We start from the raw sequence: 72,089 nt of genomic DNA, 5'->3' as shown, positions 1-72,089 counted from the left end.
CAAACATAAGCTGAAAACACAATGAAAATAACTGGTTGGCTTATTACATGGAGCTTATATTCACAGGTGCTTATTTTCATAGGATAACTCGTAATAACTGTCCCTAAGAAACTTGGCCAATAGAACTGACATACAAACAACATGTCACGATGATTGCAATGGAGGAGTGACGTACCATAGCACACTGTATAGGCTCACCACTGCCTCTCCTTTTTTTGCGATGTTCCATGAAATTGCCGCATACATCTTGTACTTTCTCATTGTCTAACCCTATCTGCAAGTTGACACGGCTAATTTCAGACATCTCTACATGATAATACATTGCATACCCCTTGCGCATATTTAAACCACCAATTAATGATTGTGTGCGTAGGATAAACTAGCCATGATTTGGTGTGCTGGACTAGCAGGCACTCTAAGGGAGCCTAATGTAGTGCACTAGAATTCCAACATGCCACCTATGATTTTGTGTAATGTCCTGCCTCTGTTCCTAAATATATGTCTTTGTAGAGATTCCAGTATGGACCACATACAGATGTATATAGATGCATTTTCGAGTGTAGATTCACTCATTTTGCTCCGTATGTAGCCTATAGTGGAATCTCTAGAAAGACTTATATTTAGGAACGGAGGTACGAGGTAGTATCATGTATGACATCTACATATCTAATTTAGCAGCCAGTAGTAGAAATCATTGTCTGCACAAAGGGATTACTAGTCAAAAATCCTAGCAAAGCACGCTGGTAGGCATAGAACAATACAAGAGAGAGAGAGAGACGCACTTACAAGATCATAGCAATGCCTCAGTCCAGGATCTTGGTTGGACAAGCTGTTAGATCCAGAAGAAACATCGTCCTTGTAGTTTTTGCCAGCTGCATAACAGGTAACAACGACCTGTTAGTATATTTGAAGTACATAGGGCGGGTGATGCTGGACGGGTTTAAAGGTGACAAGTACCTAAGCCGTGGCGGGTGCTTGGCATCATGCCAGACGGTGGGAATCAGGTTAGAAACGTGAAGGGTGATGATGCTGCACTGGCTGTCGGGGTCCGGTAAGGAGATCTAGAACCGTCGAGTAGGGTGTTTGTGGAGCGGCTCCGGTAGGGTGGACTATGGTGTGGGCTAATAGGATCTGTGTCCGTGGACAAGGGCGTAGGTGAAGCTGCTCCGGTGGTTGGGATAAGGATGGTGTTGATGATGCGGATCTGTGGCCGTGGACGGGGCATCAGAAGCTGCTCCGTAGGTTGGATGAGGGTGCGAGGAAGCGGATCTGAGGCCGTGGACTTGTGAGTTGGCAAGCAGACCTGGTAGGGTTGAGAATGGTATAGGCGAAGCTACTCCGGTGGGGTTGACGATGGTGTCAGCGAAGCGGCTCCGGTAGGGTTGAGGAAGGTGTCGGCGAAGAGGATCAGAGGCCGTCGATGGGGGCATCGGTGGGGCAACTCCGAGGGGGTGTGGACGAAGCGTCTCCGATGGGGAGTACGAATGAGCCGCTGCAGATGCACTGCGGTTGAGGAGAGTACCGGTGAAGCAGATCCGGCACCATGGACAAGGCCGGCACTGAATGGGTTCTGGTACGGTGGTGGATGAGCAGTCTACTTGTTTCTAGGTGAGGTGGGAGGGGTAGATGCGACCTCAGAAGTAGATCCGGCGAGGTGGACGCTGCTGGCAGTGAATGGGCTCTGGTACACCGGTGGATGAGCAGTCTAGGGTTTTGAGAGGGGAGGGGAGAAAGGCCGATGAAGTACGGGCGGCGTGATGTAAGATGCTCTAGTGTTGTGGAGTTAGTCATTTTTGTGGGAGGGGGAGAGGAAATGGGGGTGCCCTGTAGTGGGGGGAACCGGAAGTTACCAAAGCAGCCCCGACCTATTATGTAGATGAGGGCGGTATTGTAACTGTTCGTCTCCGTGCACCAAGGACAAAAGGGGAATTTCGCATGCTAAAGACTAAGGTGGCAGAAATTTTAGAAGGAGGCGGGAGATTTTGCCGCCCGTGGGATCGTTCGTATCTAGTTTCAACTAATTTTGGACCGTGCTAGCGGGAAGGTCATGCGAGACTGTGTACACGGGGCACGCGTCAGCAGTTAATAACTGGTGTGAAGTCCACCCCAGAAAAAAAGACAATAACTCGGGATGATGCGCTGATAACTTGGACGTTCACACGGGCGCGGCCAATCGTATGGGTGTAGTGGCGTGTTCACAAAAAGGGATTAAACACTCAGCCTATGCATTTCTCGTGTAAATAGATAATTTGGTGCAATTGGTTATTTACTTTAAACATAATGCATTGACGTGTTAGTGTAGAGGCGCACAAAAAGAAATGGATATTGTAGTCCGCTACTTAAAAGTGTTACCTCATATATTACATAGCCTCCATTTCATAAATTGCGTACCCGTTGAATTCGTATATGAATATTACATATATTACTTCATAATAGAACCTTAAATCATCCAAGACTAATGATTTTGAATGCAAGAGTAACAATGGTGCATGTACATGATAGCTACATTGGTTGTTTGAAGAAACATCACTGTAACTTTGGCATGCACAGCTGAAAAGGTTTATTTAAATAGAAAAAAATGTGATACGTGAGTGTCCAATCTTTATAGCGTTGAATCGATATTGTACCTTTGGCCACGATATGAAGTAGATATTGATTTATGTTCAAGCGATGCATGTCCACGATCGCTAGATGGTGATTCGTGAATGAATTGTGCAATCTCTCTCACACGCATACATATCTTACTTCCCTGTGGGCATCGGAATCACACACGCGCACTTCGTGTATTTCTCTCCCTCCGTCAAGGTTAGAATTCATCTTTCTACCCTGTCCTACAAGTCTCTCACACAGAAACACACACGCTCTCTCTGTCGAACACGCCCACCCCTTTAATTCCGCCCACCCACTGCCACTAATGTCTCAAAGTATAATAATGTCTCTCACACATATGCCTAAGGTTAACTCGAGTTCCGAAACCATATGAATGCATACAATGGGATTCCAGCAGAGCACCTTTTGTTTTGAAATTTCACTCTCTCTCTCTCTCTCTCTCACACACACACACACACACACACACACACACGCTTGCATTTGCATGCACCCAATTTTGTTTATCTTCGTGATGCTTTAAGTATGCCTCGCACAAATGCTATCTACCTATCCCTTAATATAGCTAGATATGTGTCACACAAACTCCTTCTCCCTACTAGCAAGATGCACATGCGTTGCACGGAACATCAAGATGCATTTGTATGAGTAGTTTATCTTGTGGGAGAAAAGGATGAACGAGGGAATGCCTTATTTGCAAATGCGGAGAGGGTTGTGGGTATCTTTTTGCAAAATTGCCACAATTTCCTTCCTATCCATTGGATATAAATCGGATGGCCTATATTGCAGGATGGCAGGAACACCATCATCACCAACTTTGTTTTTCATAAGAGTAGAGATATGTATGTGTCACTGCCCCCCCCCCCCGACACACACACCCACACCCACACAACCACACACACACACATTTCCCAACACCGAAGGAGTAGGGTGACACCTCGATCTTGATACTAATCTATCGACTGGCTTCTCTCTCAAACACACACACACACACATGCACACACACACACACACACACTACCAGACGCCGAAGGAGTAGGGTGGCACCTCGATCTTAATAGTAATCTATCTACTCTTCTTTCAAACACACACACACACACTCACTAGTTGTGCCTCTGTGCCTACCACGCACACTCTCCGTACGTCTTTCTCTCCTCCCCCTCCCCACCCCAACAATGACAGCAGAAGGGTGACAACTTGATCTGATCGTAATCTGTCAATTGGTTTCTCTCTCGGACATTGTGTCTTTGTGCCTCGCTCAGTAGCCCCCTCGATATTTAGACGCTGAACCCAGTGTGCCTCATTTTTACCGGCCTCATGTGATAGTTTTCACCCTGTTTACTGTTAATTAACAAGGCAACCTTTTCTTTGTTACTACTAGTGAATCTTAAATCATTTGGGGTAGACATAAAATATATCACTTCAACCCAGTAACTATTTTAAAAGAAACTAGCTAGATGCCCGTGCGTTGCACGAAACATCAAGATGCATTTGTATGAGTAGTTTATCTTGTGAGAGAAAAGGATGAACGAGGGAAGGCCGTATTTGCGAACATGGAGAGGGGTGTGGGTATATTTTTGCAAAATTTCCATAGTTTCCTTCCTATCCGTTAGATATAAATCTGACGGCCTATATTGGAGGATGGCACTCACACCATCATCAGCAACTCTGTTTGCTACTCCCTCCCTTCCTAAATATTTGTCTTTTTAGAGATTTCAACAAGTGACTACATATGGAGCAAAATGAGTGAATCTACACTCTAAAATATGTCTACATACACATCCATATGTGGTAGTCCATTTTAAATCTGAAAAAGACAAATACTCCCTCCGTTCCTAAATATAGGACCTTTTAGAGATTCTACTATAAACTACATAGGGATGTATATAGACATACTTTAGAGTGTAGATTCACTCATTTTGCTCCGTATATACTCTATAGTGGAATCCCTAAAAGGTCTTATATTTGGGAACTGAGGGAGTATTTAGGAATGCATGGAGTATAAGAGTAGACATGGAGATATATCTCCAGCATGGTCTACAACAAAAATGTGCTGGACTGGTTAGCGTCGGATGCTCGCAACGCGATGACATGAGTTCGAATTCTGCCTTTAACTTTAGATTTTTATATTATATATTACTTATTTAATATATACTTCTTTCGCTACTGTACTGACAGTGGAACCCACAGAGTACTTAGAATACAAGATTACGGATGGACTTGTTTCTTTTTAACTTCCTGTACGAAGTTGTAGCCACCCTGCAAGTCACGTGTACACTGTACATGCAATTAACTTTTTATAGAGGGACAATCATACACGCAATTAACTCAAATGGATTGGATGTCACTCTATTATTTCCAGCATAAGAGCATCTCCAATGGCAGCCGGCAAATTTCCTCCTGCTTCCTTCCGCGGAGGACGACATCAAACGCCAGCGGCATACATTTTCACAACTCTAACCAACCAGATGAAATTCATGCAAACACGGACTGATTTCATGTAAGAATGAAGGATTTCGTATAAAAAAGCCGGATCTTCATATAAATATGATGGATTTCATTACATTTACATGAACTAAGCGGTGCTAATCCGGCTCTCTTGGTATAATGAATACTCCCTCCGTCCGTAAATACTTGTCCTAGAAATGGATGTATCTAGACTTATTTTAGTTAAAGATACATACAATTTATCCATTCTTAGAACAAATATTTCCCGCCAGCTGGAGAGGGAGTACATAATCTAAATGGCTGCCCGCGGGTCCCTTTGTCTTCCTCATGTCCGGCAGACACTTGCAGGGTCGAGGAAGGTCCTCGGAAGAGATGAAGTAGCAAAGAAACCACCTGAATGCGCAGTCGTCACCTCGACGGTGGCCTTCATGGGACCCAAGTGGCGGCGACCTCCCGTGTTCTACTTCTCCTCGATGATGGTGGCGGACACAGAGAAGTTGGCCACCGACTCATTGCTCTCCACGCACCCGGCTTCTGTCTCTGCCTGCATGGTGCTGCCGCAGGCACGGGAGGCGCGCCCATAGACACTGGTGGCGCGGTACAACGCGGCAGCAACAACGCCCGTACTGGTGTGCTCGCCGCCGGGCCGGCGTGGAGCAACTCGCCACTCCTCATCGAGCTGAATTGGAGCGGCAAGTTGCTGAACCACATGCCTGCTTGGGGCGGCAACTGGCTCCATCGGGCCAAGTGAGGTTGGTGAAGCACCAAGCGGCCTTGCCCGTATCCGGAGGGCTCGGCAGGCCACCCAGCCGGGTAATATGCCAGAGAACGGCTCCTCGGAAGCCATTGAAATAGTGGAGAAAATGGTGAAGGAGGATATGGGGGAGCAGCGGAGGGGTGCGATTCTTGCCCGATGTCTATCTAGCCTCGTGTAAATAGAGGGCGGACAGTAGGAGCTTGGCCGGCGTCTGGCCTCGCTTAAACTGAGGGCAAACAGGAGGAGCTCGGCCGGTGTTGCGTTTAATTCCGGCCCGCTCATGCACGGACGTGTGGCCGGAGTAGGTTTCTTGGTTTGCATGCGGGTTTAATGGAGGCGAGGAGGCGTGTCCAGCCGGGCGTGCAGCGAGCAGCGCAGTACTATTCGATTTGACAGCGGGCGGTGGAGTTCCCGATACGGCTTTAATGCAGACGAGGGAGGGAGTAGCGGTTCCCAAAATGTTGAACGACCAATGCATCCTCCATCAATTAATGCATGAGGGAAGTAATGGGGGAGGACCGGGAAAAGAGGTTGCACCATGTGAATGCAACGCAGTTTTCCCTCATATAAAGGCGCCCCTCCATTCCAATGCATCTACCACATCATACGCACCTAAGCATTTGCCTAAGCACCTAGACTACGCGCAAAAGTCCTCGCTCCAGACCCATGGTGGCGATGCGCGTGAGCGGACAGCGGCTATGCCAGATGGTCCACGACGCTGGCCTGCGGCATGGCGCTGAGGATCGTCTCTAGACGGTGTTGGCGAATGGCTGGTGGATGGCTGTCGTCGACGCCAACTACGACTCTTAGTTGGACCAGATGATCATTGCCACCACCAACAAGTTCACCGTCCTCGAGAAGCTCGCGGATGACATCGTCGTACTCCTCCATCTCGCGCGCCCGGGCTCCTCATTGCCTACCACCCTAATCGGCCTCCATGGCCGGAACCTCTTTCAAGCATTGGTGGCCCTGCGACTGGCCGCCGACGCCATGAAGAATGTCCGCCTGCAGGTCACGCTCGCCATGAGGCGCCTCGCCCTGCAAGAATTCATCGACCTACACATCCATGTGTACGAGCAAATCGTGTACATAGGTATCTACAAGGCCAGTGAGGATGCTACGACGTTGGCCTTCCTCAACCGGCTAGAAGCCTTGGATGCCTTTGCTCAGAAGCACCACGACCTCGCCACAAAAGCCACCGCTCCTTAGCCGCCGGTCGGTGGCCCGGCGCACTAACTTGAGGAGGAGGAGGTCATACGTTGATGGATGCATCTTTCTTCTTGCCTTATGTAACCACCACTGCGATCGCATCATCATCGTGGCCTTAATTCTTATTGTGTTGTTGCATTCTCGTTCCAATCAATACCGACATGTGTGATCCCTTTGCATAATTATATGCATCACTATAACTAGTACTCCATCCGTCAATTTATAAGTTATTCTTACCTTTTCCATCAACTTCGTGCAACGTGCAGGCATCTTGCTAGAAACACTAGAACATGTCGGACCGTGTGTTACCAAACCGACGATGCACCAACCTACCTACTACGTACCCTGCTTATCTGGCGGAAATAGCCCCGCCCTAGCGTTTCTAATCGTTATTTCTATCTATCAATCATGCCAAGGAGCAGAACTAAAATGTTACAATTTATACATGTTTCATTACTCCTACTCCTATAAAAGACTCAGTTGGTGATGGTAGTGTGTCTGCCATCTGTCGTTTCTGACCATTAGATCCGTCACAACGCATGGGCACATTGCTAGTAAAAGGAAAAGGCATGCCGCGTTCATGTCGCACTCCCCCCACACACGCCCGGGAATCGGGAGTACTCCACGGCCCATCCGGCACGACATATAGCTTAGGGAAGGCATGTCGCCTAGCGTTTTCACTTTCATGTGGGACCTCCGTTGAGCAAACCGACTATTGGCAAACCGCACCCCGCCCGCTGCTGGGTTGGAAAACAGAAATGTGGGGAAGATCTAGCTGTAGCAAGGAAGCCAAGAAATTTGGTGTCAGATGGGGCTCGTTGATAGAGTAGGAGTATTCCGTACTACTCTACTCCTACTAGTACCAAGTTTGTACTATACAACTAGTACTACCACTATACAACTAGTAGGTACATGCACAGCACAACATCATAGGAACAAAAAACGGGAAGATCTTGTTTTGGGTGATTTATCTTTTTTCAGTCAACGTAGTATGAATAATATGATGTGGGGGGCACCCATGAAGCTTATGTGGCTTGGTTGCATGGCTACGGAAGGTTAGAGAAAATAAATAGATAATGTGTTTAGAGTGCACTCCACTAAATAGATATACTTTGGATCCATTGCAACGGGCCGACACATCTATATCTAGACTCCCTATATAGTGTGTCAATAACTTTGAAAGTTGGTCGTTGGATGAAGCCAATCCGACGGTACAAAGATGGCAAATCCGAGCACTACTGGCCGTTGGATATCATCTACATTCCACCAGATTGTGCCACATGTAGAATCTAGAAGACTCCATGGTTGAATTTCATTCATGACTAACTTTGCCACAAGTAAGCTTAGGCAAAGTGTGTCTGCCACAAAAAATGTGGCTAACAAAATGGCCACCACAAGTGTGGCAAGATTTGGGAAGAAGTTGAGTCTATGACATGTGGACCAGGTAGCTAGAAAAGTGTGGCAAGCCACAAGTGTAGCAATGAACCAAACACATGCCTGGTGTGTTTGGTAGGGTGTATGAAGGGTGCATGATCCCAAGAGTTCCCTTCTCGACCCACTTTTGGGTGTTTGGTAGAGTGTATGGAGGGTGCATGAGTCCACACTAGCTTAGCACAAATACACTAGAAGCATGCATGAAGAGAGCATACATGAAGAGGGGTGTTGAGTTGAGAATGCATGAAGAGGGAACAACTATGCTGAGACGAGAACGCGACCAGACACACTTGTGGCACACCTAAGCTTAGGCGTGGCAACCTTAGGCTGCAAACCAAACATCTATACCCCTATATAGTGTGTGAATAACTTTGAAAGTTGGTCGTTGGATGAAGCCAATACAATGGTACAAATATGGAAAATCCGAGCAACTACTGGCCGTTGGATATCATCTACATTCCACCAGATTTTGCCACATATAGAATCTAGAAGACTCCACATGTAGAAGCATAATACACAAACCACCAGAATTTCATGCATGCAATGCACGTGTACGTTACTAGTAGTTGGGAGTAGTAGTAAAAAACAAATTCCGGGTTTGGCATGAGCTCATACTGCGGGAGCACCACAAGGCCTACCACAGGAGTTACATTTCCCTCTTGGGGCCCACGGGGTCGAACTTCAGTGGCTTAGTGCCCGACCTACGAGTCAATGACATGCGGACTTTAAATGTGGCTGGCCCACATGTCATTCTCATGGTGGTGGTGTCGGGTGGTAGGTGCGACATATGCCAACGGGTGGCTTATCATTGTGGGAGCCAATAAGACGTCGCCGGTGCCTGGAAGCGGGATGAGGCGAAGACATGCACACCGGCGAATCTTACCCAGCCTCGGGGCTCTCCATGGAGATAACACCCCTACTGCTGCTCTGCGGGGTCTCCGCATGATCACTAGATGAACAAGTAGCTACACGATGCTCCTTGAGCTGTTTGGCGAGAGGAGGAAGAAGGGCACTGCTTGCTCTCTTCTCCTCCCTATGAGGTGTCTAAAACTAGCAGGGATCAACCCTTTGCATGGGTGTCCCGGGGGGTTTATATAGGCCTACCCTCCGGGGGTACAATGGTAATCCGGCTGGGCGTGGGGCCCAGCCGTCTGTGTCTACACTCGTCGGCTTCTGCGTAGGCTGCTGGGGCCCGCTGGCTGCCGGCTCCTGGTCGACAGGCAGGCCGCACTGTCCAGGGCCTTGTCGGCGGCTGGTTACTGTTGCTCAATCCCGGTGACAAGGGCTTCGCCAAGGTGGGCGTGGCTACAGTGCCGCCGTCCGGCGGCTGATCGCTGTAGCCTCACCGCGTCTTGTCTCCTTAATGGGGCGTCTCCTTCGAGGGAGGTGGCAAGCCGGCTGTGGGGAGCTGGCTCTGTCTTGGGCCGACTGGGGAGGCCTGGCCGCCTTCGGGTGTCTCTCTGCCTGAAGGGGCCCACCGCCCGTGGGCCGCGCTGGCAGCCCGTCGTGGATGACATCAGGGTCAACGTGGCAACAGTGCCGCGCCGGACGGGTCATGGCCACCCGTACGGCGCACTGTGCCAGGCGTGCTCCGGGATTCGGGGGTGGCAGGCTTTACTGTAGCCACGCCCCGTCACATCGCCGTTATGTGGATGCAGAATTCGAGGGTATGATCTTGACCGCTTTGTGGGAGCCGGCTTCTTGGAGTCGGCCTTCTCGCGGCCGGCTTCTCGGAGCCGGCCCTCCCGCGGCTTTCTTCATGAGGGCTAAAGTCGGGTTGCCTTCCGATAGCCGGCCTGGGAGACAGCCGGCAAGGGGAAGGCGGCCCCATGTCTTGGATTCTTGAGGGCCGGATCAGCTCGTAATTTTTTCAGAAGGGCCAGGGGGAGCCGGCTAGGCTACCCATGGTTATTTACTCTGACAGTAGTCCCCGAAGCTGATCGAGCTTCGAGGCTGACAAAAGGACGAAAAGCTCGGTCAGCTTCCTATCCTGAGGGGCCGGCTATGCTTGTGCACGTCATCTTCGGGAAACCCCATTTCTCATTGGCGGGAACGCGGGTCGGCCTGCGAGCTGACCGCACGCCATCCCGCGGGCCACGTGGCAAGGATGTCCTGCCAGTGCACGCGCGCGACGGGACGCCGCCGCAGGCCCGGGTCCGCCACTCCTAGGCCTCGGCCCGAGCATGGATGTTCTGCGGCCCACGCGGACCGCTCGCCTTCCCGCGGCGGTTTTATTACACCATCAGGGCGCAATAATTGCGGGGCATGGGGGAGTGGGCGCAGTTGATCCCCACGTTCCCCCATGCCACGCCTCCTCGGCTCCGCCGCGCGGGTCTATAAGTAGGGGGAGGAGGGGAGCGGCAGAGGCTCGCACGCTCTCCCTCGCTCCGCCCCTTCTCGCCTTCCTTCTTCTTCCCTTCGCCGCCGCGGCAACCCATTGCCACGCCGTTCCGCCGTCGGGCCTCTCAGTTCCTTTGGTCCCGTCGTAGCGGGGTCGTGCGCGCCTCCACCGTCGCATCGTCTCGCTCCTCGCCGCGTCGCTCCCATGGCGCTGTCGAGCTCGTGGGATGGCTCAAACGTCCACGAGGCCCACGTCGAGTTCCTCCGCCGGACGCGGCGCCTGCCGGGCGAGAACTTCGTGCGGGTTCGTCAAGCGCCGGCGAGGGAGATTTCGCCGGCACCGGAGGAGGGCGAGCGGGTGATCTTCCGCTCGCACTGCCTGCGTGGCTTCGGCCTCCCGGCGAGCGGATTCCTTCGAGCCTTCCTTGAATTCTACGACCTCCAGCCACATCACCTCACGCCCAACGCGGTGATGCTGCTGTCGGCTTTCGTCACCCTGTGCGAGGGCTTTCTTGGGGTTCTCCCCACGCTCGAGCTCTGGGGGGAATTCTTCCAGAGCAAGCTCGGCACCGTCGTCGCGGGCGTGCCCGCCCCCTGCGGAGCCTTCATTGCCATGAGGCGGGCGTGCGAGAACAATCCGTTCCCGCCCATCCCGCTGATCCAGTTGGTGAAGCTCTGGCAGAAGTCCTACTTTTACGTGAGGAACGTCGCCCCGCAAGGCGACTACGTCAACCTGCCGGCTTACGTAGCCGGCCCGGCGGCTGGGAGGCAACCTTCGTGGAGCTACCGGGCCAGGTCGTTGTCCCAGGCCGGGAACGCAGCCGTCTCCCGGCTTCGGGTGATGATCCAGTCAGAGGGCCTGACCGGAGCCGACTTGGTGGCCGCCTTTGTGGAGCGCCGGGTACTTCCGCTCCAAGGCCGGCATCACATGATTTGCCAGATGAGCGGCCGCTTCGACCCGTGCCGGCTGAGCACCAAGGAGAGGCCTCATGCAGAGGTGTCTTACATGGTGAACTACATCTCCAACTGCAAGCTCGCCGAGGATTGGCGATACGGCAAGGAGCCGTATTCCCGCGCCAACCCTCCGCCTGCCGTAAGTTTTTTCTTGTTTTCTTCCTTTTTGTAGCCGGCCTCATGATAGCCGACCTCTTATCAGTTGGTTTGCCTTTAGCAGAACCCTCTTCTTCCGCCGACGGCCGGGGCCATAGGGGTAGAGCACCGACTCCTCCCCGACCGCATGGTGGACGATGCCGACAATCCGGACCTGGGAGCGGCCTCCATGGAAGACGCCATCGTGGGGGAAGGCGACGAGGCCGGAGGCGCGGGGCTCAGTGCCGGCTTCTAAGACTGCCCGGACAACGACGAGGTCGAAGCCGCCCCGCACCGCCAGCCGGCGCTTGATCATCAAGGCACGGGCCCGTCTGCCGCGTCGGCTGCCCGTGGCGGCGCGCAGAAGCGCCGGGCCGCGTCGACCTTCTTCGGCAGCCAGCCGAAGAAATCCAAGGCTTCTACGGCGGCGACCAAGCGGGATGAGGCGGCCGTGTAGGCGGCCCGCTTTCAAAGGCGGTGAAACAGCCGCAGGCGATCTCGGCGTAAGTCGTCGAATGTCTTGCATATATTTTTTTTGTTGTCTTTTTCGACCGAAGCTCTTCTAAACCTTTCTTTATTCGCCGGACAGGGCACCGCTTTCCTTTGAGCGGGGTCCTGGCAGCTCCGTAGTCAGGCCGACTAGAGGGTCTTCAGGCTCCTGTCGCTTGGATCCCCGCGCCGACCTTAGGGAGGCCACGGAGCGGAACGCACGGGAGGCGCGGGAGGAGCGGGAGGGGGCGGAACGAAGGACCGCCCAGGCGACGAAGGAGCAGGCCGACGCGGCGGCCAAGGCCCGGGCGGCGGAGGCGGCCGTGGAGACGGAGGCGGAGGCCTCGCACAACCAGCCTCCGCTGCTTGTCGTTCCCCTCCGCGCCATGGCCCCCGACATTCCCTTGCCCCCGTCGGAGGAGGTCGACCAAGGCCCGCCGGTGATGGAGAGGGAGGACCACGTGATCTTCATGGAGGGGGCGCCGCAGACGGCGCCGACTGGAGCGGGCCAAAGCGGCCAATCAACTGCGGCGCTAGAGCAGCCGTCCGGGGGCGAGCCGGAGGCAGGGGCCGGCCTCGAGGTGCAGCCGGCATTGCGCCGGCGCGCAGGGGATGGCGCCTCTGTGCCGGAACCGCACCGAGCTGCGGGCGCTAGCCAGGCGGCGGAGGCCCTGGAGGCGGCCAGCGCCAGCACATTCGAGTGGACTCCCAGCGGGGGGACGGGCGAGCTGAACGCGGCGGCCCAGGAGGTCCGGAACCGGCTTCAAGCTCAGGCCGCCTCGCTGCAGCGATACACCCAAGAGTTCCTCGCGACGCGGGCCGTCATCCGGGTGAGTCTTCTAGCCTTGGTTATTTTGCTCTTTTGATTTCTTTCGTGGGGGCGCGTCAGCGCACCCACTGAGTGTAGTCCCCGAGTTCCGAGTCGGCTGCTGCGCAGGTGGCTTGGAACTTACTAGGTCCTGACAACTTAACTTATCCTCGCCTCCTGTATAATCTTCCAGGAGTATCATCACCTTCGCGCAGCCGCCTTCAACTCCCAGGCTCAGGAGCTGGGCCGGAGAACCGAGGACCTGACCAGCAGCCGGAGTGCGTGCTTTGTCTCGTTCATCTCCTGTGGGGCCGCGTCAGCGCACCCACTGGGTGTAGTCCCCGAGATTCGGGCCGACTGCTGAGCAGCCGGGTCGGATCTTCCTTGACGACTTCTTCCTTATTATTTTTTCCTTTGTCTTCATGCTTGCAGGAGCCAATGCCGACTTGACGGGGCAGCTCAGCGGGGCCCAGGCCGCCCTTCGCGCCAAGGAAACCGAGTACAACGCCTTGGTCCTGGAGCATGACCACCTGGCCAAGAAGTTGGCCGACCAGGAGGAGAGCCACAAGGCGGCCATGAAGAAGGCGCAGGACAGCAAGGACTCCCTGAGGGCCGAGTTCGAGACCAAAGCGGCGGGCTAGGCTGAAGCGAAGCAGGCACTGAGCGAGGGCTTCAGTGTTATCGAGGATCTGATTGATGGTAAGCCGCCTTCTTCACTCCTTGCCTGTCCCTTGATCCCTGATTTGTGTTCTGACTTGTGCTGCTTCTTGTTCTCTGTGCAGACTACTTTCCCGGCTACTCCGTCTTCGCCACCCAAACCATCGAGGCCCATCGCGAGGCGCGCCGGCAGGCGGGGGCTGAAATCGCACCGAACGCGAGCCGGACGCTTGAGGAGCAGCTCTTGGCGGTCCAAGCAAGGCTGCAGCCGACTCACCGTATGCTCCGCCGCCTCCAGCGCGCCGGGGCGCAGGTGTTGGCTGCCCTCTGGCCAAGCGAGATGATTCCCCGCACCCCGAGTCGGACTGCCGACTGGCTGGAGGTTGCGGTTGGCCGCTTCGAGGCCTGGAAGGCATCGGCAGCCCGGCTTGGAGCTGGGCGGGCGCAGGAGTTCGTCCGAGCCTGGTATCCGGGGCTGAACCTGGACCAGCTGCACACCTGGCGGCTGGAGGCCGACGAAGAGATGGAGGAGGTGCGGCCGGCTATCGCTCAGCACGCTTCGACGATCGCCGAGTGAACTGACATCAGCGTCTTCGCTCCTGAAATTAATGACGACGGCGTTGCCCAACCGGAGGAGTGGTTCGGGCTGGACCCGGCAGCGGGTGAAGACTCGGCAGAGGAGATCGCCTCCAGCGATGAAGGCGAAGACGACGAAGGAGAGGAAGGCGAAGACGTTGAGCCGACCGGTGAAGCGACCAGCCAGCCTCAGCCTGATCGTGCCTCCAGCAACGAGGTGCGTGCAAGCGCGCCCTCTGCGGGAGGCGGTGATCATGCCGAGGTTCGCCAGCCGGCCACTCCTCTAGCCGGCACTGCCGTCTCTACCGACCTGCCCGACTCGCCAGTCGCTCCCTTGGCTTAATCTACCATCCTTGTTTTTTCCTGCTTGTTGCCTTTTGAACAATATTATTAAACTTGCGCAGTTCCACCCACTGGGGGTGTATTCGAACTATGTTGAATGCTGGCCTTCTGAAGGTCTTTTATGTAAATATTATTGTGTGCGTGTTTGGTTTCCAGTCGTGTATGCTTTTTATCCTTAGGCTGTTTCCTTTGCCGCCTTCCCCTTTTGGGAAGGCAAGTACTCGAGCTTTCTTAGATTGAAGCGAGGTGAATGGATGCCAGCCGGTCGGCTACTCTGGTAGTCGGTCGGTGGTGGGAGAAAAACCGGCTTTTGTTATATTAGTCTGTTAGTCCCTAGCCGTTTTTCATGTGGGCGTCCTTTCCTGCCTTAACTCTTGCCAGCCGGACAGCCGGTTCTTCGATCTGCGACTTTTGGCAAGAGAAGGCTTGGGAGCCGGCACGCTACTTGTCTAACTGCGGGTAGGACTTCTAATATAACTCCAGGCGGCCAGTCCCCGGGCCGACTAGTCGAACCCGGTGTCGGACGGAAAAAGTGAATGTAATGACAAGGTCATAAGCATGATACTCTTCATCCATAGATAAAAGATGGCAGTCCCCGAGCTCTCCTCGGGGGGCCTATTGTCTCGTACTTAGTACAAAAGTTAGCGTGATACATACTGCATTTCAACTGTAAAATCTTCGGAGGAGGTTGGCGTTCCATGGTCATTCCGACTCCTTGCCGGAGTCATCTCTCTTTCGTGCCTTCGGCTTCTGCGCGTCGATCAGGTAGTAGGAGTCGTTGCCTAAAGCTCTGCTGATGACGAAGGGGCCCTCCCAAGGGGCCGAGAGCTTGTGCTGGCTGGCTGTTCGCTGGATCAGCCGGAGCACAAGATCGCCCTCTTGGAAGGATCTTGGCTTGACCTTCTGGCTGTGGTAGCGGCGCAGGCCCTGCTGATAGATGGCGGACCGGCTGAGGGCTAACAGCCGGCCTTCTTCCAGCAGGTCGACGCCGTCTTCCCGTGCTTCCTTGGCCTCCGCTTCCGTGTACATGGTTACCCGAGGCGAGTCGAACTCGATGTCAGTTGGGATGACCGCCTCGGCACCATACACGAGGAAGAAAGGAGTGAAGCCGGTTGACTTGTTTGGGGTAGTGCGCAGACTCCAGAGGGTGGCCGGCAGCTCATCGAGCCAACAGCCGGCTGAACGCTCCAGTGGTACGACCAGTCGGGGCTTGATGCCGGAAAGGATGAGGCCGTTGGCTCGCTTGACCTGGCCATTTGACTGCGGGTGGGCAACAGACGCTAAGTCCAAGTAGATGCCTTGCATCGCACAGAAACGTGCCAAGCCTCCCTTGGCGAAATTCATGCCATTGTCGGTGATGATGCTATGTGGCACGCCGTACCGAGTTGTTATATCTGCGATAAATGTCACGGCAGTCGGCCCATTCAGCTTCTTGACCGGCTTTGCCTCAATCCATTTGGTGAATTTGTCCACGGCGACAAGCAGATGTGTCATGCCGCCGCGCGCCGTCTTGAATGGGCCCACCATGTCCAGTCCCCAAATGGCGAAGGGCCAAGTGAGGGGAATGGTCTTGAGTGCTGAAGCCGGCATGTGTTGCTTGGAGTTGAAGAGTTGGCATCCTTTGCAATGTTTAACTAACTCCTTGGCGTCATCCAAAGCAGTCGGCCAAAAGAAACCATGGCGGAAGGCTATGGCGACGAGTGATCTTGAGGCCGCATGGTGGCCACATTCTCCTTGGTGGATGTCTCTGAGGATTGCAATGCCCTTCTCTTGCTCGACGCATCGCTGGAGGACTCCAGTGACACTGCGCTTGACGTGCTCTCTGTTGACGATTGTGTATGCTCCGGCTCGGCGTTGGACTTGTCTTGCCTCTGTTTCGTCAGCCGGCAGACCTTGGTTTATTAGGAAGTTGAGGATGGACTGAGCCCATGATGGAGCTGCGACTTCTTCTATTGCTAATGCGGCTACTGCGACCAGGGGGTGGGCTGGGTGGTGAAATGCTGGAGTTGGCCGCCGCCTGTTGTGTTGGTGCAGTCTCTGGGCCGACTACCGCAGTCCCCGAGCCGGGTGTGGCAGTCCCCGGGTCGGGCGTAACTACGGAAGTCCCCGAGCCGCCTGCTGATGTCCCCTGGCCGACTATCGAAGTCCCCGGGTCACCCTCTTGGTTCTTCAAGCCGGGCCCGGCTGTATCGGGGTCAGGCGGTACGAAGATGGAATCGGACTCTGGAGACGGCTTGATAGACGGATTGAGGAGGCGTTGTAGAGAGACACCGGTTGGTATTGCTTGCCGAGTGGAGCCTATTCGAGCCAGGGCATCAGCTGGCTCGTTGTTGGCTCGTGGTACGTGGAGGAACTCGCATCCTTCAAAATACCCACTGATCTGCTGAACGAGGAAGCGGTAGCTTGCCATATTTGCGTCCTTGGCATCCCAGTCACCGGATGATTGCTGGACCACCAAGTCCGAGTCGCCATAGCATAGGATCTGGCGAATGCCGAGCTCTTTGGCAAGCCGGAGCCCGTGTATGAGCGCCTCGTACTCAGCCACGTTGTTGGAGGCGACAAAGTGAATTTGCAGCATGTATCTGAGCTTGTCGCCTTTGGGAGAGGTGAGGATAACGCCGGCTCCCAAGCCGGTGCGCATCTTGGACCCATCGAAGTGCATGCACCAATGAGTGGAGTCGGGAGCTGGCGGCAGGTACTGGGTCTCGGCCCAGTCGACGAGGAAGTCGGCCAATGCTTGGGACTTGATGGCGGTGCGAGGCTGGTAGAAGATCGTGTAAGGGGCCAGCTCAATGGCCCATTTCGCCGCCTGGCCGGATGCGTCCCGGCTGCCTATGATCTCGGCCAGCGGGGCGGTGCATCCGACCGTGATGGGATGCTCTTGGAAGTAGGGCTTCAGCTTCTTGGCGGTGAAGTACACGCCATAGCACATCTTCTGGTAGTGCGGGTAGTTCTGCTTCGAGGTAGACAGCACCTCGCTCAAATAGTACACCGGCCTCTGGACCGGCTGGGCTCGGTCCTCTTCTGGGCGTTGCACTATGATGATGGTGCTGACCACCCGGCTAGTTGCGGCAATGTAGAGGAGCATGGGCTCTTTCTTAGTCGGCGCCGCCAGGACAGGCGGCATGGCCAGCATCTTCTTCAGCTCGTGAAAAGCTTGGTCGGCTTGGTCATTCCACTCGAAGTGAGTGGTCTTCTTCATGAGGCGGTAGAGGGGGAGAGCTTTCTCTCCGAGCCGGCTGATGAAGCGGTTCAGGGAGGCCAAGCATCCGGTGAACTTCTGAACGTCTCGAAGTTTGGTGGGAATCACCATTCTCTCAATGGCCTTGATCTTTCCTGGGTTGCATTCGATGCCGCGTTCGGAGACCAGGAAGCCTAGGAGCTAGCCGGCTGGCACTCCAAACACACATTTCTCGGGGTTGAGCTTGATTTGGAACCGGCGTAGGTTCTCAAATGTTTCCTTGAGGTCTTCCAGCAAGGTGCCGAGCTTCTCCGTCTTCACCACAATGTCGTCTACGTAGACGTGGGCGTTTCTGCCGAGCTGCTTGAGGAGGCACTTCTGCATGCAACGCTGAAAAGTGGCACCGGCATTTCTCAAGCCGAATGTCATAGTCAGGTAGCAAAAGGCTCCGAATGGCGTGATGAAGGCGGTCTTCAGGCGGTCTGCCGGATCTATCTTTATCTGGTGGTACCCTGAGTAAGCATCCAAGAAACTCAACAGCTCGCATCTGGCCGTGGAGTCTATCACTTGATCAATCCTTGGCAGGGCAAAGGGATCTTTGGGGCAGGCCTTGTTGAGGCTCGTGTAGTCTATGCACATGCGCCACTTGTTATTCTTCTTTAACACGAGGACCGGGTTAGCGAGCCATTCTGGAAAGAAAACTTCCATAATGAAGCCGGCCGCCAGAAGCCGGGCTATCTCTTCTCCTACAATCCTTCTCTTCTCCTCCGACAGTCGCCGGAGGGGTTGTTTGACTGGTTTTGCATCTTCTCGGACGTGTAGTTTGTGCTCGGCGAATTCCTTCGGAACACCCGGCATGTCCTTGGGGGACCATGCAAAGATGTCCCGATTCTCACGGAGGAAATCGGCGAGCTCGCCTTCCTATTTGCTGTTTAGGTTCGCCCCGATGACGGCAAACCTCTCTGGGTGCTCGGGGTCAGGAGGTATCTTCTTCGTCTCCTTGGCCGGCTGGAAAGATCCTTGAGCATCATACTCCTTGGGATCGGGGGACAAGGCCGACTGTTTGCCGGCCATGGCCACGACTCGGTCCAACATCTTCTTTTCTTTGGCAATCACAAGGGACTCGGCCAGCCGGCTGCTGGTTGCTGTGCACTCGGAAGATTTCTTGTAATCGTCGGCTATGGTGATGATGCCCTTGGTGCTCGGCAACTTCATCTTGAGGTAAGCATAATGGGGAACTGCCATGAACCTGGCCAAGGCAGGTCGGCCAAGCAATGCATGGTAGGGGCTCTCCAGGTCCACCACTTCAAACCAGATCGCTTCTCGGCGGAAATGCTCCTTGTCCCCAAAGAGTACATCAATCTTGATCTTGCCAATGGGGGCGCATGACAGGCCGGGTACAATGCCATGGAACACAGTCCGAGTAGGCATGAGTTGCTTTGCCTTGACGTTCAGCTTCTCCAGGGTGTCACGGTACAGGGAGAAACGGGTGGCGTGTTTATCCATTGCAAGGGTGGCGTCCAGAACCAACGCATAAGATCTGGGAGATGGCATCATCTCTGGGTGGTCGGCCCAGCTCCAGCTGATAGGTTTTTCTGACCAGTGCATGTGCTCGGCGGGGCTGGCAGCGACCATGCTGACTTCCTGGTGCTCTCGGCGTTTGCCGCGCCGGTCTTCGGGCTGGCTTGTAAAAATGACATAGGCGGCATGCTCGTCGGGGAACTCATCGTGCATGGCTCCGACTGCGGGCCGAACGGTTGGCGGCTGCGGAGCCGGAGGTGGCGGACCGGCAGGCGGAGGCGGCGCAAGCCCTTCGCCTTTGGAGATTCGGGTGAGCCAGTGGCACTTCCGGGTCGTGTGGTTGGACGGCTTCGCGCCGCTGTGGAACTTGCACGGGGCATCGAGAGTTTGCTCGTAGGAGAAGGCCGGCTGCCAAGCCGGCCTGCCGCCCTTAGGTTTCTTGGGCGCGGGCCGCCCTTCGGGCCGCTCGTCTTCGACTGTGGCCACCTGCCGACTGGCGGAAGGCGGCACGGGGCCCTTGCGCTTGTGGTCGTTCTGGTGTGGTCGTCGGCCGGAGTCCCCAGCCGGCGTCTTGGGCGCCGGGTTGAGTACCTTCCCGGACGCGTCTACCCGAAGTTCGGTCTTCATTGAGGAGTCGGCGGTGGCGTACTTGTCCGCTATGACCAAAAGCTCGTCGAGGGTAGTCGGCTCGTCACAGAGGAGCTTGTGCTTGAGGAGGGTGCCTTCTCGGCACCCGGCAGTGAAGTATTATATGGCTTGCACCTCGTGCACCCCTTCGCAAGAGTTGCGGAGCTCGGCCCAACACGTGAGGTAGTCGCGAGTAGACTCGGCGGGGCCTTGTACGCACAAGGAGAGCTGTCTGGGCGAAGTTGCGGATGAAGTCTTCTCTGAAGTCTAGCCAGCTATTGATGCTGTATGGCTTGAGGCTGTTGAGCCAGGTCCGCGCCGTTCCCTGCAGCATGAGGGGCACGTACTTCATGACAACGTGCATGTTGCCGTTTCCTATGCTAAGCGCCATGTTGTAGTCGATTAACCAATCTTCCGGCTTCACAGAGCCGTTGTACTTTGGCGTGTCTATTGGGAGCAAGAACCCTTTGGGGAAAGGCTCGTCGCGGATGCGAGGGCCAAAGCAAGGCGGGCCGACATCGTCTTCTTCTTCTAGCGCCAGGGACCGCGCCAGGCGGTCGATCTGATGGCGGGCGTCATTCTCGCCGACTCCTTCGCGGCGACCTAGCCGGCCGCTGAGAGTCGGATGCGCAACAGGCGGTGGGGTGGGATGTCTCTCCCCACGGGGCCGAGGCGGAGGCGGGTTGCCTCGCCACTCCACGGCCCGGGGGTGGCCTTCTGCGTCTCGCTCGATGGAGATTCGGGTTCGGCTTCGGCTGGCAGCCGGCTCTTTCTCGCGCCGCGCACGGGTTTTGCCCGCGGTCGGCGTCCGGGACGTCGCGCCGTGGTCTCGTGCCGCTGCGCGGCTACATCGATTAGCTGCTGGATGTGTCGGGTCATGTGGGGGAGTTCTTTGGCCCCTAGTCCATCTAGCTCGTCTACGGCCGCCTGGGCGGCGCGCAGGTTCTCGAGTGGAGTGGCGTAGACTGGGCGGTCGACTCCTAACGTGTCGGCGACGACAGCGCCGCGCTGTCTGACAGCGCTGGCCCGGCTGGGCCCGCCTGGGGGCGGCGTGCCAAAGACGGTGCGGTCGGCTTCGCGTCGGTGGGCCTCAGCGAGGCGTCTCATGGAAACCAACTTCCGGCCCTCCGCGAGGAGGGCGAGGCGGCGAGCCTCCAGTGCTTCAGCGTCGGCATCGGCCGGGAGGGGGATGGACAAGTCGTGGATCGCCGTGTGCGGGGCATCGTGGGTGCTCTCGTCAGAAGCGCCGCCGTGGCCGATGACCATCACCTCGGTGATGACAGCGTCGCCGCCATCGGCCCGGGGAAGCAGGTCATTGTAGATCATGACGTCGGTGGGGAAAGTGTCGAGTGAGGCCGTGTCAGAGTCGACAGGCATCCGATCGGTGGAGCCAACCAACTCCAAGTCCACAGCAGGCTCGCCGGAGACGTGGAGCTGGCCGAGGAGGTTGACGAGGTGGTCGGTGCCCACGTCGGAGGCGAGCTCGTCGGAGATGAGGGTCTTGTCAACGAGATCGGCGAGGCCGCTCGCTGCGCAAACGTTGGTGACCCCTTGCAGCGCATCGTGGCAAGCGCCGTCGGGCGTGCCGGGCTGGCTACGCTCGCGGGGGAGGAAGAGGGTTCCCGTCCAGAACAGGTCTCCGGACGACGGTGCACCTGGCCCCACGGTGGGCGCCAAATGTCGGGTGGTAGGTGCGACATATGCCAACGGGTGGCTTATCATTGTGGGAGCCAATAAGACGTCGCCGGTGCCTGGAAGCGGGATGAGGCGAAGACATGCACGCCGGCGAATGTTACCCAGCTTCGGGGCTCTCCGTGGAGATAACACCCCTACTGCTGCTCTGCGGGGTCTCCGCATGATCACTAGATGAACAAGTAGCTACACGATGCTCCTTGAGCTGTTTGGCGAGAGGAGGAAGAAGGGCACTCTTTGCTCTCTTCTCCTCCCTATGAGGTGTCTAAAACTAGCAGGGATCAACCCTTTGCATGGGTGTCCCGGGGGGGTTATATAGGCCTACCCCCGGGGGTACAATGGTAATCCGGCTGGGCGTGGGGCCCAGCCGTCTGTGTCTACACTCGCCGGCTTCTGCGCCGGCTGCTGGGGCCCGCCGGCTGGTGGGTCCCGCCGGCTGCCGGCTCCTGGTCGACAGGCGGGCCCCACTGTCAAGGGCCTTATCGGTGGCTGGTTACTGTTGCTCAATCCTGGTGACAAGGGCTTCGTCGAGGTGGGCGTGGCTATAGTGCCACCGTCCGACGGGTGATCGCTGTAGCCTCACCACGTCTTGTCTCCTTAATGGGGCGTCTCCTTCGAGGGAGGTGGCAAGCCGGCTGTGGGGAGCCGGCTCTATCTTGGGCTGACTGGGGGAGGCCTGGCCGCCTTCGGGTGTCTCTCTTCCCGAAGGGGCCCACCGCCCATGGGTCGTGCTGGCAGCCCGTCGTGGATGACATCAAGGTAAACGTGGCAACAATGCCGCGCCGGACGGGTCATGGCCACCCGTACGGCGCACTATATCAGGCGTGCTCTGGGATTCGGGGGTGGCAGGCTTTATTGTAGCCATGCCCCGTCACATCACCGTTATGTGGATGCAGACTTCAAGAGTATGATCTTGACCGCTTTGTGGGAGCTGGCTTCTTGGAGTCGGCCTTCTCGCAGCCGGCTTCTCGGAGCCGGCCCTCCCGCGGCTTTCTTCATGAGGGCTAAAGTCGGGTTGCCTTCCGATAGCCGGCCTGGGAGACAGCCGGCAAGGGGAAGGCGGCCCCATGTCTTGGATTCTTGAGGGCCGGATCGGCTCGTAATTTTTTCAGAAGGGCCAGGGGGAGCCGGCTAGGCTACCCATGGTTATTTACTCCGACAGGTGGTGTGGTTCACGACTCACTCGTTCAAGATGAACTAGCCGGTGGTGGCGTGGCCGTGGTGAGGATGCCACAGCTGGGCGTCGGGGCGTTACGAGGCGTAGATGGCCACACCGGCGGGTACTACCTATAGTATAGAAGTACTCCAGCTGAGGATTGATGCCTGGGACGAAATGTGTCACAGCCGCTGGATGAAAATTCGATGGTGCGGGAGTACGGATTGGAGCATAGCAGCGGAGCAGGCAAACCGTGTCCAATCGGGTGCGGCTGTGGTAGAAAGTTGATGGTCACCGCAGTTCAGCTGGCCCGCATGTCATGCACACAAAGGCATAGGAGCGGTGGGGCCGAGAGGGATGAGGCGCACATATGGGGGATGAGGATCCCCTGACATGAACAATCCTACCATTCTTTCACTGACATGTGTGACCTCCAAGTGTGGGTCCCACCTATCAGCAAAGGAAAGGCAGGGAAAGGCAGTGATAGCCATGTCAGAGGATCCATGTCCATGTCGGGGGACGTCATGCTTACAGGTAGGGTTGGAGCGGCGTCATGGGAATCACATGTGGGTGTGGCAGTGGTACAAACAAGAAACGTGATGGTCGCCGTGGTTCAACTTCCAAGGAGAAGCTGTCATGTCTCCTGACACATGTATATCAAAACTAGAGTGTTTATATTTCAAGCACGTGAACAAGTATTATTCTACTACTTTGGATCGATTGCAACGCACGGGCTAGCACATTGGTAGTAGTAGTGTCTATCTCTATCTATAGAGGCCTTCCCTCGTTCATCCTTTTCTCTCACAAGATAAACTACTTACAAATGCATCTTGATGTTCCGTGGAACGCACGAGGATGTTTACTTGGGGGTCTCTCCAGCACGGCGTGGCCGTAGTTGCAAGTTGACGCCCCTTGAGATGCCGACGTTGAGGGGTGTCGTGGTTCTAGGACTGACAGTAGAATGCGGGGTAGGTATGAGGAGGCAAGATCCCAGCTATGGTGAAGTTGTACACACAAGATTTACGAGTTCAGGCCCTTCTCGGTGGAAGTAAAAGCCCTACATCTCGGTGCTCGGAGGCGGTCGACTGGACTATATGAGTGTGGTATTACAGGGATGCGAACCCTTGTCCCTAAGGAGGGGGTGGCTTATATAGAGTTTGCCAGACCCCTCCAGCCCTCAGTTACACAGGATTTAAGGTACATAAAGACGGGGCATTTCTGGTAACGCCAGCAATAAAGTGACATAAATGACCATTAAGTCTACAGAATAAACATTCGACCATTACTATACAGAGTGTCTTTAGGTCTTCTGATCATCGAGTGATCATTGTCATGGTCGAGTGACACTGAGTCTTCCAAGTGGAATGTTTCTGGTCGAGTAGATGATAATATCCCTTGAATACTTCTGGATTTAGGGTGATGTCCTAGTGGAGGGTGTCTAGGTCAGGCCTATGACCCTACCCTAGGTACATAGCTTCATCATTAGCCCCTGAATGGTTTCGGGTTTGAGTGGAGAAGGAGTTGAAAATACCTCCGACTCAATTCTTGTGCTTCGGAAGCGTCTTACTGAGATCAAATGACCAATTACGATGACTTCAACTTCTTTTTCAGTCGCCTTGATCCATTCTTAGTTTGTCGAGGGAAATTTTATTAAAAAGCTTCGAGTGTTGATATGGAAAAAATCTTTCGTCTGACAGGTTGCTGTGCTTCTTGCGGATCCTGCGGGATTCGAATTTCGGGAAGCGCACGGGGAGGAGGAGACCGCAGTAATAGGAGAAGATTAAGCAAGGCTGCCTCAATTCCCGCGCCACCTTTTTCGCCACGTACTGCGCGCGCGACTTTTGCGGGATTTGACGGGATTACTTGGACCCACAAGTCAGCCACTCGGGAGAAGACCTCATATAAAGCGACGTGGCTGGGGATTTCTGCACAGTGCGCCCCATTCTCTCCCTTCCTCCTCTATTTCTCCACCGCATCCACCTCTGCTCTTGGCGCTGCCGGCCCGCTCGAGCTCCGTTCGCTGCAATGGGGAAGGAGAAGACGGTGGCCTTGGAGCGTGCGAAGAAGGCGACGGCGAAGGCGAAGGGGAAGAAGACCAGCCGGGGCAGATCCTCGTCGAGATCCGCGCTGCCGCGCGGCTGGATCCAGGGAGATTGGATTCGGTCGATGATCTGGCAAGACGACATCGATGATCTGGTCGAGGGGGACTGATTCCCCACAAGTCAGCGCGGCTCCCAGAGGACGAGACCGAGCCGCGGCCGTAGGAGGGTGAGTGTGTGCTCCTCGCCACCCACGTCGACCGTGGTTTTTCTTTGCCTCCCCACCCTTTCTTCCGAGGTTTCTTGAACTTATTTGGGGCACAACTTCATCATTTCTCCCCCAATACTATCGTGTACCTCGCTGCATTCGTGTCCATGTGTGAGAATTTCCTGGGCTGTCGACCACATTGGGGCCTCTTCAAACACATTTTCACCTGTCGCTCTCAGTCGGTCAAAAAGGCCAATCCGAGTGATGAGAGGACACATGTGATCCAGATGTGTGGGGGTCTTGGGATCCAAATGAGAGGTAAAAGTACTTTCCCAGCCATGATTCTTCCCGAGTCAGTCAGAGGGTGGCAGTCGACCTGGTTCTACTGCAAAGACCAGCCGACTCCAGGCCAGTTGACTGGACTTCCCCCCTTTTCCATGGCTAGAGTCGAGAAGTCCTCTGCCTTGAAAGTTACTCCGGAGGAGAAAGAGGAGGTGGCGGTGCTGGTCGAGCGAGTGGTCCAGCTCGTTCGTGATGGCATGACTGGCATGGATCTGCTAGAGGTCATCCTCAGACGACGCATTCAGCCACTTCAAGCTCGCGACCATCCGATGTGGATGTATTTGGGCCTCAAAGATACCACTCGGATCCACCCAGAAGAAGTCGACGAGGATATGGTGGAGCAGTGGTTGTGGGGCATCACTAGCAACAAAGATAACCCCAGGGGTCCAGGAGAATCCCTCCAGTCAACAACTCATATGAACCACACAAAGTCCAATTCTATCTTCCGAGTGTTTTTTGATCTATCATGTAATTTCTTTTTGACAATCGACTGGCATTTATTCCACTTGTTGTCTTTCAGGCTCTCATTGAGATGTACTCGATGCCCAACGGAGAGCACGAGCAGGACCTGGAAGGGGGGCGAGCGGAGGTGAAAGCATGGATTGGCAATCTGATGGAGGGGAGGAGGAGGAGGAAAGCAAGGACTCGAGCAGCGGCGAGGAAGTCAAGTCACCGCCTCGCACTGAAAAGCGTTCCAAACATAAGCACAGCCTGGCGAGTGTCCATGGAGAAGTAGCTAGGTCGACCAGACAAACTTCCAAGCGCATTCGGACCTCTTCCCCTGTGTTGACTGAGAAGGCCCCGAAGCAGCAAAAGATTACAGAACCAAAGCCTCGGAAGGTCCTGCCCAAGATCAAGATCGACGTCCCCGTCACTTCTGCGTAAGCATCTTGTCTCCACTTTTCAATCGAGGGTTTATGATGTCGACTCTCTTTCTCACTTGTCTGAGTGAATCTTGAAACTTGCAGAGCTGCCACTTCTGGGACTTCTGCTTACAGGGATGGTGATGAAGATGTAGAATACACGGTTACTTCTATCCCGGGTATGATTTTTGCAAACTTGCCTTTGCTTTCTCAGCCATTTTGTTGACCGACTGAATTCTAACAACTAATTCTTTTTGCAGCTCCTCCCCATGTCATTGATCTTTCAGATGACGATGAGGACGTGCCACTAAGGCCTAGGAGGAGTAAGAAGGCATCAACTTGCAAGATGTCCCAATCGGTGTCGGTGGCAGAGCCAGTGACTGAACAGCCTGAAGATGTTACTCGGGCTTCCGTTACTTTCGCTGCTCCAGTATCAAGCGAGCGCCCCACATCGTCGACTGCACCAGTGTTTGCTTCAACTATCCAGCCTCATGCCTCGGAACTTCAATCTACCGCGACTGCACCGTCAACCCCATTCTTCACCACTCATCATGTTCCAGAAAGCCAGGCAGACGCCGCTGCAGAAGCCATTCGCCAAGCTAGCATAATGATGGAGCGAGTGAAGGTGGTGCATGAAAACAGTCAGGCTACTTATGATGCCAGTGCGGCCCTTCGAGCCAATGTCCAGGTAAGTTGGCTTCCGACTGAACTCTTATCTTGTTGCTTGTTCTATTAGGATATGCTACCTGAAAACTTTTCTTCGTGCATCCTCCTGTTATTCTGCACTTCGCATCTGCACACCCACTGGGTGTTTGAATTTATATCGAGTAGCTTTCTCAGTTGGGTTAGGAATCAATATTGTTTCACTCTTCCACTCGGTCCTGGCGGATTATGTCGAGTGGAATCCGAACCAGTGGGGGCACGCTAAGTGCACCCACTGGGTGTAGTCCCCGAGACCGTAGTCGACTGCTAGCAGTCGGTTGGGGTCTGAGTATGTCTTTCTTTTTTTCTTTTTCTCTCTCTCCACTCAGTCTGGGCAGGCCATGTCGAGTGGAAACCAGTGGGGGCACGATAAGTGCACCCACTGGGTGTAGTCCCCAAGACTACTGTAGAATGTTTGATTCTGCGGTAGTCTTAGAGTTCTATTCACTTGGAAGCGAATGATCTTTGATCTTGTCCATTGATGTACCTTTGCTGACTGTAGAAATCATGTGAGCTTATCTTCAAGTTCACTGAATTCGAAGAAAAGCAGAGGCAACTCAACCTTGATTTGGAGCTGGCCAATCAAAACTTGAAAAAGGCTCAAGGCGAAGTAGCTGGTACGGAAGGTAATGACCTGTCGATTGTTTTATCTTGACTATCCGTCAAGTAATCTGTTCGTTCCTCTCCTTGACTCGAATGTGCATTCTTCAGAGAAAATGAGGCAAGCTTTGGCGCAAAAGGATCTTGACCTTGCAGCTGCGCAGAAGGAGTCTAAGGAGAAGACTGCACTTGCCGACAAGAAGCTGGCTTCAGCCGGAGCACTGGAGGAAGACAACGCCAAAGTGAAGGCATCCCTCACTGAGGCCAACAAAGAAGCGACCCGTCTGAAGAAGGACAAAGAAGGCATTTCTCATAAGAGAAATGACCTGGAGGCTTATCTGGGGGAACTTGCCAAAAAGTTGTTTCTTGTGCTCGAAGGTATTTCCCTTTGCTCAACTGTTTAACTGTCATCGATTCATCAGGCATTCGTCGACTCATTATTTCTATGAGTTTGTAGAATTATGTCAAAACTTTGAAGAAGAGACTGGGCGGGTCGAGACAGGTCTGGACCCCATCCTTTCTCCCGCCGGTGATGATGCTGCTATGAACGTGCTTCGACTGGAATCCCGTGTTGCCAGTGTTACGAGCTACCTTGCTCGCCTGAAGGTGGAAGTGTCACGCATCAATACAGCACTCTGGCCAAGGGTGACGCTTCAAAATGACCTCGAGTCTCTGATGACTCGACTCAATGAGGTCCCTGGTCGAGTGCAAGAATGGAAGAAGTCTTCTGCTCGATGCGGTGCTGACGTGGCTCTGTCGCTGGTTCGTGTCCACTTCAAGGAAGCCTGAGAAGAGAAGCTGGCAGCAATCAAGGTTGCCAATACCAAAAGGCATGACTTCCGATCATTCATGGAAACCTTCATTGCTGCTGCCACTTGGATTGTTGACGGGATTGATCTGGACGAGTTCGTCGAGCCTGCAAGCCCTCCTCCTGCGGAGTGAACAAAGTTTATGCCTCGCCTTAAATTTGCCTCAGAATGCCGAGTGATTTTGTAATCATTAAACTCCTTCGGGCCTGATGCCCGAGTACTTTAATCTGTGTTCTGGAACCTTAGGATTTTATCTGAACTTTGGTTGCTTTTGAATCTTTTGACTCTTTGCTCATGACTTGTTTCTCGCAGTTTGAGTCGCTATTGACTTTGTGATGCAGCTCAGTCGAGTTAATCATGAGCAGATTGTGGTCGACCTGCACCCCGCCATCCTTACGAATAAGGATGGAGCAGACGTTGTATTTGTGGCAAAGCTCCGAGGGCAGATCATGGACCACTTGCACCTCGTCGTCCTTACGGGTAAGGATGGAGCGGACGTTATATTTGTGGCGAAGCTCCGAGGGCAGATCGTAGTTGACCTGCACCTCGCCGTCCTTACGCGTAAGGATGGAGCGAGCCTTAAGACTCAGGCGAGTACTGGACTGCAGCTAAACCCTCGAGTGGGAGGGTTGTGCACCACTCGGTAGAATTGTTTTAAACTTAGGTGAGTATAGAACTGCAGCTAAGCCCCCGAGTGGGAGGGTTGCTCACCACTCGCACTACTAGGAAAAGGCCTACTAATGGCGCACCTAATTTGGCCATTAATGGCGCATTAGTGGTGCGCCATTAGTGCCACGCCATTAGTATCTGGTATACTAATGGCGCACCTCAGATGCGCCATTAGTATATACAACAGTGCGCCATTAGTATGCCTCCCAGGGGGCCATGTATACCCAGGTGCTTTGGCATACTAATGGCGCACAACAACAAGATGCGCCATTAGTAACTTCGGCATACTAATGGCGCACTGTTTAATGATGCGCCATTAGTATCCTTTGGCATACTAATGGTGCACTGTGATGTGATGCGCCATTAGTATGAATATTAGGTTTTTTTATTTTTTTATTTTCTGTTTTTTGCACAGGTTACAAAATGTATAATTGCACAAAATATAGACAACACACATCAACAACAGATTCATTGAATACAATAGAAGATTAGTCTCTGAATACAATTCATCATATTAGTCTCCGAATACAATTCATCATATTAGTCTCCGAATTGAAAAGACCGAACAAAGATAGAACATTATATTACAAGTCTCGAGACCGCGAGTAGCGAGTTTGTCTTCACATTACAAGTCGATATCGATCATCTAAACTACCATCACATAGAAGAGAGCTGCGGTCATCACGATGAGCATCATCACGATGAAACTTGTCTTCATTCGGTTCCTCCAGCGCTCCCTCCCCTCTCCCGCTAGATAGCCGGCGTATCTAGATTCGGCCTCGGCCCTAGTGGTGTACCCTTTGTAACTGTTACCGCTGAATCGGTGAACCTGTCTCCGACACTCCTCCCAGTCGTCATTGACTCCGGGAACCTTACCCTTGTACACGACATACGACGGCATCGCTATGCAGTAGCCAAACAAAACGTTAGTACCAATTCACAGACAATACATAAGCAATATATAAGTATGCAACAGAACAATCGGAAGAGAAAAGCAAGACATTAATAGTATCGATTACATCTAAGTTGAACGACTCTCGAAACCAAAGAGACATACTACAAGTTCATTAAAGTTTAATTACAACATGAGCCAATCGATGTTTCAGAACTAGACACAGCATCACTGCTTTCGACTCGACTCAAGGGACCGGAGCGTGGATGAAGCCACCGTCTATCGTGGGAGTCATGAAATAATGGTCGTTGTCAGCCTGCATTTGTAGCATTGTGTCGATGTCATTGTTGGGCGGTTGATTTCTGAGGTAGAACTGCCCCGAGGTACGAAGGACATCTTGATGGATGATTTCCGCAAACTCCGACTGGATGCGAAAGAATTCTTGTCTGATGTCCCCGTCCTGGATTGCCGACACGCTCGCGGCCCAATCTTTGAGTTTACTCGGTAGCAGAAGTTGATGATGGTCCCGTACGATCGCCCGCATGTGATGGATGGTGTAGTAGGCACCCTTCTGACCGCCAGGCGGCTGCTTGACGCAGCATAACGTTGTATTGTGGGAGAACACGTGCTTGCCGTACTTACGAATAGGCCTGGTGAAGGTGTCTCCAGATTTGACGTAGCCGGGGAGAACATCATCAAGAACCTTCTTGACATTTGTGTAGTCTAATCGACTGACGGTCCGGGTCGAAATATGTGGCCATGGAATATTTGGGGCTTAGGAGGATGAGCGTGCAATGTGTGTCACTGCAGAAAACACGGAATGTTAAAAGAAAAATGATCGAAATCTAAGAATTCATATGTTACGGGGCGGTTGAGGGGAGGACTTACTCGGGAAAGTAAGGCACGAGGAAGTTATCCTTATCTTGGTTTGCCAGAATGACGCCTTCGAGGTAAGAAGTCGTGACTTGCCGGTCCCCAGCGCTGCCTAAGATCTTGGCACACATGTAGAAGGGGTCGACTATCACGATGTCTGGGGTCTTGTCACGAATGATCCGCATCTCCATACTCAGCGAAAATAGCCGAATGAAGGTGTAGTGCAGCGGATGAAGGTTCAACATAGCGTGGATGTCATCAAACCGCAGGACGATCATACCCCCGATGGAGTTATCCACAAAGCCCTTGCCCTCTGGCACCTTGGCCGCGAAAACCGGGTATGCCACATCCTTCTCTACGAGACGCCACTTCTCCAAAGAAAGAACACTGTCATGCAGACTTCGCATAGCACTGGTTGCAGCATCGAGCATATTTCTCGGTAGCATCGGCCCACCCGCCACATGCACCCTCCTCGAGATATCCTCAGGTGAAGGTGGCCCGTCCTGAGCACGGATCGTACTCGGTGCCGGCTGGCCCGCACCCTTGTTAGTCTTTCTTTTGCGTGCCTTCTTCTTCTCCTGTAATGGGACCGAGTTCTACTCACAGACCGCCTTCTTGAGTGTGTTGGGGCTGATAATATTTCGCACCTCGCCTATCTGAGGCTCAGTGAAGTCGGCAGCTGGAGGCGTCTCCTGAGAGCTGAACGACAGACGACGCCTGTTGCAACTTGGCTTCTCCGCGGTACCAGCTAGATCGCACACGTCTTTTGTTGGGTTGGGTTCTTGAGAAGGAGGCCCCATGAAGTCGCCACCGTACCCATGATCGGCAAAGTACTGATCGACGTTGGCAAATGTATCATCGTCGTCATCGTTCTGATCCTGTGCCATATGCATGTTTGGATCCAGTGGCATAGGGATGTCCGGCACCGTTGCGGCGGTCTTGCCATGGGGCCGACTTGGCGCCGGCACGACTGGCGGTGTTGTCTTTGGGGTGGTGTCCCCCGCCCCCAAACGAATCTGGCTCTTCGGCCAAAGCAGGGGCCAGCTCAGGCAGGCGCTGAGGGTCATCACGTCATCATCGTCGGCCCCGACGGGTCGAATCAGAGGTAACAACTCGTCGCAGCCTGGCAGCACCCGAACCAGTTGAACCCTAAACAAGTTGGGTGGCATCTGGGTACCGTGGAACAAGGGGTTGCCCGGTTGAACGATTTTGCCCTTGGCGACATCGACCAACTCGTTGTTCACGAAGTGCAGGAGAGTGCATGGAACGTCGGCGGCGCCCTGCGAAAACATGTAGGGCATTAGGGATGCCTAGTCAAAGGCAAGGAGATGAAGTCCTTGACCGAGAGAGGCTTAATTAGTTATCATGATGATGGCGTCGAGCTCGGCTAATGTCGAGGCACCACCAACGGCGTGCATGCAGTTGACGGAGGGGCCGCTTGCTGCAGAGGGGCCGCTTGCTGCAGAAATACCGGTCTTCTTTTAGGACGCTCTTGGCCCATCTGACACGGAACATCGGGACCTTCTCTCCAGCGTAGCTCAGCTCCCATATCTCCTAGATCCTTCCGTAGTATCTGTCCTTGTTGTTACCGGTGTAGGATTCCATCGTTACCCTGGAGTTCTGATAACCATCGCTCTTCATGTCCTTGGCCTCGGTGTAGAATGTGTAGCCGTTGATATCGTACGCCTCATAGGTCATCAGGTTGTGCTCGGCGCCCTGTGACAAGGCGAATATGAGTTGTTCTTCCGCGAAAGAATCCTCATGTAAAGGGTACGACAGAAGCTTCTGCTTGAACCAACGCGTGAAACATGAGTTGTGCTCTTTGAGTATATCTCCGTCCGTCCTTTGTTGGCCTCGGTCATTGTACGTCTTCTTAATAAAGGTTTTGTGCTCTACCACCCAAGGATCGACCACATCTATGTGTTGTAGCGCGACTAGGTTTGCTCTTTCAAAGTCGGCAAGTCGACCCTCGAAGTCGACATGCATTTCGCGGCGACCCTCATGGTGACCCCATCCAGCGAGCCTGCTGAGGTGCCTGTTGACGGGCAGACCAACGGGGTTCTTGATGCCTAAATAATTCGTGCAGTAGGAGATGCACTCTTCGGTCAGAAAGCCCCTGGCTATGCTTCCCTCTGGACGTGACATGTTGCGAACATATCCTTTGATGACACCATTCATCCTTTCGAATGGCATCATGTTGTGCAGGAACGTCGGCCCGAGTTGGATGATATCGTCCACGATATGAACCAGCAGATGCACCATAACATCAAAGAATGCGGGCGGGAAGTACATCTCAAGCTCGACTTGAATCACCACGATCTCTTCCTGTAGCCTTCTGAGTTGCCTCACGCCAACAGACTTCCGAGAGATGACGTCGAAAAAGTTGCATAGGCCAAATAGGGTTTCACGGACGTGCGCGTCCATGATCCCACGGATTGCAACTGGAAGTATCTATGTCATCAGCACGTGACAGTCGTGAGACTTCATCCCGCTGAACTTCAGCTTCGCTGGGTCTAGGTATCTGCTTATCTTCCCCGCGTAACCGTAAGGAAGTTTTACTCCTACGAGGCAGGTGAAAAACTGCTCGATCTCCTCCTGACTTAGAGTGAAGCACGCGGGAGGGTAGTCATTTCCGGTCTTCTTGGCCTTTTTGCCTTTGCGGCGACTTTCCGTGTCCTGCTTCGCCTCATCATCATCATCATCATCATCATCATATATAGCGTGAAGCTCTTGCCTGATGCCCATTGATTTCAAGTCTGCCCTTGCTTTAGGCCCATCTTTGGTCCTCTCTGGCATGTTGAGCAGGGTACCAAGCAAACTCTCGCACACGTTCTTCGTGATATGCATGACATCAAGGCTGTGAGGCACACGGTGGATCTTCCAGTACGGCAAGTCCCAGAAAAAAGACCTTGTTTTCCATACCTTCAGCAGCGGCTCTGGCGCCTTTCGCTTCTTTCCTAGCTCTGGCGCCTTTTGCTTCTTTCTTGGCAGTGGGCAGTCTTTCCAATTTTTCAACAGCTCGTTTATTTCCTCGCCGCTCCTCGTACGCGGGCGTCCTCAGGGTTCGGTTTCACCATCAAACAGATCCTTGCGTTTTCTCCACGGGTCATTGTCGCGAAGCCACCTTCGATGTCCCATGAACATGGTTTTCGAAGACCCGGGATCTCTATCTAGCTGGCGATATGTTTTGTCATCCATGCACCTGATGCATCCAGAAAATCCGTGGACCACCTGCCCCGCGACATATCCGTAACCGAGATAGTCGTGCACCGTCGTGAGCAGCGCGGCTCTCATAGGGAAATATTCTTTCTCTGCGGCGTCCCATGTATTGGCTGGCGTTTTCCACAGCGTGTCAAGCTCCTTTGTCAGTAGCCCCAGATACAGATTGATGTCATTCCCTGGTTGTTTCGGTCCTTCAATTAGCATACTCATGTGAATGTACTTCCTCTTCATGCACAACCAGGGGGGAAGGTTGTACATCCACCCAAACACAGGCCAGGTGCTATGTGTGCTCCTCTGGCTGCCAAACGGATTGACTCCATCGGTGCTCGCGCCCAGCACGATGTTCCTTGGACCGTTCCCAAATTCTGGGTCTTCGAAGTTCAACGCTTGCCACTGGCTCGCATCCTTAGGGTGACTCAGCATCTTGTCTTTTTTATCTATCTCCGGATCATTTGCGTCATCTTCTTGCTTCTTCTCCTCCCTATCCGCGTGCCAACGCAGGAGCTTTGCTACCTTAGGGTCCGCGAAATACCGCTGCAGACGAGGAGTGATCGGAAAGTACCACACCACTTTTCGAGGAGCTTTCTTCCTCTTCTTGTATCGAGTGACGCCGCACACCGGACATATGGTAGACTCCGCGTGCTCATCCCGATAAATGATGCAATTGTTCATGCACACATGGTATTTCACGTGCGGTAAATCCAGAGGACACACGATTTTCTTCGCCTCCTCCAAACTGGTCGGGAACTTGTTCCCCTTGGGAAGACGTTCGTGCCAGAATGACATGTTCTCGTCGAAGCATGCGTCGGTCATTTTGTGTTTTACCTTCATCTCCAGAGCCATGAGCGTTACTTTCAGGCGGGTATCCTCGGGCCTGCATCCTTCATACAATGGAGTAACCGCGTCTAACTCAAGTTGATCCATCTTGGCTTTCTCTCGGGCGGCAGCTCTTGTGTTATCCGTCTGCTTGAGAAGCAGCTCTTGAATATGAGGGTCCTGCACCCAGCCCATCAATGGTCCAGCATCGTCTGCTCCGCCGGCATCATCATCTTCATGATCATGCCCGTCGTCTGCTCCGGTATCTTCCTCATCATCATGTCCTGCATCTTCTACATGATGACTGTGTATAGCATCACCGTCGTGATCATCTCCTGGTGATTCTTCGTCTTCTCGCCCGCCCGAGCCGCGGTGGTTGTCTTGCTGCCCTTCCTCATTTCCTGCCCGGCCCCCATGGACGACTTCGTAGTCATCTTCATCACCTTGCCACCGATAGCCATCCATGAAACCACGCAAGAGCAGGTGGTCCCGCACCTGCCCGGATTCCGGGTCCGCAATAAGGCTCTTCAGCTTGCATCTTCGACACGGACATCTTATCTCTGTCTCGTTCTTTTGAAGCATCTCGGCCTTCACGGACCTCAAAAACCTATTCACGATGCCTTCGGTCATCGTGCGTACCATGGTCGCCTGTGGGGTAGAGCAAAACGATATTTTAGAACCAAGAAAAAATTTGGCATGACTTTCCCTAAAAATAGGACCAAAAAGAATGCTTAATGCCAAAATTCTCGCCGAAACGGAAATGAATCAACATTCCGGCAAAATATTGGCAACTATCGCATTTCAAATACCGGTACACCTCCAAACACAAACACATATGCAACACCACAAACATATGCAACACCACGAACATACATAGATCTAGCTAGGCCATAAAAAGTGCATGTGCACATTGTTGTAGGGAGAACAACATAAATATAGCTTCCCCCTTACTTACCTATCAAAACAAGGTAATTTAACCACTTAAATTGAATGAATCTATGGTGGAAATGAGGTGAAAAAGAAGAGGCACCCGAGACAAGGAGGAGGTCGAGAGAATGAAGTGGGGAGAAAGTGAGTGTGGGTAGGAGAGGCTGTCCAAAATATCTTGTTGCTACCCACTTACTAATGGCGCACCAACTCTAAATGCGCCATTAGTAATCCAGGTTACTAATGGCGCACCTTCTGGTAGTGCGCCATTAGTAGTTTTGCAAAAAAAACATACTAATGGCGCACTGTTTCACAGTGCGCCATTACTAGTTTAAACTAGTAATGGCGCACGGTCCAACAGTGGGCCATTAGTAGTTTTGCAAAAAAAGGAATAAAAAATATAATAAAAAAACAATATTAGTGGTGCACTTTCCGACAGGTGCGCCATTACTAGTTACAACTAGTAATGGCGCACTGTGTCTGGATGCGCCATTAGTATGTTTGGACAGGCGCACTAGTTCAAAAAAAATTGATACTAATGGCGCACCCTGGGCCAGGTGCGCCATTAGTAGTTTCAGCTCTAATGGCGTATGAGAAGGTGGTGCGCCATTAGTATATACTAATGGCGCACCGCTTGTCTGGTGCGCCATTAGTGTCAATCCCATCTATAGCCCTTTTTCTAGTAGTGTCGGTAGGATTTTTTGAACTTAGGCGAGTACTGGACTGCAACTAAGCCTCCGAGTGGGAGGGTTGCTCACCACTCGGTAGGATTTTTTAAACTTAGGCGAGTATTGAACTACAGCTAAGCCTCCGAGTGGGAGGGTTTCTCACCACTCGGCAGGATTTTTTTTAAACTTAGGCGAGTACTGGACTGCAGCTAAGCCTCCGAGTGGGAGGGTTGCTCACCACTCGGTAGGACTTTTTAAACTTAGGTGAGTATTGAACTACAGCTAAGCCCCCGAGTGGGAGGCTTGCTCACCACTCTGTATGATTTTTTAAACTTAGGCGAGTATTGAACTGCAGCTAAGCCCCCGAGTGGGAGGGTTGCTCACCACTCGGTAGGATTTTTGAACTTAGGCGAGTATTGAACTGCAGCTAAGCCCCCGAGTGGGAGGGTTGCTCACCACTCGGTACGATTTTTTAAACTTAGGCGAGTATTGAACTGCAGCTAAGCCTCCGAGTGAAAGACTTGCTCATCACTCGGTAGGAATTTTTTAAACTCAGGCGAATAGTGAAGTACAGCTAAGCCCCCGAGTGAGAGACTTTCTCATCACTCGGTAGGATTTTTTAAACTTGGGCGAAACGGATCCGCAGCTAAGCCCCCAAGTGAGAGACTTGCTCATCACTCAGTAGGATTTTTTAACTTAGGCGAAGCAGGTTCGCAGCTAAGGCACCCACTGGGGGATTTAGAACTCTTAAAAAGGAACAACAATCATCTGAGAAACTGTGTCTTTGATAATCTAACTAGCATGTATTTTTTATTACATCACAATGATCTGAATGCTTAAGTATAAAAGTGGCGGAGCAGCTCCGCATTCCAAGCGTGTGGCTCGTCTTTATTGTGCTCCACATTGTAGAGGCGATAAGCCCCATTGTGAAGTACTTTGGTGATGATGAAGGGGCCTTCCCAAGCAGGAGCGAGCTTGTGTGGTTTTTGTTGATCCACTCGAAGAACCATGTCTCCCTCTTGAAATGCTCGACCTCTCATGTTTCTGGCGTGGAATCAACGCGGGTCTTGCTGATAGATGGTCGACTGGATCAGCGCCATCTATCTTTCTTCTTCTAGAAGGTCAACAGCATCCTGACGGGCTTGTTCTGCTTCGCCTTCTAAGAAGAGTTCCACTCGCGGGGCGTTATGAAGTCACTTGGAAGCACAGCTTCAGCCTCATAGACTAAGAAGAATGGAGTTCGGCCAGTCGACCGATTAGGAGTTGTCCTCAATCCCCAAAGTACTGATGGAAGTTCATCGACCCAAGCGCCCGCGGCATGCTTGAGGTCAGGCATCAATCGGGGTTTCAGTCCTTTGAGAATCAGTTTGTTCGCTCTTTCAGCTTGTCCATTCAACTGGGGGTGGGCGACTGAAGCATACTCGACCCGAGTGCCTTGGGAAGCACAAAAGGCTCTGAATCATCAGAATCGAAATTCGACCCATTATCCGTGATAATGTTGTGCGAGACACCATATCTGAATGTTAACTCTCTGATGAAGCTGGCAGCAGTACTTGCTTCGAGGTTTTTAATAGGCTTGGCTTCAATCCATTTGGCGAACTTGTCGACTGCTACCAGCACATGGGTGAAGCCACTTCCGCCAGTCCTTAGAGGTCCAACCATATCTAATCCCTAGACATGTTGCAGACGAGTGGAATGGTCTTCAGGGCTGATGCAGGCTTGTGAGACATGTTGGAGTAAAACTGGCAACCTTCACATCTGTCGACTATGTCTTTCGCCATTTCATTCACTCGTGGCCAATAAAATCCCACTCGGTATTCTTTGGCTACAATGGTCCGAGAGGACACATGGTGACCACAGGACCCCGAGTGGATGTCGTTGAGGATCACTCGAGCTTCTTCTGGTGTTATGCACTTCTGAGCAACTCCGGTAGCGCTTTCTCTGTAAAGCTATCCACCCACTACTGTGAAAGCTTTGGATCGACGGATAATCTGATGAGCCTCTTCTTCATCCTCTGGAAGCTATTTCCTGAGAATATACGCGATGTGCGGCACTGTCCAATCGGGTATGATAACCAAAACTTCCATGACCAAGTCGACCACGGTTGGGACTTCAACTTCAGTCGGGTCGGTAGGGCTCTTAGGTTGTGGGGGCTCTTCCGTGAAGGGATCCTCTTGGACAGATGGCGTGTGGAGATGTTCCAAGAAAACATTACTGGAAATGGGCTCACACTTCGAGCCTATCTTTGCCAAATCATCAGCTGCTTGATTTTTTAGTTGGGGTATATGATGGAGCTCTAACCCCTCAAACATCTTCTCCAACTTTCTCACTGCATTACAATAACCAGTCATAGCTGGGCTTCTGACGTCCCACTCCTTCATTACTTGATTAACCACCAAATCTGAGTCGCCGTAGACCATTCGGCGACGGACGCCGAGTGAAATGGCCATACGCAACCCGTACAGAAGTGCTTCATATTCGGCTTCGTTGTTGGAGGAATCAAAATGGATCTGAAGAACATAGCTGAGTCTGTCTCCTTGAGGGGATACCAATACCACCCCAGCACCAGAACCGTTCAACATCTTGGATCCATCGAAGAACATGGTCCGATGCTCCGAGTGAATTTGAGTCAGTTGTTGCTACTCGACCCACTCGGCGAGGAAATCTGCTATTTCCTGTGACTTGATAGCTTTCTTTGCCTCAAACTTGATATCCAAGGGAAGGAGTTCAATCACCCACTTTGCCACTCGAACAGTTGCATCTCTGTTGTTCAGAATTTCTGACAAAGGTGCGTTGCTGACGACTATAATAGAGTGATCAGAGAAATAATGTGTAACCTTCTTCATGGTCATGTAGATCCCATAGACAAGCTTCTGATAGTGAGGATATCTTTGCTTGGATGGAGTCAAGACTTCAGAAATATAATACACTGGGCGCTAAACTTTATAGGTTTTTCCTTCTTCTTCCCGCTCGACCGTAAGTACTGTACTGATGACTTGTCCAGTGGCTGCAATATAAAGCAGTAAAGGCTCATTGCTGATTGGGGTAGCGAGGACCGGCTGGGTGGAAAGCAGGGTTTTGAGTTCTGCAAACGCTGCATCAGCTTCAGGAGTCCACTCGAACTTATCATATTTCTTCATCAGTCGGTAAAGAGGCAGTGCCTTTTCACCGAGGCGACAGATGAGTCGACTCAAGGGGGCCAAAAACCCAGTAAGCTTCTGAATGTCATGCACAGGCACAGGGCGTTTCATCCGGAGTATGGCTCCAACTTTCTCTGGGTTGGCATCGATATGTCGTTCGTAAACGAGGAAACCGAGTAACTTTCCTCCTGGAACTCCGAATGTGCATTTCGACGGATTAAGCTTGATATCTTACCTTCTTAGGTTGGCAAAGGTTTCAGCGAGGTCAGTTAGTAGGTCGGAACCTTTGCGCGACTTGACCACAATGTCATCCATATATGCTTCCACATTCTGACTGATTTGAGTGAGCAGGCACTTCTGAATCACCCTCATAAATGTGACGCTAGCGATCTTGAGACCAAATGGCATGGTGACATAATAAAAGCACATGAATGGAGTGATGAAAGCTGTTTTTATCTCATCGGGTCCATATAGTCGGATCTGGTGATACCCGGAATAGGCGTCTAGAAAAGACAAACACTCACACCCCGCAGTCGAGTCGAGGATTTGATCAATACAGGGGAGAGGAAAATGATCTTTCGGGCAGGCCCGACTGATATGCTTGAAGTCAATGCACATACGAAGTGAATCGTCCTTCTTGGTGACCATGACAACATTGGCAAGCCACTCAGAGTGATAAATCTCTCGGATGAACTCAGCTGCTAGGAGCCGAGCCACTTCCTTGCCAATTGCTTTTCTCTTCTGTATGGCAGACTGTCTAAGATGTTCCTTGACTGGCTTCACTTTCGGGTCGACTCACAAATGATGCTCAGGCAGTCCCCTGTGTACACCCGACATGTCAGAAGGTTTCCATGCAAAGATGTCCCAGTTCTCACGGAGGAACTGGATGAGCGCTTCTTCCTATTTGTTGTCAAGTGAAGTTGAGATATGAGTAGGAGCAGCATTAGGATCGGTCACGTGAATATGAATCGGTTTCATTTCTCCGGACGACTGAAATGCAGAATCTGTGGCAGGCTTCTTTGCTCGCAGCAAATCACTTGGATCTGCATTTTTCTGATACTCTTGCATTTGAACTGCTACCATTTGTGCATCGGCAATTTTGGAACCCTTATGAAAGCATTCCTCCACCTTCTGCCGATTGCCAGTGACCGTGATCACTCCTCTGGGACCAGGCATTTTCAACTTGAGATACACGTAACATGGTCGGGCCATAAAACGTGCGTATGCAGGCCTTCCCAGAATAGTATGATAAGCACTCTGGAAATCCACTACTTCAAATGTAAACTTTTCCTTACGGTAATTCTTTGAATCGCCAAAAACCACGTCAAGGGTTATCTGGCCGATTGATTTAGCTTTCTTGCCATGGATGACGCCGTGAAAGCTCATATTGCTCTCACTAAGTTTGGACATCGGAATGCCCATCCCCTTCAAGGTTTCAGCATAAAGGATATTCAGGCCACTACCACCATCCATTAGCACTTTGGTCAGTCTAGTGCCTCCAACAACTGGGTCGACCACCAACGCTTGCCTCCTAGGAGTGGCTATGCGAGCAGGATGATCGTACTGGTCGAATGTGATGGCCGTTGGTGACCACTTCAGGTATGTTGTCATTGCCGAAGCAACCATATTCACCTCTCTGTTGATTACTTTTAGTCGACTTTTGCTCTCAACGTCAGCAAAAATCATTAGGGTGGAATTGACATCGTGAAAACCATCATCTTCCTCTTTGTCTTCATCCTTGTCAGATTCCTTTTCCTTCTCATGAGGCTGTTTCTCTCGGAATTGCTCGATCAGAACTCGACACTGTCGAGTGGTATGCTTGGGATAAATCAGATTGCCTTCTTCGAATTTCTTGGTGTGAATGTAACATGGCAAATCCATCACATCGTTACCTGCTGCATCTTTTACTTTCTTAGGGGTCCAGGGCCCCTTAAATTTCCACTTTAAACTTTCCTTGAATCACTGCTACAGTTTCACCAGGTCCTCGGGTTCAGCTTTACGCTTCTATTTCTGATTGGAATTGCCTCCACCGGTGTCCTGACCGACTGGTTTACTCTTTCCACTGCGGAGCCGATCCTCCTCTTCTCCGTTAGCATACCGAGTGCCTATTTCCATCATCCGAGTCAGAGACATATCTCCTGTCCGACCAAATTTTAGGACCAGCTCTCGATTTCTGACGCCTTCTTTGAAAGCGCAAACTGCTTGATGGTGGGACACATTTTCCACTGTGTGGTGCAGAGTGGTCCACCTTTGAATGTAACCTCTCAAAGTCTCACTCGGTTTTTGCACGCAATGCTGCAATTCCGTTAATCCCGCTGGCCGCTTGCAAGTACCCTCAAAAATTTTGACAAACACTCAGGCAAGTTCTTCCTAGCTGAATATACTCCTGGTGCTAACTGAGTCAACCATGCTCTGGCCGATCCTTCCAACATCAGATGAAGATGCTTCATGGCTACTTCATCATTGCCGCCACCAATTTGTACAACCACTCGGCAATCCTCAAGCCAAGTATCAGGCTTGGACTCGCCAGTGAACTTGCTGACTCCAGTCGCCAGCCTGAAGTTGGGAGGAATCACTGCGGCTCTGATGGCTCTGCTGAAACACTCTGGACCTGAAACATGAACTCTCCTATCAGTCGGATGACCTCTGTCTGCTACCTCTTCAGCACTGCGTTGGTTTTCCCCGAAGAGGAAGGGATGATGGAACAAAGTAGCGTAAGTATTTCCCTCGGTTTTTGAGAACCAAGGTATCAATCCAGTAGGAGGCTACGCGCGAGTCCCTCGCACCTGCACAAAACAAATAAATCCTCGCAACCAACACAAATAGGGGTTGTCAATCCCTATGGGGCCACTTACGAGAGTGAGATCTGATAGATATGATAAGATAATTTTTTTGGTATTCTTATGATAAAAGATGCAAAGTAAAATAAAGGTAAAGTAAATAGCAAAGGAAATAACTAAGTAGTAGGAGATCAATATGAGAAAGATAGACCCGGGGGCCATAGGTTTCACTAGTAGCTTCTCTCAAGAGCATAAGTATTCTACGGTGGGTGAACATATTACTGTTGAGCAATTGACAGAATTGAGCATAGTTATGAGAATATCTAGGTATGATCATGTATATAGGCAACACGTCCGAGACAAGTAGACCGACTCCTGCCTGCATCTACTACTATTACTCCACTCATCGACCGCTATCCAGCATGCATCTCGAGTATTAAGTTAAAACAGAGTAACGCCTTAAGCAAGATGACATGATGTAGAGGGATAGACTCATGCAATATGAAGAAAACCCCATCTTGTTATCCTCGATGGAAACAATACAATACGTACCTTGCTGCCCTTACTGTCACCGGGAAAGGACACTGCAAGATTGAACCCAAAGCTAAGCACTTCTCCCATTGCAAGAAAGATCAATCTAGTAGGCTAAACCAAACTGATAATTCGAAGAGACTTGCAAAGATAACCAATCATACATAAAAGAATTCAAAGAAGATTCAAATATTATTCATAGATAGACTTGATCATAAACCCACAATTCATCGGTCTCAACAAACACACCACAAAAAGAAGATTACATCAAATAGTTCTCCACAAGAGAGGGGGAGAACATTGTATTGAGATCCAAAAAGAGAGAAGAAGCCATCTAGCTACTAACTATGGAACCCTAGATCTGAGGTGAAGTACTCACACTTCATCGGAGAGACTATGGTGTTGATGTAGAAGTCCTCCGTGATCGATGCCCCCTCCGGCGGAGCTCCGGAACAGGCCCTAAGATGGGATCTCGTGGATATAGAAAGTTATGGCGGTGGAATTAGGTTTTGGCTTTGTATCTGTTCGTTTGGGGGTACGTAGATATATATAGGAGGTAGGAGCACGTCGGTGGAGCAACAGGGGGCCCACAATGGTGGAGGGCATGCCTGGTGGGGGTGGGCGCGCCCCCCTACCTCGTGGCCTCCTGTTTCCTTTCTTGACGTAGGGTCCAAATCTCTCTGGTCTTATTCATTGCAAAAATCACATTCCCGAAGGTTTCATTCCGTTTGGACTCTGTTTGGTATTCCTTTTCTTCGAAACCCTAAAACAGGCAAAAAAACAGCAATTCTGGGTTGGGCCTCCGGTTAATAGGTTAGTCCCAAAAATAATATAAAAATGGATAATAAAGCCCAATAATGTCCAAAACAGTAGATAATATAGCATGGAGCAATCAAAAATTATAGATACGTTGGAGACGTATCAAGCATCCCCAAGCTTAATTCCTGCTCCTCCTCGAGTAGGTAAATGATAAAAACAGAATTTTTGATGCAGAGTGCTACTTGGCATAATTTTAATGTAATTCTTCTTAATTGTGGTATGAATTTTCAGATCCGAAAGATTCAAGACAAAAGTTCATATTGACATAAAAATAATAATACTTCAAGCATACTAACTAAGCAATTATGTCTTTTCAAAATAATATGGCCAAAGAAAGTTCATCCCTACAAAATCATATGGTTTAGTCATGTTTCATTTTCATCACACAAGAATGCTCTCATCATGCACAACCCCGATGACAAGCCAAGCAATTGTTTCATACTTTAGTAATCTCAAACCTATAAACTTTCACGCAATAAGCACGAGCCATGGACATAGCACTATGGGTGGAATAGAATATAATGAGCGGGGTTATGTGGAGAAGACAAAAAAGGAGAAAGTCTCACATCAACAAGGCTAATCAATGGGCTATGGAGATGCCCACCGATTGATGTTAATGCAAGGAGTAGGGATTGCCATGCAACGGATGCACTAGAGCTATAAATGTATGAAAACTCAACAAAAGAAACTAGTGGGAGTTCATCCAACTTGCTTGCTCACAAAGACCTAGGGCACTTGAGGAGGCCCATTGTTGGAATATACAAGCCAAGTTCTATAATGAAAAATTCCCACTAGTATATGAAAGTGACAAAACAAGAGACCCTCTAACATGAAGATTAAGGTGCTACTTTGAAGTACAAGTGTGGCAAAGGATACTAACATTGTCCCTTCTCTCCTTTTCTCTCATTTTTTTATTTTTTGGGCCTTCTCTTTTTTTATGGCCTTTCTCTCTTTTTTGGCCTTTTATATATATATTCCTCACTTGGGACAATGCTCTAGAAAATGATGATCATCACACTTCTATTTATTTACAACTCAATGATTACAACTCGATAATAGAACAAAAGATGACTCTATATGAATGGCTCCAGCGGTGTACCGGGATATGCAATGGACCAGGAGTGACATGTATGAAAGAATTATGAATGGTGGCTTTGCCACAAATACTATGTCAACTACATGATCATGCTAAGCAATATGACAATGATGAATGTGTCATGATGAACGGAATGATGGAAAGTTGCATGGCAATATATCTCGGAATGGCTGTGGAAATGCCATAATAGGTAGGTATGGTGGCTGTTTTGAGGAAGATATAAGGAGGTTTATGTGTGAAAGAGTGTATCATATCACGGGGTTTGGATGCACCGGCGAAGTTTGCACCAACTCTCACTGTGAGAAAGGGCAATGCACAGTACCGAAGAGGCTAGCAAGGATGGAAGGGTGAGAGTGCGTATAATCCATGGACTCAACATTAGTCATAAAGAACTCACATACTTATTGCAAAAATCTACAAGTCATAAAAAAACCTCGGTACTATGCGCATGCTCCTAGGGGGATAGATTGGTAGGAAAAGACCATCACTCGTCCCCGACCACCACTCATAAGGAAGCCAATCAAATAACACCTCATGTTTCAAATTTGTTGCATAACGTTCACCATACGTGCATGCTACAAGACTTGCAAACTTCAACACATGTATTTCTCAATTTCACAACTACTCAACTAGCACGACTTTGATATTATTACCTCCATATCTCAAAACAATCATCAAGCATCAAACTTCTCTTAGTATTCAAATCACTCTTTAGAAAATTTTACTAACTTTGAATACCTAGCATGTTAGGATTTTAAGCAAATTACCATGCTATTAAGACTCTCAAAATAATATAAGTGAAGCATGAGAGATCAATAGTTTCTATAAAACAAATCCACCACCGTGCTCTAAAAGATATAAGTGAAGTACTAGAGCAAAATTATATAACTCAAAAGATACAAGCGAAGCACATAGAGTATTCTAACAAATTCCAAATCATGTATGGCTCTCTCAAAAGGTGTGTACAGCAAGGATGATTGGGTTAAAATAACAAGCAAATACTCAAATCATACAAGACGCCCCAAGTAAAACACATATCATGTGGCGAATAAAAATATAGCTCCAAGTAAAGTTACCGATAGAAGTAGACGAAAGAGGGGATGCCTTCCGGGGCATCCCCAAGCTTTGCCTTTTAGGTGTCCTTAGATTATCTTGGGGGTGCCATGGGCATCCCCAAGCTTAGGCTCTTGCCACTCCTTGTTCCATAATCCATCAAATCTTTACCCAAAACTTGAAAACTTCACAACACAAAACTTAAAGTAGGAAATCTCGTGAGCTCCGTTAGCGAAAGAAAACAAAAGATCACTTCAAGGTACTGTAATGAACTCATTCTTTATTTATATTGGTGTTATACCTACTGTATTCCAACTTCTCTATGGTTTATAAACTATTTTACTAGCCATAGATTCCTCAAAATAAGCAAACAACACACGAAAAACAGAATCTGTCAAAAACAGAATAGTCTGTAGTAATCTGTAGCTAGCACAAGATCTGGAACCCCAAAAATTCTAAAATAAATTGCTGGACGTGAGGAATTTATCTATTAATAATCTTCAAAAATAATTAACTAAATATCACTTCCCAAATAAAAATTACAGCAGTTCTCGTGAGTGCTAAAGTTTCTTTTTTTTACAGCAAGTTCAACAAGACTTTCCCCAAGTCTTCCCAACGGTTCTACTTGGCACAAACACTAATTAAACACAAAAAACACAACCAAAACAGAGGATAGATAAATTATCTATTACTAAAAAGGAGCAAAAAGCAAGGAATAAAAATAAAATTGGGTTGCCTCCCAACAAGCGCTATCGTTTAACGCCCCTAGCTAGGCATAACAAGCAAGAATAGATCTAGGTATTGCCATCTTTGGTAGGCAATCCATAAGTGGCTCTCATAATAGATTCATAAGGTAATTTAATTTTCTTTCTAGGAAAGTGTTCCATGCCTTTCCTTAATGGAAATTGGAATCTAATATTTCCTTCCTTCATATCAATAATTGCACCAATCGTTCTAAGGAAAGGTCTACCAAGAATAATAGGACATGAAGGATTGCAATCTATGTCAAGAACAATAAAATCTATGGGCACATAATTCCTATTTGCAACAATAAGAACATCATTAATTCTTCCCATAGGTTTCTTAATAGTGGAATCCGCAAGGTGCAAGTTTAGAGAGCAATCATCAAAATCACGGAAACCTAACAATCACACAAAGTCTTTGGAATCGTGGAAACACTAGCACCCAAATCACATAAAGCATAGCATTCATGATCTTTAATTTTAATTTTAATAGTTGGTTCCCACTCATCATAAAGTTTTCTAGGGATAGAAACTTCCAATTCAAGTTTTTCTTCATAAGATTGCATCAAGGCATCAACGATATGTTTAGTAAACGATTTATTTTGACTATAAGCGTGAGGAGAATTTAGCACGGATTGCAACAAGGAAATACAATCAATCAAAGAGAAATTTTCATAGTTAAATTCCTTGAAATCCATAATAGTGGGTTTAGCAACATCTAGGGTTTTAATTTCTTCAATCCCACTTTTATCAATTTTAGCATCAAGATCAACAAATTCCGAATTCTTGGAATGCCTTCTAGGTAAAGGTGGATCATATTCAGTCCCATCATTATCAAGATTCATATTGCGAAACAAAGATTTAACAGGGACACATCAATAACTTTTAGATCTTCATCTTTATTTTCATAGGAACTAGAAGAACACGCTCTTATAAAGGCATCTTTCTTAGCACGCATCCTAGCGGTTCTTTCTTTGCACTCATCAATGGAAATTCTCATGGCTTTGAGAGACTCATTGATATCATGCTTAGGTGGAATAGATCTAAGTTTCAAAGAATCAACATCAAGAGCAATTCTATCAACGTTCCTAGCCAAATCATCAATCTTAAGCAATTTTTCTTCAACCATAGCATTAAAATTCTTTTGCGAAGTAATTAATTATTTAATATCAGATTCAAAATCAGATGGCATCTTATTATAATTTCCATAAGAATTGTTGTAGGAATTACCATAATTATTAGAGGGATTACTAGGATAAGGCCTAGGGTTGAAATTTCCTCTATACGCGTTGTTACCAAAATTGTTCCTACCAACAAAATTCACATCCATAGATTCATTATTATTCTCAATCAAAGTAGACAAGGGCATATCATTAGGATCAGAAGAAACACTCTTATTAGCAAATAATTTCATAAGTTCATCCATCTTTCCACTCAAAACATTAATTTCTTCTATCGCATGCACCTTTTTATTAGTAGATCTTTCAGTATGCCATTGAGAATAATTAACCATAATATTATCTAGGAGTTTAGTAGCTTCTCCTAAAGTGATTTCCATAAAAGTGCCTCCCGCGGCCGAATCTAAAAGATTTCTAGAAGCAAAATTCAATCCGGCATAAAATTTTGTATAATCATCCACAAATTTAAACCATGAGTAGGGCAATTACGTATCATTAATTTCATTCTCTCCCAAGCTTGTGCAACATGTTCATGATCAAGTTGCTTAAAATTCATAATATCGTTTCTAAGAGAGATGATCTTAGCGGGAGGAAAATACTTAGAGATAAAAGCATCTTTGCACTTGTTCCATGAATCAATACTATTTTTAGGCAAAGACGAAAACCAAGCTTTAGCACGATCTCTAAGCGAAAAAGGAAATAGCTTCAATTTAACAATATCATTATCCACATCTTTCTTCTTTTGCATGTCACACAAATCAACGAAGCTATTTAGATGGGTAGCGGCATCTTCACTAGGAAGGCCGGAGAACGGATCTTTCATGACAAGATTCAGCAAGGCAGTATTAATTTCACAAGATTCAGCATCGGTAAGAGGAGCAATCAGAGTGCTAATAAAATCATTGTTGTTGGTATTGGTGAAGTCACACAATTTAGTATTATCTTGAGCCATCGTGACAAGCAAGCAAACTAACACCCAAGCAAACAAAAAGCAAGTGAACAAAAAGAGGCAAATAGAGAGGGAGGATAGAGAGAGAGGGTGAATAAAACGGCAAGGGTGAAGTGGGCGAGAGGAAAACGAGAGGAAAATGGCAAATAATGTAATGTGGGAGATAAGGGTATGTGATGGGTACTTGGTATGTTGACTTTTGCGTAGACCTCCCCCGCAACGGCGCCATAAATCCTTCTTGCTACCTCTTGAGCACTGCGTTGGTTTTCCCCGAAGAGGAAGGGATGATGCAGCAAAGTAGCGTAAGTATTTCCCTCAGTTTTTGAGAACCAAGGTATTAATCCAGTAGGAGGCTACGCGCGAGTCCCTCGCACCTGCGCAAAACAAATAAATCCTCACAACCAACGCAAATAGGGGTTGTCAATACATATAGGGCCACTTACGAGAGTGGGATCTGATAGATATGATAAGATAATATTTTTGGTATTTTTATGATAAAAGATGCAAAGTAAAATAAAGGCAAAGTAAATAGCAAAGGAAATAACTAAGTAGTAGGAGATCAATATGATGAAAGATAGACCCGGGGGCCATAGGTTTCACTAGTGGCTTCTCTCAAGAGCATAAGTATTCTACGGTGGGTGAACAAATTACTGTTGAGCAATTGATAGAATTGAGCATAGTTATGAGAATATCTAGGTATGATCATGTATATAGGCATCACGTCCGAGACAAGTAGACCGACTCCTGCCTGCATCTACTACTATTACTCCACTCATCGACCGCTATCCAGCATGCATCTAGAGTATTAAGTTAAAAACAGAGTAACGCCTTAAGCAAGATGACATGATGTAGAGGGATAGACTCATGCAATATGAAGAAAACCCCATCTTGTTATCCTCGATGGCAACAATACAATACGTGCCTTGTTGCCCTTACTGTCACCGGGAAAGGACACCACAATATTGAACCCAAAGCTAAGCACTTCTCCCATTGCGAGAAAGATCAATCTAGTAGGCCAAACCAAACTGATAATTCAAAGAGACTTGCAAATATAACCAATCATACATAAAAGAATTCAAAGAAGATTCAAATATTATTCATAGATAGACTTGATCATAACCCACAATTCATCGGTCTCAACAAACACACCAGAAAAAAGAAGATTACATCGAATAGTTCTCCACAAGAGAGGGGGGAACATTGTATTGAGATTCAAAAAGAGAGAAGAAGCCATCTAGCTACTAACTATGGACCCGTAGGTCTGAGGTGAACTACTCACACTTCATTGGATGTAGAAGCCCTCCGTGATCGATGCCCCCTCCGGCGGAGCTCCGACAGGCCCCACGTTGGTATCTCGTGGATACAGAAAGTTATAGCGGCGGAATTAGGGTTTTGGCTCCGTATTTGATCGTTCGGGGGTACATAGATATATATAGGAGGAAGGAGTATGTCGGTGGAGCAACAGGGGGCCCACGAGGGTGGAGGGCGCGCTTGGTGGGGGTGGGCGCGCCCCCCTACCTCATGGCCTCCTGTTTCCTTTCTTGACATAGGGTCCAAGTCTCTCTGGTCTTATTCGTTGAGAAAATCACGTTCCTGAAGGTTTCATTCCGTTTGGACTCTGTTTGGTATTCCTTTTCTTTGAAACCCTAAAACAGGCAAAAAAACAGCAATTCTGGGCTGGGCCTCTGGTTAATAGGTTAGTCCCAAAAATAATATAAAAGTGGATAATAAAGCCCAATAATGTCCAAAAAAATAGATAATATATCATGGAGCAATAAAAATTATAGATATGTTGGAGACGTAACACCCTCCCTGTGTGCTCTGTTCCTGTCAACTAGACCTTGAACGAGAATAGATCTTGCATCAAAGCCTGGTTCCTTTGGGTCGGCTGGTACTCTTTGCTCACCACTGCGAGGGCGTCTGTCATCATATTGTCGAGGCACATATGATCCACTCCTCGGAGGAGGTGTGGGAACTCGACGACGGTCATCATGACCGAGTCGGTGATCGTACTGCTCGTGGTTTCTGTATTGCTCCTATCGATGGCCATGTCCCTCACGCCGCGGGGGTGATCTTGGGCTGTGGGCCGACTGGACTGTATCCACCATCACATACTTGCTATGAATCCTATTCCGCGATTGAGATCTTGTTGTGTTATGCTCTCCTGCTGCCCGGAGTAAGGCCCGGATCTGCATCAAACCTCTGCAAGCCTCCGACTGGGAAGGCTGAATTGACTCTGCTATACGGGCTGCAGCTATGAGATTTGGAATCGGAGTGCGGTATACTTGAGGTTAAGGCGGAAAAAGCTGTCACCGACTGGACTCGGGGATCCGTTGTCGTGCACGCTCGTTGAGTGCACGCTGAAGGTTCTCCAGTCGAGTGTGCTCAGCCAAATTGGCCAGGCGTGCCTCCTCCAAGGCCCGGGCCTCGGAAGTATCCCCAACGATGGGCGTGTGAAGTGCATCCATGTTGCGGTGCAAAGCTCTTCTCTCTGCCGCGAAGAAAGAGGCTCGGGGCGGTATTCCTCGTGAGCGCGTGACGGATCGCCGCCGCCAACACCGCCGTCGTCGCGGCAGAAGCCAGGAGGACTATGAGGTCCGTCGACCATCAAGACCTTAGTCATAGGATCACTATTGTCACATTCGGATGTTGTCTCGACAGAGCCAGTTGACAGGTCAAACAGGCTGTAGAGAGTTCCATCGGGCTCGATTGTGCAACTTGTGGGGTGGCCGACTGGCGGGCCACCGCATGTTTCACCCACCGTTGAAGCCGCGACCGACCGGATCGCTTGCGCCGGCAAACAGCGGGGAGTGAAGACACCATGGGAGCCGACCGATACTGGGTCGACGGCTGCCGGAGAAGGACGCCACGGGCGCACGTGCGAAAGTGCATTGCCCCGCGGACGGGGAGTGCCTCAACGTCAAGGGGAGCTTCCTGAAGCCAGGCGGAGTCGTCGGCAATGAAGACGAGTGCGCTGAGACAGATCTCAGACCCTCAGCCAATCCACCGCCGGAAACCATGATGATATGGATCGGAAAAATCGCAACTTCACCAAAAAATCGCTAAGACACCGGCCCCAAGGTGGGCGCCAACTGTCGTGGTTCTAGGACTGACAGTAGAATGGGGGGTAGGTATGAGGAGGCAAGATCCCATCTATGGTGAAGTTGTACCCACAAGATTTACGAGTTCAGGCCCTTCTCGGTGGAAGTAAAAGCCCTACGTCTCGGTGCTCAGAGGCGGTCGACTGGAGGAGGGGTGTGGCTTATATAGAGTTCGCCAGACCCCTCCAGCCCTTAGTTACACAGGGTTTACGGTACATAAAGACGTGGTGTTTCTGGTAACACCAGCAATAAAGTGACATAAATGACCATTAAGTCTACAGAGTAAACGTTCGACCGTTGCTATACAGAGTGGCTTTAGATCTTCTGATCGTCGAGTGATCATTGTCATGGTCGAGTGACACTGAGTCTTCCAAGTGGAACGTTTCTGGTCAAGTGGATGATGGTATCCCTTGAATACTTCTGGATTTAGGGTGATGTCCTAGTGGAGGGTGTCTAGGTCAGGCCTATGACCCTACCCAAGGTACATAGCTTCATCAAGGAGCACTTGGATTTCCTCCGATGAGCAGGTAAGATGAGTTTGATCACATAGTAAATGCATTCTAAAGACTACTTCCGTGTCCATTTCCTAGTTCTCCCCCTGCCCACTGTTTCACAGGTTAGGCTTGGTGCAAGTGGAGATTGGCTTGCATATGTATGGGAGGGTACCAACATCAATTTGCACAACATTTACAACAGTGACACCGTTCCCGTAGAACCTTTGTCCAACATTGGGATCAGCCATGCAACGGGCCACAACTTGAATTGGTACGATGGAACCACGGTGAGATTGAATCAGATAGCACGAACCTTGCACATGGCGGTCAAAGGTGGACCATGTTGTCTGCGGCCGATTTGTCGCCGTACGAGTACGAAGACGCTATGCTCCTTTCTAACCGCATCTTCACAGTGACAAACCAGGGGACTTGTTTTGTATGGGACACATCCTACGATATACTCTCTCTCTCTCCCAGTTTATTTGTTTTGAATCTTTTTGTTTTATAAGTTTCAAATTCAAATTTAGAGCTCCCCGTCACATGTTGAGATTACAATGTCCATTAAATCGTTGCGTGCATGTATAGTAAAGAAACAAATCTCGAGTTTGGCACAATTTCGTGCAGCGGTAGCACCAGCCTGGCATAGGAGTTACATTTCCCTCTCAGGGCCCTCGGGATTGAGCTTCAACGCCTTACTACACCTGCCTTTGAGTCAATAACATGTGGACCCGATAGGTGGCTGGTCCACATGTAATGCTCCCGAAGGCAGAGGGGAGTGGGGCCGATAGGGGTGAGCCGCAGGTCGGGGACGTGTGGTGTCATGGGTTCGTGCGGCATCGTGGGAATTGCGTGTGGCTGTGGTAGAAATTTGATGCTCGCCACATTTAAGGTGGCCCACATGTCATGCACACAAAGGAAGAGGGGCGGTGCGGCCGACAGGGGTGAGGTGCACGTCGGGGGACGTGGTGCCATAGGTTGGAGCAGCATCATGGGAATCGCGAGTGGTAGTGGATGAAACGTGATGGTCGTCGTAGTTGAACTTCCATGGACAAGCTGTCATGTCTACGGATACATGCATTGCATACTGATCACTGGAAGGAGTAGTAGAGAAAGCTAGGCGGGTAAATAGTTCCTTATAGTCAAGCGGACCCACGCTACTACTTGTTCCAAAGACATGCACACCATCGAAATAGTCCATCTATATCAATATACACCGAGAGGGAATAATTTTTTTGTACGAGGAAATAGTTCATCCATCCATAATGCCCTGCTGCTGGTGGAGCCTTATCTTCTTCTTCTTCTTCTTCTTCTTCTTCTTCTTCTTCTTCTTGTTCTCATTTTCTGTGGGAGACAGCTTCGCAACATGCTCTTTGGGCCTTGCGTCTATCTCGAGACTCACACGGGCATCGAGGGCAGTGAGGGAGTCCTGGACTAAGGGGTCCTCGGGCGTCCGTCCTGTTAGCCATTGGCCGGACTGATGGGCTATGAAGATACGAAGACCGAAGACTGCACCCGTGTCCGGATAGGACTCTCCTTAGCATGGAAGGAAAGCTTGGCGACTGGATATGTAGATTCCCTTCTTTGTAACCGACCTTGGGTAACCCTAGATCCTCTCGGTGTCTATATAAACCGGAGGACTTAGTCCGGATAGGAGACTCATTATCATAGCCATACAAGCTAGACATCTAGGGTTTAGCCACTACGATCTCGAGGTAGATCAACTCTTGTAATACTCATATTCATCAATATCAATCAAGCAGGACGTAGGGTATTACCTCCATAGAGAGGGCCCGAACCTGGGTAAACACCGTGTCCCTTGTCTCCTGTTACCATCGACCTTAGACGCACAGTTTGGAACCCCCTACCCGAGATCCGCCGGTTTTGACACCGACATTGGTGCTTTCATTGAGAGTTCCATTGTGTTGTCACCAAAAGGTTTGATGGCCCCTTCAATCGTCCATAATGACGTTGTCCAAGGAGAAACTTTCCTCCTCAGACAGATCTTCGTGTTCGGCGGCTTCGCACTGCGGGCCAATTCATTTGGACATCTGGAGCAGATCGAAAGCTACGCCCCTGGCCATCAGGTCAGATTCTGAATCTTGAACTACGTTGCGGACACCCGTGGAGACTTGACCTTTGCTACCTCTTGAGCACTATGTTGGTTTTCCCCGAAGAGAAAGCGATGATGTAGCAAAGTAGCGTAAGTATTTCCCTCAGTTTTTGAGAACCAAGGTATCAATCCAGTAGGAGGCTACGCGTGAGTCCCTCGTACCTGCACAAAACAAATAAATCCTTGCAACCAACGCAGATAGGGGTTGTCAATCCCTACATGGCCACTTACGAGAGTGAGCTCTGATAGATGTGATAAGATAATATTTTTGGTATTTTTGCGATAAAGATGCAAAGTAAAATAAAGGCAAAGTAAAAAGCAAAGGAAATAACTAAGTAGTAAGAGATTAATATGATAAAGATAGACCCGGGGGCCATAGGTTTCACTAGTGGCTTCTCTCGAGAGCATAAGTATTCTATGGTGGGTGAACAAATTACTGTTGAGCAATTGACAGAATTGAGCATAGTTATGAGAATATCTAGGTATGATCATGTATATAGGCATCACGTCCGAGACAAGTAGACCGACTCCTGCCTACATCTACTACTATTACTCCACTCATCGACTGCTATCTAGCATGCATCTAGAGTATTAAGTTAAAAACAGAGTAACGCCTTAAGCAAGATGACATTGTCGGCGTTCTGGGAACGGGGGTCCCCAGACTTGCATGCCTGCGGCCCGTGGCGTGGCTCAAGTGGGGGCCCAGCGCGGCCCATCTTCATTAGCTCAAGCTCAAGACCCTCGCGAGGGGCCAAGCCTCGCGGGGCGGACGACAGGAAGCTTCCTCAGAGGCGGCCTCATCGGGCAGGCTCGCGAGGAGGCGAAGAGATCAAGGCAGGGGTACCTCACGAGGAACCCGTGACGCAAGCCATGACGTTTGAGACCAGGCGGGCGCCGGCCTGCGCAGTGTCCTTGTTTCCCCTTTGGTGCAAAGGGAGCAAGACAGGCCAAGGCATCGGGAAAAGGTTACCATTCTGGTGCAACGAGACCAAGACCAGCGGAGCGGCAGGACGAAGGTCACCGTGGAGCCCAAGACGGCGTCATCACTAGTACTTTTGGCGGCCGAAGACCACCTTTGGTCAGGATAACTTGTACTAGATGTTCCCCTTCAAAATGGCCAATTGTTGGCGCCTTCCTGCTCATTATTTTGGGAAGAGGCCCAGGGCCTCTATAAATAGAGCTAGCCACCACAGAGTAGGGGAGAGAGAACAATATATAGAGAGAGAACAATATAGATGGATCCAGAGAGCGATCTAGGAGGGAGACGGCTAGAGATCTGGTAGAACCCCAGCAGAGAGAGAGAGAGAGGCGACTGAACTCACCCTAGAAGTTCATCGCACCAGCTCAAGAACACCTCTCGCGAGGCTGTTCTTCCCTTGTATTGTTCATCATCAGCCCCTGAGGCAATCCACCACACCACACACTGGAGTAGGGTATTACACCACAACGGTGGCCCGAACCAGTATAAACCTCGTGTCCATTGTGTTGTTCGTTGTTTCCAGCTTAGATCACGCGAGGAGATTGGACATAGATCGGTAGGGGAGAGATCTCCACGCGCACCCCAGTGTTCGAACCTCAAGGGTCTGCCGGAACCTGAAATCCGACATTTGGCGCGCTAGGTAGGGGTGCGCCGGAATCTTTCTTCCTTTGTTCGCGTGTGATCTTCCGTCGTGTCCATGGCTGACACTCGTCGAGCTCGCGCCGAGCGCTGGGCTGCTCTCGCCACCCGCGTCGCCCAGACGGCGCCCATCGGCGGACGCCCTCGTCGTTCCCGGTCCCCTGCCGCCAACGCCACCACCGACCCGGCGGGTAACGAGCAGCAGGCCTCGTCCCAGCATCCTTCTGTACGGCGGGAAGGCTGCACCGCCACACCGTCGCTGACTCCAGCCGCTTCGTCGTCCCACGCCCGTCTCACCCCCACGGATGCGCACGCCGCGCTGCTCCTGGCAAGAGAGCTCTTGGACTACCGCCCCGTCGACGACCTCTATGAAGACTGCCTCGCCCGCATCACCGAGCTCGTTAGCACCGCTGGGGGCTCCCCCTTGTTGTCCTTCTCTCTACCCCGCCCTCCATTCCGTTCAGGAGGCAAAGATCAGGAGGTGCCTCCACCACCTCCTCCCCAAGTAGGCGCCCTGGCTCCAAGGCGCGCAGCCCCAAGGCGAGACCCTCCGCGCCCGGCGCCTGCGCAGCAGAAAGGAGCTACCAAGAGATCCCTCGTCCCCAAGAAGGTGCTTGCGCGCTCCCAGCGCCGGCGCACCAAGATCACGTCCCTGCACCTCCACGCCAAGACCCCGCGCTGCTCCAAGCGGCGGCGCACGGTAATCCCCAGGAGCAAGCCCAGTACCAGCAAAAGGCACCGGTGGCCACAGTAGGCTGTCGTGCTCTCATACCCGAGCTACGCGGCGTCGCATGGTCAGGCAAGTTCAAGCCTGACCTACCCCCTCGCTACGATGGCACGGCGGACCCTGCGGAGTTCCTGCAGCTCTATGAGCTATGCATCGAAGCCGCCAACAGAGATGAAAGGGTCATGGTGAACTGGTTCCCCATGGAGCTCAAGGATGGGGCCCGCACTTGGCTCCTGAACCTGGCTCCTGGCATGATCTCCTCCTGGGACGAGATGCGCACTCGCTTCATCGCCAACTTCCAGGGCACTCGCGACCGGCCCCCGGCCGTGAGCGATCTGTGCCGCATCAAGCAGCAGCAAGGGGAAACCGTGCAAAAATACATCCAGCGCTTCAACAACGCTCGCCTCAAGATCCCCTAGGTGACTGAAGAAGCCATCATCTCGGCCTTCTTCGATGGCGTACGCGACATCAAAATGAAGGAGGAGCTAGCAATCCATGAAGACCTGTGCACATCCCTGGAGCTGTTCAACTTGGCGACCAAGTGCGCCAGGGCTGAGGAAGGGCGCCTTTCCCTCCTCGAATTCCCGACTGCCGACCCAAAAGAGAAGAAGCCTAAGGCCAAGGACGTGAAGCGCAAGGGGGCTGTCGTGCTTGCAGTGGAACCAGACACCAAGCGAGGCAGGGATCAGCCTGAGTCATCCAAGGGCAGCCGGTACTGCGTGTACCACGACCTCCACACCCACAACACCAACGAATCTCAAGAGCTCGGGGCCGTGAGAGATGGGCGTGTCGGCCGACGCCCCGAGCACAACGACAGGGGCTATGGCTGAGGAGGAGGAAGAGGTGGCGGACGATGGGAAGACCGTGGCCCTCGCCAAGGGAGGCGTGACCGACCTCGCGAGGGTCGCTGGCAGGACCAGCCTCGCGAGGGAGGCTGGAGAGATCAGCCTCGTGAGGATCGCCCGCACGGCAACGCAGGCCTTCCTCCTCTGTCGCCACCGCCAAGGAGGAACGAAGACCAACATCAAGACGAGGGAGCTGGGGGCTTCCAGGAGCCGCGCGTGATCACTTGCATCTTGGATGGCGCGCAGGCCCTAGCCTCACAGTGCATCTTCAAGCAGTTTGCTCGCAAGGTGAATGTAGTCCTCCCCAAGCTAGAGGCCACGCGCCCTCTCATGTGGTCCGCGTGCGCTATCATGTTCAGCTCAGCGGATCATCTCAAGTGTGCAGCAACGGCCGGGGTCCTCCCGATGCTTTGCTCCCAAGTCATCAGCAACGTGGAGGTCACCAGGACCCTCATTGACGGCGGAGCAGGACTCAACGTCATGTCCATCGAGACGTTCGACAATCTCCAAGTGACGTATGATTAGCTTTAGCGAACCAAGCCATTCTCAGGAGTCACTGATGGTTCCACTGTTCCAATAGGGCAGGTTCGCCTTCCAGTCACCTTCGGGTAGCGCAACAACTACCGCACCGAGCTCATCGACTTCGACGTCACCCACATCCGTCTGCCATACAACGCCATCCTCGGGTACCCAGCCCTGGCCAAGTTCATGGCAGTGACTCACCATGGATACAATGTCCTCAAGATGCCAGGAAGTGGTGGAGTCATCACCATACCCTGTGAAGAAAGGGACGCAGTGTGTTCACTTGAGCGCGCATTCCAAGCCACAGCAATCGAAGACCTGGACCGCAGGAACGGAACACTTCCCGAGGCGATCCTTAAGAAGAAGAAGGTTTCGCCTGGCCCAAGCCACAAGGAGGCAGGCGCCTCTGCAGCTGTTGCGTCAGGATCTGCACCCAATTAGTGAGCGCCACCCTCCCTCGCATAGGAAGGCGCGTCCGGCGCCCTCCTCAAGCAGGGCTCGGGGGCTCTTTCTTGGAGAGCCACCGACTTTGCCAAGGTCGCGAGGGAGGCGCTCGGGCACCACTTGGAGGGGTGCTTCCAGGCACGTTTCCCTCCGGAAGGTACAAGGCAAGGAAGACCAAACCCATAGGAGTTCATCGCAAGGAGCACCCAGGAGCTACAGGTGTCAAGAATCATGTGCGGCCGCCGCCGCTTGCCCACCGTGGCCCCACATCCAGGCGAGGATGGTGGGCTCCGTGTCTGCGTCGACGTGCCAGGGCTCAACCGAGCCGCGTCTCAGGAGTGCCTCTGGCCTTCGCGCATGGGGCATTGCGAGGGTCCACCTCACAGCTACGTTCGCATGCCTTTAGGCCTGCCAGACGCGGTAGCCGCTCATCAGTGCCTACTGAGGAGCATTCTGGAGGCTCAGGAGGTCAGGCATTGTGCGGTCCTGGTGGAGATGGAGATGGCCCTCAGAGACCCGCCTGTGCCCCCGGAGCCTCCTGAGGCTCCTGGGCCTGGGGGCTCGTGAGGGTCGACGCCTTCATCACGCATTGCCCGCTTCTTCAACACCACTCCATCTTCAACGGCACCAGGTGACATCTTTCTAAGTTCCATTTTTAGCTAGGAGCGCCCACAGGGCCGCATCATTCCTAGGTCGCGTGGGTCCGTCCCTGCGGCATGTATCCGTTTTGCTTATGCTCTTTACTTACCTTGTTGGGGGCGCCCCTCGGGCTGCATCATCCCCGAGCTGCTCGGGCCTGGCCCAGCGGCGTTTGCTTTTCCTGCGTCTACTTAAAATGAATTTCCTCCTGCGTGCTTAACGTACCCGGCCTAATTGCCTGCTCGATTGACGCCTACCTATGGAGCCGCTCGCTCTAGCACGGCATTTGCGCACTGCTCCGTCCCTGCAACACCGATAAATCTAAGTGGTCAAGCTCTGGCCGTGGCAGCCCCGCAAGGCGCCACCTCACCAGGCCCTCAGTGCCCCAATCACTTCCCCGGAGCGACAAAGGTTGGTCGGCAACCGTAACGACAGGTCTTGTTTCTCTTCATGATTGGTGTGCAGGACCTACTACAGGAGCAATGCTAGGGACGTCGTGAGCTTTCTCTCCCTCTCTCCGGCACGGACCGTTTACACGTTAAAAGGGGGGCGCCTGAGCATCGCGACTCATGGGCTCCTACTGGCTCTCCAGCCCTCACCCCCTGGCCTTGACCCACGGCATCGCGACCTGTCATACAAGCGACGGCTGAGCTCGCTCGAGGGCCAGGACCTGAGGACGTAGAGCATTAAGGAAAGTGCGGGGGAGTGGGAAGAAGCTCGCGAGGACCTAACCCAGCAGCACCTCAGCTGCCACCACTCGGACCGGGCGCTTCATCGAGGAACTACACCTAACTCAAGAGATAAGTCACGCCCTTACAAGAGTTGGACCAACGCAGCGCAAAACCCTCGCCTAGTGCGGCTCTGTCACGGTGACGTTACCTTCCTTTCTCGCCCAACAAGGGCTGCTTGAGCGCTAAAGGGGACCTCCCGAGCATCGCGACTCGGGGGCTCTTACCGGACCTCGGGCTGCTCAACTCCTGGCCTTGACCACGGCATTGCGACCTGGCATACCAGCGACGGCCGAAGCCCGCCTAGGGACTGGGACCTGTCAGCGTAGAGCGCCAAGTCCTCACGAGGATAGAAAGGGTGAGCCAAGCCGAGACAGGACAAGCACCTTGCATTGATTCATATTGAGATATAATGTTCACAAAAGACATGGCAGGCACCTTACATACCCCCACGGGGTGTTTCTTCGATTCCTCGCAGGGAACAAAAGTACTAATCCTAAGGAACACTAATCGCCCGCACCTCCGCAAGGGACGCCATCATCAACAGTGGACCCAACGCCGGCGCCAACCCCATCCAGATCAGTGGCGTCGGCGGCTGGATGCAGCTGGCCCGCTCCGAGCACCGCGCGATCTCGGGGGCTCGTAGCTCTTGTCGCTCATCTCCGGAGTCGCGAGGAGCGTGGGGGAGCCACTCGATTCCCAGCTCCTCCGCTGCTGTCTGAGGAGCTGCTGGGGGGCCGATGGGCGGGCCAGGTCCTCGCCAGTTCGTTGCCCCTGCCGCTCTCCCTGGGGCAGCACTCCAGCCGGCGCCCTTCAGCGTTGAAGACCTTCAAGAACATCAGGGAGGCGTCATCGTATTCAAGATGAATTACGAGGGCACCTACCATCCGGCAGACCCGAGAGATTTCGCCCCAGCCCCGGGTCATGAAGACCTTGCCCGGAGCGACGACCGCGACCTCCACTCTGGTCGCAAGGGTGCTGCAGTCAGCATGCTGCAGCCAGAGCTCCAGAGCCCTGCTCGGCGGCATCTCGAAGGCAAAGGAAGGAGGGAAGCGAATCCAAGAGCTTGGAGGCATGGCGGTGTGGAGCATGAGCTCGCGAGAGGAGCATTCGGCGTGGACTCTAGGACGAATGACGCGCACCACCATGACTCGACGGCGGCACTGTCGATGTTGCTCAACGCCTTCTCCCCCAGGACCTATGACGCGGGTGTGCAAGGGTAGCAGAAACCCAGGCAGCGGCCGCTCGTACCAGGTCCTCGGTGCCTCCTGCTGAGCACCCTCATCTCGGTGGTAGAGGGCCGGCCGCTTCTTTGGTGGAAGTGGGTCAAGACCCTCTCGGGGGGCCTTTCCCTTCTCTTCTGCATAAAACCGGCGGATTGGTGCCATTGGCGTAAGGAGGAGCAAGAAGGAGGAAGAAGAAGGAAAGGAGCAACAGGAAAGGATGGACTGAAGGGGCTCGCCCAGCCCCGTACTTATAGCCGAAGGAGGCCGACCGCCGAGCACCACAATCGCAGGTAATCATGATCGGTTTCTCTGCATGTAGGGACTTATCAAAGCTGAGGCGTCGTGGGGAAGCGCAATCGCCCACGTCCAATCAATCGCCACGCGGCGCCCAAGGCTGCAGGCTGTTAGGGCCCGCGGCGCTTCGCGCTTGCCCCTTCGCTTTCCTGCTAGGCCAAGCCCGGGCGCGCCTTGGGCCCGGGGGCTACTGTCGGCGTTCTGGGAACGGGGGTCCCCAGACTTGCCTGCCTGCGGCCCGCGGCGTGGCTCAAGTGGGGGCCCAGCGCGGCCCATTTTCATTAGTTCAAGCTCAAGACCCTCGCGAGGGACCAAGCCTCGCGGGGCGGATGACCGGAAGCTTCCTTAGAGGCAGCCTCGTCAGGCAGGCTCGCGAGGAGGCGGAGAGATCAAGGCAGGGGTACCTCGTGAGGAACCCGTGACGCAAGCCATGACGTTCGAGACCAGGCGGGCGTCGGCCTGCGCAGTGTCCTTGTTTCCCCTTTGGTGCAAAGGGGGCAAGCACAGGCCAAGGCATCGGGCAAAGGTTACCATTCCGGTGCGACGAGACCAAGACCAGCAGAGTGGCAGGACGGAGGTCACCGTGGAGCCCAAGACGGCGTCATCGCCAGTAATTTTGGCAGCCGAAGACCACCTTTGGTCAGGATAACTTATACTAGATGTTCCCCTTCAAAATGGCCAATTTTTGGCGCCCTTCCCACTCATTATTTTGGGAAGAGGCCCAGGGCCTCTATAAATAGAGCTAGCCACCACAGAGTAGGGGAGAGAGAACAATATAGAAGGATCCAGAGAGCGATCTAGGAGGAAGACGGCTATAGATCTGGTAGAACCCCAGCAGAGAGAGAGAGAGAGAGAGAGAGAGAGAGAGGCGACTAAACTCACCCTAGCAGTTCACCGCACCAGCTCAAGAACACCTCTCGCGAGGCTGTTCTTCCCTTGTACTATCCATCATCAGCCCCTGAGGCAATCCACCACACCACACACTAGAGCAGGGTATTACACCACAACGGTGGCCCGAACCAGTATAAACCTCGTGTCCCTTGTGTTGTTCGTTGTTTCCAGCTTAGATCACGTGAGGAGATTGGACGTAGATCGGTAGGGGAGAGATCTCCACGCGCACCCCAGTGTTCGAACCTCAAGGGTCTGCCGGAACCCGAAATCCGACAGACATGATGTAGAGGGATAGACTCATGCAATACGATGAAAACCCCATCTTCTTACATTTTGTTTGCAGGTTTAACTTTGCGCAGACCAGGACTGGCGATATGGAGGCAGCTCGAACACGCAAGGGAATCCTTAGATATTCCCCGCGATGACCATCGGACTACACTCCGGATCCGCACACAGCTTCTTCCCCCTGGTCTCTGCAGGTTCCACAGTCATATTTCTTTTTTTACCACATTACCCATCCTCACATGTATCGACGAACTATTCAAATACAACACGTGGATTTATATAACGCTTATCTATTATTCTTTCTTATTGAAATTCTTTTATCAAGTGGCATCCGCACACCGGGATATGCTTTAAATATGCCAGGGGCTTCGCTTTACCCATAATACGGCAATAAAGTCCGAACACCTTCATGGAAGTTCGGCACCCCGAACTTATAGCATTATATGCATCTGTCGGGGTATGGGGTCCCGGCAAACCCTTAAGGTTCGAACATTGGGGTGCACGCGAAGTATTTCCCTCCAACCGATCTACGCTCTAGCTTGCTAGGATCTCGCGGACGAACTCAACAAACTCACAACACAGAAGGACACAGGGTTTATACTGGTTCGGGCCACCGTTGTGGTGTAATACCCTACTCCAGTGTGGTGGTGGTGGATTGCCTCTTGGGCTGATGATGAACAATACAAGGGCAGAACAGCCTCTTGAGGTTGCGGCGTTCTTGTGTGTATTAACTTGTGTCTCTCTCGAGCTAATCTCTCGAGCTCCCCCCTCCACTGTGGTGGCTAGTCCTATTTATAGAGGCCCTGGTCCTCTTCCCAAATATCGAGCGGGAAGGAAGCCAACAATGGCGGGATAATTTGAAGGGGGACAACTAGTACAAGCTATCCTGACAAAAGGTAGTCCTCGCATGCACAAAGCTCTGGTGGTGACACCGTATTGGGCTGCACGATGACCTCCGTCTTGCAGTCCTTGGTCTTGGTCTTGTTGCACTGAAATGGCAACCTTTGCCTGATGCCTCGGTACTCTGCGGCTGCGCTTGCCCCCTTTGCACCAAAGAGGAAACAAGGACGATGTGCGCGCTGGCGCCCGCCTGGTGTCGATCATCACGGCTCACGTCACGAGAGCCTCGTGAGGTTCACCTCGCCTTGATATCTCCACTCCTCGTGAGCCTGCCTAGCTAGGCCACTCCAGAGGAGGTCTTGTGTTGTCTGCCTCGCGAGGCTTGGCTCCTCGTGAGGGTCTTGGGTGCATTGTTGGTGAAGATGGGCCGTACGGCCTGCTGGCTTAGCCACGCCGCGGGCCGCAGGCAGGCAAGTCTGGGGACCCCCGTTCCTAGGATGCCGACAGTAGCCCCCGGGCCCAAGGTGCGCGCGGCCTTCGCTTCGCGGCGAAGCCAAGGGTCATGCTCGAAGCGCCGCGGGCCCCAAAAGCCCGCGACCACGGTTGACGCGTGGCAGTTGATTGGACATGGGCGTCTCTGCTTCCCCATGCTGCCTTTGAATCCGCCTGGCTATGTGGCCCCGCTTCTTGCACAGTTATTCTTCCCCCTCCGCGCCTGGCTTTCCAATCTTCCAATCTCCCTGATTCCTCGACGCCCTGCTCCGCCTTCCCAGTCCAACCAGTGTTCCGCCCGCTTTACTGCCGTGGCACCGAAACAAGCCAACAAAGGCAAGAAACATCTCTCCTCGCCAACTGCGCCTCCATCCTTTGAGTCGGTGCTTAGCCGGCCTTGGGTGCTCAACGACGAGGCCATGGGCAAGGTGCACCCCATGCTTGCCTCTAGCTTAAACGAGTGGGGAGAGACGCCGGCCTGGCCTGTGTCTCGCTCCAGCATGGCTCGGGCAGTCACCGAGATCCCGATCTTCATTGACGCCCTCTGGGCTGGCCTGCTTCCTCCCTTCTTCGCCTTCTTCAACGCGGTGCTCGAGCACTATCAGATTCATATGCTTCACCTCGACCCTCAATCTGTGACCCTTCTTGCCGTCTTTGCTTTCGTGTGTGAGGCCATGGTGGGCATCACCCCCTCTCGTGGCGCTCCTCCGCCACTTCTTCTCGCTACATCTCATCGCTGCCCGGTAGAGCTCGGGGTGCGTGGGCTTTCAGGCCGTGGCAGCGACGACAAGCATGGGGATCGACTTCGAGCTTCCTTCATCCGCGAGCGAATTCCGCACGCGATGGGTGTTTGTTGATGCCGACATGCTCAACCCTCTGCTCCAAGCTCCGGTGGGGCCTGCCATTCCAAACTCCGGCTGGGGTCACCAAAGGCTCACGAGCCCATGTCTTGCCCCCGTCAGGGCCAGGCTGCGGTGGTTGAAGGACCTTGGTGTGACTGCGCCCATGGTGGTGAGGGAGTTTGTCAGGCGTCGAGTTGCCCCGCTTCAGCGTCATTCTCGCCTGATGTGGGACTTGCTCACCAGTTGGGACAACATGAGGTTTCAGGAGGAGGGGCTTCCTCTTGCTGCGCAGCAAACTGTGCTCACGGTGCTATCCGGTGTCCCTCTGTCAGACGAGATTCCTAGGAAGAGTTGCACGTTGTACCGTAGCGAGAACAAGGTTACCTTCGTCGTGACCATGCCTTCCTTTGATGAGTGGGGGCTGCGCCCAATTGGCTTGGAGGGACCCCACGAGAATCCCGTCATCATGGTCCCATTCTTCGCCGCCGGTGACGAGCTCGCCCCAGGTGATGGTGCGGGAGAGCGAGATGCAACGGGGGCCGGCTGCTCAGGCGCTGAGGAGCACGTGCCGAGCAGTGATCCAGGGGCGTCGTCCTCGGGAGCTTGCAGCGCCTCTCCTGAGGCGCCAGTCACTGGTGAGGCGCGGCATGCGGCTCCCAAGGCCGAGGCTTCAGGGGCCTCAGGAGGTCGCAGCGAGAGAGAGCCGGGCTGTTCGCCGCAGCGAGGCTCCCCTGAAGCCATTCCTCTTGGTTCTTCTTCGGCTTCGCCGTGCTCCGGCCGTCACGTCCAGCGCTTCGGCTGCCTTTGCGTGGACTTCGAGGAGCTCCACAAGAGGAAGGGATCCCCTAGCGATGGCAGCATCTTCGGACCGTTGAAGCGATGGAAGTACATCGCCATCGACGAGTAAGTACCTCTCCTTGGTGATCTTCTATGTGTCGCCTTCCCTTCCTGACGATTGCCCCCTCAGGTCCCCTTCTGCTAGGACCGCGAAACCTCCAGAGAAGTGGATCCCTCTCGTTCCATCGCACTCACTAAGCTCCAGTGCTTCAGGCTCAGAAGCTGCCCGCGGCGCGTGGTCAGCCTCAGGAGCTGGTCCATCGTCAAGGCGCCCCGAGCTTGTTCCTTCGCCACCCTTCCTACGCGGCCTTGCTTGGAGCGCAGGGGGCGTGCCAAGGGCTCCTCCCTTGGTCACTATTGGTGGATGGCTAGCCTCGATGCTGGAGCCTCCTTCAAGCAGCGGGCCTTGCTAGGCCCGGGGCCATCGCGAGGGTCAGCCGGCGCCTGGGGCCGCGCCAGCCCCTAGCCCCCAACCGGGAGATGGCGCGCCACTTGATGCTCCACCCGCAGCCCCCGAGGCGGAGGACGAGATGGGGCGAGAGTTCGAGCTCGAGCGCGGGCACAGAGTGGTCCACCACGAGCTCTTCCAGGAGGCGATGGGCGCGATGAACCGCCTTTGTGAAGAGCTTGCTAGCGTCGACTCGTGTCTTGAGGCCGAAGGTCTTCGGTTGGTAGAGGAGCAGCGCAAGCAACGAGTGGCCATCAACCTTGGTCGTTATCATCGCGACCTCGAGAACGCGAAGGCTGAGGCGTCCCTCAAGGTTGCCAATGAGGCCCTCTCGCGAGCTCTAGAAGAAGCCCACGAGGCCGATCGCCGCCGCAAGGCCACGGAGGAGCGCGTGTGGGAGCTCCAGGCCTAGAGCGCGTCCCTTGAGCAGCAAGCCGAGGCACGCAGGGCCGCCCTCGCGTCGATGAGGGGGACACCTGCGGAGGAAGAGGAGATCCGGCGGCGTGAGGAGGCGCTGGCCCTAGAGGCCATGGAGCGCAGCCTTGAGCTCGAGCGGCTGGAGACGAGGGAGCGTCAAGTCGCTCAAGTTGAAGATGCCGTCGGGGCCCGTGAGGCCAGAGTTTAAGAAGAGATCAATCGCCGGGTAGCCGTGGTTCGCGCCGACCTGGAGGGCAGGTACGGCTTGAGTCTGGAGCTCGCCGGATAGGAGGGCACGGGCAGGGCCGCCGCCCTCAGGCCCAGGTTGGACGAGGCCGAGAGGCATGCTGAGGCCACATCCGCTGCCCTGGTTACAGCGCAGGCGGACCTGGCCTCCGCCCGCGCCGAGCTGCTTTCCCTCCGGAGACGAATTGATGTTGCCGAGGCCGTCGCTTGACAAAACAGAGAAGAAGTGCTCCAACGCTGAACGCCGGAGCGTGTGCATGGCCCTATGCTTCAAGACCTTCAGAACAAAGCCAACACCGCCCTGGGCTATATCTGCGATGAGAACGCCCCGGCCCCTCACTCGAGTGACTACGCCAGCCGCCTGACCTTCTTCACCGAGGTGGTGACGCGCCTAGAGGCTCAGTCTGCTAGAGCTGGCAGCTTATGGAGGAGAGGGCTCGTGGCCTGCTTCAACATGCCTTCTCCCGTGTCTTCAGCCACCTCCTGAACGCCAACCCCAACTTCGACTTTGATGCCGCCATTGCTCCTGTGCCCATCGCCGTCCGGGGCAACTTGCGCATTGGGTAGAGGATCATGTTGACGCATTGGTCAGGGCCTTCACCTCGGAGGACGATGGGGTGGTGGTCGCCGCAGACGAAGGTGACGTGGTCAACGACGGCGATGGGGGTGTCGCTGACATCAGCGACTATTCCGACGAAGGTGATGACGATGCGAGCGACGCGTCCCTGGACGACGCAGCGAGTGATATCTCTGGGTGATCCCATATTCTCATGTTGTTTTATTCTGCACGCAAAACTCGGGCGTGGCCCTTGGAAAACTTGTGAGAGCATTTTGAGAGGGGGAGCCCCTCGTGTAAGTAAATCGCAGTTTTACTTTTCTATGTGATGTGGGTATGTGTCCTCGTGAGCTTGTGAAGTTGTGGGCGAGTTTCCAGACGTGGATTACCTTAGTCAGCGCCTGTTTAGGGCTGGGTCGTGAGGCGACGAGTTCCGGAGAATCTTGCGGGGCTTGCCGCCCCGTTTGAAGGGGGGTCCCGGAAAGGGGGAGCACCAGGCGTAGTGCTAGCGCGTGCTCTGCGCGGTCCGGCTCGCGAGGAGCTTTGCGAGGGAGAGGCGACGGACATGAGTCCCAAACCAAACAAGATCCAGAAGGCAAAAAACGGCTCAAACGAGAAAAGGCACCCCCCCCCCCGCGCGCAACGATAAGAAATCAACTTCAACTTAAGTCCAGAACCAGAAAGCAAAGGCACAGAAAGAGAGATCCAAAGTAAAAGGCCACGTCCGACGCCTAGTCTAGTCTTTGGGTCTTCAAGTCTTCTCACCAGAGCGGAGCTAAGTGTTGTCCACTAGGTGTGGGAGGGAGCCCCAGGGCCTGAGGCTGGCGCTCCTGAGACTCCGGGGCGTGTACAACCCCAACTCATTATTACGTGAGAGTGTCACGGGCGGCGAGCTTCATAGGTACCGGGCCTTCTTCACAGGTACTGGCCTTACTTCATATCGCCAGACGAGGGGCCCGCCTTGTGCCACTCTTGACCTCCTTTGAGCTGGCCGGAGACCAGGATGGCGCAAAGGAGGGAAAGAGGACGCTAGCGGTTCCCTCGGCGACCACGGCTCCTCTGCCGAAGGAAGAGTCGTTGAAGCCACCCCGGCAGAGGGCCTACCTCCGGGTGTCCCCTGGTTTCGCGTGCCTTGGGGAGGGGCCTTGCTCCTGGCTCCCTCTCGGCGGCCACCAGCGTGTCTCCCTTGTTGAGACGGGTGCCGCCGTGCCGGGGTCGTCGATCGGTGCTGCAACCTGATTCATCGGTAGCCCATGGTTAGCATAAGCATGTTCCTGAGAGGTTAGCGGTACCCTGTAGTTGCTGTCGCCGGCACGATCGCTGTGGTTCTCCGCTGGCTCTTGGAAGGCTTCGACTCCTAGCGCCCCTTCTCCCCAGCCTTCTCCAATGAATGAGTCGGTGTCGTCCTCTGGTGCATACCCTTGGTCCATTATGCGGGGCACGTAGGCTTCCGGGGCCATTACCCCAAACACCTCGCCATGGTGCCCCACACTCCATGTTGCTCCGCCCATGATGGCGTCCTGGGGATGATAATACGGCATCCGGCTGGGACCATGGGGGGTGACGCTGCCGCTCGTGCTTCTCGAGAGTGGCATGGGGGGATTGGAGCCTCCTACGCTGCCGGCCGTGCTGATGTCGGCGAAGCCCCCGGGTGTAGTCGACGACACACATATGTGGTGAGGCTCTGAAAGCACAAGTGCTCCCTAGGTGGTTTTGGTAATTAATGACAACATATCTCTTGTTGGACTAACACTTTTACCTAGTATGTTTCAGATAAAGTTCAACAATGAAGTGGCATGGACTAGAGGATGTGGAACCCCTTCAAAATGCTAAGGACAAAGGATTGGCTCAAGCTCCAAGCTCAAGACTCCACATTTTCTATCTTACTGATCCAAGATCACATTGAGTCTATAGGAAAGCCAATACTATTAAGAAGGGATGAGGTGTTTCTTAATGGCTTGCTTGCTCAAAATGCTTAGTGATATGCTCCAAAGCCCTCAACCACTTTCTCACTTCCAAATATGTCCTAAACCAAAAGTCAAACTCGGCCCCATCGATTCTTTCTATCCGGAGCCAACGAGTTCAGTTGACATAGCCACTGCCAGAAACCCTAGTCAGTTCGGTCTCACCGATGGGATCACGGTCTCACCGAGATGGGCTTGCGAACTCTCTGTTACCTATTGCAATATTTTCGGTCCCACCGAGATATGCAATCGGCCGCACCGAGTTTGCTTGGCCAACTCTCTGTTTCACTTATTACCCAAATCGGCCCACCGAGTTTGAGTAATCGGTCAAACCGAGTTTTGGTTTTACCCTAACCCTAACCATATCGGTCCTACCGAGTTGAACTAGTCAGTCCCACCGAAAACCCTAACGGTCACTAGGTTTGCTAAATCGGTCCGACCGAGTTTATCCATTCGGTCTCACTGAGATTGGTAAATTGAGTGTAACGGTTAGTTTTTGTGTGGAGGCTATATATACCCGTCCACCCACTCTTCATTCGTGGAGAGAGCCAACAGAACATACCTACACTTCCAATACACATTTTCTGAGAGAGAGAACCACCTACTCATGTGTTGAGGCCAAGATATTCCATTCCTACCATATGAATCTTGATCTCTAGCCTTCCCCAAGTTGCTTTCCGCTCAAATCTTCTTTCCACCAAATCCAAATCCTGTGAGAGAGAGTTGAGTGTTGGGGAGACTATCATTTGAAGCACAAGAGCAAGGAGTTCATCATCAACACACCATTTGTTACTTCTTGGAGAGTGGTGTCTCCTAGATTGGCTAGGTGTCACTTGGGAGCCTCCGACAAAGATTTTGGAGTTGAACCAAGGAGTTTGTAAGGGCAAGGAGATCGCCTACTTTGTGAAGATCTACCGCTAGTGAGGCAAGTCCTTCGTGGGCGATGGCCATGATGGGATAGACAAGGTTGCTTCTTCGTGGACCCTTCGTGGGTGGAGCCCTCCGTGGACTCGCACAACCGTTACCCTCCGTGGGTTGAAGTCTCCATCAATGTGGATGTAAGATAGCACCACCTATCGGAACCACGACAAAAACATACATGTCTCCAATTGCGTTTGAATTCTCCAAACCCTTCCCTTTACATACTTGCAAGTTGCATGCTTTACTTTCCGCTGCTCATATACTCTTTGCATGCTTGCTTGATATGTATTGTGTTTGTTAAACTAGCGCCTAAACTCCACTTCAACTTAAAGAAATTAAAAACTGCAACTTTTGGCACTTAGTGTCTAACCCCCCCCTCTAGACACCTCTTCTCGATCCTTTCAATTGGTATTAGAGCTTTGGTCTCCATTGCCTTGGTTTAAACACCATTGGAGGAAGATGGATGAGTCTACTTTGGGGAGTCTTAGACGTAGAGTGCCTATTCTTGATGGAGAATATTTTCATGAGTGGAAAAATGAAATGCTTGAGATTTTCAATGAATATCACTTGAACAAGTATATTTCTAGCCCTTGTGCACCTCATGTTGATCCCATGCATCCTACCCTTGATGAATCAATTGAAATGATTCGCAATCTTAGAACTGTTAATCTTATCACTAGAGGCTTGCCTAGAAACTTGATTGGATGTTTGCCTACTCTTAAGTGTGCCTACACCATATGGAAATTTCTTGAGGAACTCTTTCCAAATTATTCCTTGAAAGATCTAGATGAAATTCTCCATAAGCCCATTGCCTTGATTAAGATGAGTTCCAATGATCCCAAATTTGGTGACTGCTTATTTGAGCTTACTAATCTTACGAGTGCCAAAGGAGATGTTGGAATCATTAGCAATATCATTTCTATAGCTATTAGAATTCATAAGGATAACTATAGAAATGATCATTTGTCTAACGAATTGCCCTCTCTAGGAATTGATCAATCACAAGATGATGTTGAACATGAATACTCGAATGAGGATGATGATGATAGTGACTATGATCTCGATGATGCGATGAGACACTTTGGTCTTATGGCAAATCTTCGCGGCTACATGGCTGGAGGAAAGGAATGGGTCCTTGATAGTGGATGTACTGATCATATGACCGGAGATAAAGACATGTTCCGTGAGCTTGCTGAAAGTGACGGCCCTTGAAAGTATGTCACTTTTGGTGATAATTCAAAGGGTAAGGTGGTTGGCCTTGGTAAAGTGGCCATCTCACATGATAGCTCCATACAAAATGTCATGCTCGTTGAATCTCTTGGCTACAACTTACTTTCAGTATCTAGACTTGCTGATTTCGGTTTCAATGTCCTATTTACTGAAGTAGACTGCCAAGTGTTTCGTAGAGATAATCATAAAATGGTCTTTACCGGTATACGTAGAGGAGATCCTTACATTGTTGATTTCACTAAAAAGGCTCAACCTAAAACTTGCTTAATTGCTAAATCTTCTAAAGGCTGGTTGTGGCATAGAAGGCTAGGCCATGTGGGCATGCGAAACCTTGACAAACTCATTAAAGGAAATCATATCCTTGGCGTTAACGATGTGATATTTGACAAGGATAGACTTTGTAGTGCTTGTCAAGTAGGGAAACAAGTTGGAGGAAGTCATCGTGCTAAGAACATCATGACCACAAGAAGACCACTCGAGCTACTTCACATGGATCTCTTTGGTCCAAATGCCTACAAGA

Source organism: Triticum aestivum, chromosome 4A (genome assembly GCF_018294505.1).
Source record: "Triticum aestivum cultivar Chinese Spring chromosome 4A, IWGSC CS RefSeq v2.1, whole genome shotgun sequence".
NCBI classification, from domain to species: domain Eukaryota; kingdom Viridiplantae; phylum Streptophyta; class Magnoliopsida; order Poales; family Poaceae; genus Triticum; species Triticum aestivum.
This window is presented reverse-complemented; position numbering follows the sequence as displayed.